We start from the raw sequence: 72089 nt of genomic DNA, 5'->3' as shown, positions 1-72089 counted from the left end.
GGCACAGTTCTGGTGAAAAGAGAAATAATTCAATCACACTTGGTTAAACAAATATTAACAGTGACAATACACACATTACAATACACACAACATAAACATAGAATGCACAAGTTCCCCTGTGTACAACAGAAATTTACAGACATGGTGTCCCAGAGGCCTAATGTCCTAACCACCCAGAAAAATCAGAGACTCTTACCAAATATTCATCTCTTAATGTCTACAAAGGGCAGAATAAGAAATAAGCTGCTTTCTAAAGTAAAAGGAATACAACCTACAGTTAAATCTCTCTCTCTCTGCAAATCTGGATGCTAGAAAAGAAATGAACCTACTGTATCTCCCTATTCCAAAAGGCACTCACTAAACAGAAGAAGCCATTTTTCAGATTCTTCACTCAAATCCACGTTGCCTAAAAGCTACAGAATAGCAAGCTCTCTTAGCAAGGTTCAAATTCTTAGCTCCAATTGTGTCCTTTTGGATGATCTTGAACAAAGACCTCTTGCCTACCACACACTTCATGTTCTGTCTCCTCTCTCTTTTGTGGCCTGTTCTTCCCCTTTTTCTCTGTTCTATCTTGTTCTGATCTTACAAGATGTCATCCTGGACTGTTGATTAACACTTAATCATTTGCCCAAAACTTAATTAACTAGGGTAAACCGAGATAAACGTTAGGATTTCTTTGATTATTGAATCTGGAACCGCAACATCTCAGCAAACATCCCCTTTGCTTTGAAGTTGAAATTGTTGACAACAGCTAGTCCTTACCCATTACCCATTGTTTCAATCTTTTTTTTTGTCACAGTCACAGTATAAATTGTAATTAATATTTACTCAATGTACTGTATATAAATGGTTCTTTAAGACAATGGTGAATTGCCACGCTTAAATTAAAATGATAACTCTCATTTGAGAAACTTGAATCTCATGCTCTGCCCTACTAATGCTCTTCTATTATACTATATGTACTAATGGCATCGTCCTTTTGTGTTCATGCACCAAGGTGACAGAAGTTACCTGGCACTGAACATCACAGTATGTTTTTTCAAACAAATATGTAGCACAGCTACAAGGTGAAATAAGAGGTGTAAGAACAGAAACAGCAATGCACTATAATAGCACATACTTCAGCAGAAAGCTAAGAGTAAAAGAAGAATCCTTCCGAAAGAAGATGGCACCTCAAAATAATACACTTCAATTAACATTTAACATGCATAGATCATATAGAAGTTTAAAAGCTTTTTATTTTGTTATATGTTCCCACGCACTACCGACATCAGCATTAGATTGTAACTAATCTTGAATCTTGAATCAGCTCTTGCCTTTGTGGAATGGATTGTGTGGCTCCTTATACCCTAAGGCTGTAACATAATTTATAGTTAAATCCCAGCTGAATTTGTTTGGAGAACATTTTGTGCACACTGAGCTGTGAAAGCTGCGTTTAACGACCCTTCACATGAAGAAAAGGAACATTTATTTGCAAAAACAAAAAGATTTGATCTCTCTCACGTTTAAAAGTGCATATCATTTGTTATACATTTTTCTCCAAATGTTTGGGCTCCTAGACTATAAAACTGCAGATTATTTTAAACCAAAAACAAAAAATAAGTCCTGTCTCTTTTCAGCCCCTCCTGCTGCTCCTATTGGATGCAACACATGGGAATTATTCCTTGTTAATAACAAAATGAATACTGTTTCCTGATAAGCTATTGATTATATAGAATAAGAAAACTTTGTAGTGCCAGATCCAGACTTTAAATATCACATTTAAAAACACCTTTTATCAGATTTCCTTGATCCAAGAAATGTCATAAACATGCAGCTGACTATAAATAATAATTATAGCAACCTATTAGCACTGATATGCACAAGAGATTTTAAAATGTACAGTACCCTGGGAAAAAAGGACTTTTTAAGCTTTTACAGTATGTAAGTCTGAAATCACTTCTTGTTTTACAATACAGCATTCTTTGCAAATCACCTTTTTAATATAATTGTTGAATGAACTACAATATTTAAAAGTATTTCTGCACTATTAAACAGTCACCATTTTAAGCAAACGTAATGGTGTAACATAAGTAATGTGTTATGGAGCAGTTGTGCTGATATGTAAGTAAAGATACTGTATCGCAATAACAGAAAACAACAGAAACAAAGTGGGTCATTTGTAATGATTGTGTTGCAGCTCTGCTTCTTTGTGTGCCCTTAGTTCTCTTCAGTGTGCTTGCCATTAGATAGTTTACAAAGTCCTGCCTGCTGAAGCAGATCAACTGCCGCGTCTGTAAGAAAAGGGCACACAATTATATTCTGTTCCTCAAAAGAAAGTGCCAGGAAGATCAGACTGAGCTCTTTGTCTGCTGCATCTCCAGCTTTACAAGTGCAATGCCAGAGGCTATTGCCTTTGCACATGTAGAAATACAAAGGGTCTTTGCTCTGTTAAATGAGCTGGTACTTCGTGAAACCAAGTGTGCATTCGGAAGTGTCTTTAGTGACTTTTTCCCCCATTCTAACAGTGAGAATTTGTCTTTGTCAATAAGAAAATAAATATCCTTATAAGCTATTGATAATTTAAAATATAGAAATCATTGTAGTGCCAGATTCAGACATCAAATATCACATCTAAAGACACATTTTATCGAATTTCTTTGATCCAAGAAATTACATAAACATGCAGCTGGCTAGTCACATATTATCTCTCCAAAACAGAGGTTCATTTGCAGTGGCCTTGATGGCAGTTTAATGATGTTCTTAAGAATGAGCATATTGATAGCGGTCTTTCAAGATCCTTGTGGACAAAACGTACATTCAGCTGTTTATCTTTTCAACAGACCATCATCATATACTCTGGCTTCTTAGTCCCAATGTTTTGGGCTAGATAAAAACAATGATTGTGTTTCTTGTAAAGCATAAAAGTGGTCCAACTCAAACCACATTATTCAAATACTAATCCTTTACCTGCCATTGCAAATGGACTGAGAAAATTATTTTAGCTGCAGATGTAGGTGAAGTGCATAATCTCGTAACAATATTTCTTCTAGATTGTTCAAAGTTAATAATCTCCTTTTCTGATGCAATTTCCAAGCAGGCACAAGGTGGTTTTGTTATATCAATTGCGTAATGTTTTGTTTACATATGATTTCAATTGGAAAGTCATATCCTGGCTATTCCAGGCAGTAGCAAGTATAATAAAAGAGAACAAGGATTTATGTTTGTAGTTTAGAATTAAAGGAATTTCGTACTGCATACAACTGTATACTATTGACCTTTATTACAGCAAAAGCCCTACTTATAAAACATTCCAGGTTGTTTGTCTACATTTTCACTGTAGGAGACCATATAACACAGCGTGTGATAGCAGACCTGACAGTATTAATATGCTAGTCACACAATATAAGTTTGTTAAGCTGTAACACTTCAGTGCCCCCTTTAGGGATTTGGACACAAAGAAATAAAAAGTGGTTTTATTTTATAAAACATGAGTAGATATCATGAGTCACTGGGGAGGGGAAATTCAGAGGGTTAGAAACACGTCAATACCTGCAGCTATATGTTAATGACATTGCTGTGTGGTAGAGTAACTCATCAACCCCTATCTTCTTGTTACATTTAACTCTCAGAAGATCTGCATGTACAGTACCTGACAGACTTTGAATGTGTCACTACAGCATCTCCTCAAGTATAAATACAGTATGAAACTAATATCTGAAGAACATAAGGTGGTTAATGAAGGTGAGGAAGTTATTTGGCCAATCCTGCTCCCTTAGCTGCTAGTATCTAATTAACCCATAACAAGAAGTTCTTTACTCTTCCTCTAAAAAGTGTTTCCCATTATTAGTTTATCATTCACCTGCTCTTATCTTCAACTTGTTGTGCTTTTTATGGCTAAGCTTGAAGTATAGTTCCTATGTCACAGAGTGTTTACAGGAAGTAGTGGGAAGGCTTATGGGTTGTGATTAGTTGAGTTTGCATGGAGTGGCCAGTGATTGATGTTGGTTCCTCCCCATAATTTACTTTTTATCAAAAGTTGCAGACAGTGGAGCAGAAAGTAATTAACAATGATTTAAGAACACAACGTCTGTTCAGTTTCTACAACTTAACATGGAAGTGTCTGGTGAATCTGATCTGGTTAAGTCAGATGTTGGGCTGAGGGGGGCAGTTAATTGCTATTTTTATGTTTTGGGGTTAGAAAGAAACAGCAGTGATGAGTGAGTTTCAAACCACAATAAAAGTAAAATGGACACAGTAACTCATAAAACTTTAATCACAAAATAGACTAAATTTCCAGTTATGCACAGTGCCATATTCTGCATTTCAGAACAAGGCAACATAATTTCCATTGACCTGATGCAGCCTTATTACATTGTAGAGAAGCAGGCTTGTGAATACATCTCTTTTAATCCAATAGAAATGTTGCCCTCGACATGGCTTTGAGATCTTTTTTCCGACAAATACTACTTACTTGTTAAATCTGCATGCAGATCATATTGGAAAATTTCTGCGATGAAATGTCCACTGCACATCCTGTACTTATTTATTGTACATCACATTACATTAGTTATTAAAATGACTACCAAGTAGGAAGGGCCACATCATGTTAAAATTTCTTTCTACCATGGCGAGACCAGGGGTTTACGATAACATGGCAACTTACAGTAATTTCACAAAGTTCTGTAGTTTCCCTTTAAGAAAGCAAATGTGTGGTAGGATGCCACAACACCTGGAATTCTGCATACAGTTATCAAACATCCAATTTTGCTGCCGAGCTTCCTCCTGCAATCATCTGGACAGACCTGCCCCTGACTGAGACAACGACAGACTCTCACTGTTTGAGACTGGCCAGCAGAAAAGGACATAAGAGAAACTGGTTAAAGGGGCTTCCACAAAAAGCCTTCAGTCAGAGAACACAGGACTGGGAAAAAATAAGGACTGCAAGAGATATTGCAGCAGTTGGACACAGGAGAGGAGTCAACTGAGAAACCAAAAGCTAAAGAAAGCAAAAGAGGAAAGCCCAACATCGTTTTACTCCGCATTAACCCAAAACACAAACAGGGTAGAAGGGGAACACCAGGGACACATTATCCAGGATGCTCAGGACAGAGGATACCTGTAACGAACAGTTCTTTCCGGACCCTATGCGGACGACACAGTCCGACGGAGTGCAGAAACACTGGGGAAACGTCATGCAGGAAAACGGGGCTGAAGACAAGGGGGGCGTGTCCAAGGTGCGCTGGTGCACGGGGGAGGTGTGGCCGAGGCGAACAATCCAAGAGAGTAGTCCTTTGGGAATATCCCAAAACACATGAGAAAGTCCAAAACCAGAAGATCCATCAGAACAAGAATTAAAAACCGCGAAGGCCGGGTTGGAACCGGCGGACGGGGAACAGGAACGGGAACAGAGGTTAAAACCTTAACGGGACCAGGCGCTTCCAGGTCCCGGACTCGCACGATATGGAAATCAGATGCAGAGCCCGGATGAGCGTCAGCGCCTGGTTTTTAAGGTGGGCTGGGAATGGGAAACAGGTGCACAGAATAGTCTTGAGTGAAAGGTCTGGAGCACCCTTAAGGAGGGGAAACTAATATCGTGACAGTACGCCCCTCCTTTTCAGGGCGGCTCCGAAGCCCTAAGAAAAAAAGGGGAGAAAAAAAAAACCCAATGGAATCCAGGCTGCCAGGGTGCCGTCCGCGGGGTCCAGGTGTTGGCTCTGCATTCTGTAACGAACAGTTCTTTCCGGACCCTATGCGGACGACACAGTCCGACGGAGTGCAGAAACACTGGGGAAACGTCATGCAGAAAAACTGGGCTGAAGACAAGGGGGGCGTGTCCAAGGTGCGCTGGTGCACCGGGGAGGTGTGGCCGAGGCGAACAATCCAAGAGAGTAGTCCTTTGGGAATGTCAAAAAACACACGAGAAAGTCCAAAACCAGAAGATCCATCAGACCAAGAATTAAAAACCACGAAGGCCGGGTCGGAACCGGCGGACGGGGAACAGGAACGGGAACAGAGGTTAAAACCTTAACGGGACCAGGCGCTTCCAGGTCCCGGACTCGCACGATATGGAAATCAGATGCAGAGCCCGGATGAGCGTCAGCACCTGGCTTTTAAGGTGGGCTGGGAATGGGAAACAGGTGCACAGAATAGTCTTGAGTGAAAGGGCTGGAGCACCCTTAAGGAGGGGAAACTAATATCGTGACAATACCTGGAACTTCATTGTTTCTTTTCTGTGGTGTAGGGAATCTTGCCAGGTTACCACAAGAGCTGGTTCTGGAGAACTGCAATGCTGAACTGTTGATATGGGACATTGGGTTTTGGTAACTGGGATTCTTGGAGTTGTGTCATGAATTCTGTCAATTAGGTGAGCAGTTTTAAGAATTGCTGTGCTATGGGGTTACATTTTAAACATTTGTGATTAAAACACAGAAGCATATATATAATAACAATCTTGTCTGGTCTGTAGATGCACTGGTGGTTCAGGGAGATAAATACTGTTGAACCTGTGGCAAGGGAAGAAGGGTCCTAGAACCTTTTATAATTGCTGGGTGGCACAGTCACACCCAGAGCAAAAGTGGTTCCTGAATTTACAGGTCACCCAAACCATGACATTTATCAAGTACATTTGAGATTACTGAAAACATGAATCAAACTTCCTCATAATCACCTTTGTTCAACACTAAAGAGATTTAGCTGCATTAACTTGTGTGTGCCATACCTTTGTTTGCATGTCCCATCACGTTCACTGTGATGTACAGAGAGAATACCACCATCCTGGTTCAAAACTCAGACCCATTGCAAAGGTCTTGAGCCAGAATGGATGCCCGTTAACTGAAAAAAAGGCAAAATGAGGCACAGCTGGTTGGAATGAATAAGAAGCATACAGATGGGATGAAATTTGATGTCAAAGAAAGGAGCTGCTAGGATAGGCTATTCATGGAATTGCCCACACCTGGAATTTGTGCTAATTAAGACCCTTGAAAGACCAGCTTGAAGAAAAAGGAGTTGAGGCTGAGTGTAGGCTGCTTATTCTAGTAATTGACTGGAATACGGTCCTGGGGATATTCAATGAGCCAGACGGCTTGAGAAAATACAGTTAGATTAGCATCAGCAGTGTGGGGTCATACAGTAGGCTCTGGATAGGTAGGCTGTATGGTAATTTATCTACCAGGCTTAACGGGATGCTCACTTCTCCCCTCTTTAAGAGTGAGATTTGAAAGATAAAACAGTGAACTGGCTCAGGATCAGCTGGGAAAGCTACTGATGAGAAACTTTAATGGTTGTTTAGGAACTGTCCGTTTTTTTGTGGAGAAAGAAAGCAAAGACTTTGAGTTGACTTTTGGTAATTGAATTGAATTCTCCAGTGCCAAGCGATAAATGAAGATGGAGAGTAAACAATTAATCAGACAATTTAGCAAGCTGTGTTAGTAAAATCAAGTGAAGAGCAATTACATAGACTAGGCCCATGCAGTCTTCCCTAAGAGGGGTAACAATGTGAAAGAGCTAGGAGGAGTCTGAAAGATCAAGTTAAACCACTTAATACACAACAAACTAAGGTGACAAGCTTATTTGTTGAATGATTTACAATTCTCCACATTACAAGATTTTAATGTAACGCATATTTAGGTTACTATGAGTTACTTCTGTCCTCTGTCTCTGGACATTGTGGTAACAGAAACACTCTGAGACAAATATTCACCAGAAGCTATTATGAGATTAACTTGTTAATCACATACGCAGCTATGTTCCCACGGGTTACAGGACTTTTGGAAAAAAGAAAGCTAACAAATGCATCTGCTGTGTCATTCAACTCCCCTGGCTATTCCCTGGAAGCAGAGGGAAAGTGTTAACTACGAAAAATTCATGGCTTTATCTGAATATCTTATCTGTGAAAGTGTCTCCTTCAATACATGTCCCAGAGTTACCTTCTGACTGAAATTAGACAGGAATCTGTATTCACCTTGTTTTACCTTGATGGAGAGCCAACTGTGTCTTATGGATATGTCAAACTCTCTGAAGCAGACAGGTGTTGCTTGAACAAAATGCCAAAGGATGGCATGCTTTAAATTTTTCTTATAATGAGTAATCCTTTTGCTCTGTTTAGACAGACAGATACAGGGATGCCAAGCTAGATGTGACAATGACATTTAATCCAGAAAATCAACTTCTATTTGTTGAATACTTTTAAAAAATAGTGGAAGAATAAGTCATAACATTTAATTGAATATGAAGATGTAGTTCTTTTGAAATATGGATTCAGATATGGTTCCATAATCCATGAGCTGTTATGAGCAAATCCAAATTTGCCTGAATACAATAAGTACAAGGTACTCAGCACCGCAGGGCAGAAATGCTAACCACTGTGCCACCTTGCCATTCCAAGAGCAGACAGTAAATCACATTGCACAGTGATCTATTATTTATTATTTGCAACTCCTTGTGCTGTGCTTTACCTTCTATATAAAATCATAGTAAATCACAATATATAACATGGAAAAAATGCAAAATGTATTGTGGTAAAATCCAGTCAAAGATTGCTTGGAATCTTACCACTTAGGCTCCACAGCATCAGCCTTTGGTGCTTTGGAGTGTGCTTCTGATCCCTGATTTCAGTTTTCATTTTTTTTCTTTCAGCGTCCTAAGTTGCTTGTTCCATCGGCCAGCTACTGCAATGAAAATATACCCCGCTGAGTTAAAAAAAAACACCCTTCAATAATCAAATACTTCTTTTAGGCATAAGAGGTCCCCATCTTCCACTGGGACAGTTTGGCTGTGTCATTGACGAGTGATTACTTTACTCTGCAAGTTAACTGAAGGCATTTGCTGCAGAGTGCTGTGGCTGGTTGAGAAGCCCTGGGTTTCAGCTGGGATTTAACTTCAAATTTAAGTGGTGTATAGAAAACCAGACTTAGTGGCCAGAAATGTCTGGAGGCACCAGTAATGGACAAGTGGCAGCACAGTGAAGGTTAATACATTATAGGTAAAGGAGGGCTATCATGATTTTCTTCTCCTCCTAAGAAAAGTTGTTAAAAGCAGTGGATGCCTGTAAGCCACATGTTATGCGTTTACTTTCACAATCTATTTGTATATTAAAAATGTCATTTCCCGACATCCATAATTAACATCCACGAAATATAATATAAATGTACTGTAATGTGATTCTATTGTGGCTATTGCTGTAGTTAATTAAGTATAAGAAAACAGAAACAAGATAAGAATTTTGCTCCTTCTGTGCATCAAACCTAAAACGCAGGAATAAAATGTAGGGATTGATATATGATTGATTAAGGATTTGACCACATAAAAAATTAAAAAGTAGCATAAGAAGACAAAAATTAATCAATTTGATACTTGCTTATTGAAGGGTTTGCTTCAGTGGATAGTTAGTTAAAACACTAAATTATTTTTTAACTATGAAACATTTTACTCAGCCAGTTAACATTACAATAAAATTAACATAAAAACAAATAGATTGCATTTACTGTGAATCCGGAATATTTTTCTATTTTTAATTAAAAAACACCCACTGTTTCAGAAATTGTGATTGTCTGAAAAAAAATTATGAAAAATAATTCATATTCAAATAAATAATAATCATATTATAAAAGTAAGCATATTATTAACAAAATAAGGATTTAATCAGATATTATTGTTTATAACAATAGACTTTATTTTATATAGCGCCTTTAAAGGTGGCTTTTCAAAACGCTTTACAGAACGACATCAACAATAAAAAGAAATACACAAGATATGTTGTATCATTTCATATGTTGTATCAAATGTATGTTTATGTGTTACAACATATGGTAATACATTTATATGCTGTATTTTATATGTTGTATTGTTTTAATAATAATAATAATAATAATTGCTTACACTTATATAGCGCTTTTCTGGACACTCCACTCAAAGCGCTTTACAGGTAATGGGGACTCCCCTCCACCACCACCAATGTGCAGCATCCACCTGGATGATGCGACGGCAGCCATAGTGCGCCAGAACGCTCACCACACATCAGCTATCAGTGGGGAGGAGAGCAGAGTAATGTAGCCAATTCATAGAGGGGGATTATTAGGAGGCCATGATTAGTAAGGGCCAATTGGAAATTTGGCCAGGACACCGGGGTACACCCCTACTCTTTTCGAGAAGCGCCCTGGGATTTTTAATGACCACAGAGAGTCAGGACCTCGGTTTTACGTCTCATCCGAAGGACGGCACCTGTTTACAGTATAGTGTCCCCATCACTATACTGGGGCATTAGGACCCACATGGACCACAGGGTGAGCGCCCCCTGCTGGCCCCACTAACACCTCTTCCAGCAGCAACCTTAGTCTTTCCCAGGAGGTCTCCCATCCAGGTACTGACCAGGCTCACACCTGCTTAGCTTCAGTGGGTTGCCAGTTGTGAGTTGCAGGGTGATATGGCTGCTGATTGTTTTATATGTTGTAATGTGTGTAAATGTTTTAAAAACTAAACAATAAAAAGACAAGTAATGTTAACACACAAGGCATGATTGCAGCCATTTTGCAGGGAATGCTAAAAATGAACAGAAATATTTTGGAATTGCTATAGTGATTTCGGTCATGTTTGGAACAATTATTCTACCCATTTAAAGCTTCTAGAAATGAAATCTGCTAGCCAATGAATAGAGCAGTGTTACAGCTTCCATGGATAGCCCCCTATTCCCCAGCAGTGTGGACACAGGTTGCTCTTTTGAGTATTTACATGCTCTAGTTATAATTTTGCTTAGGGTTGTAAAAAATTGCTTTTATAAGTAGAAATAATTTTTCATGCTATGTTTTTTGTGTGTGTGTGTGTTTGAACAACTTCAGGCAAATGATCATAAATGAGCTTTGATTAAATTAAATGGATGTGTGGAAAAAGTGTGCATATCACAGTAACAGAAAAAGGTTCAGGTATAACTATCCAAACGTATTTTTAGCAGAAATGATGAAGAAAAGTTGTTTTTCATGTGCTTTGAAAAGAACACATTGATTTGCGTGTGTCTAGAGCCTCCCATATAATATTTTCAATGTTAATATATATTATTAATTAATTTGGAGCTTATATACACGTATAAGCTTTTTTATCACAACCAGAGAAATAAAATGATTTGATCACGCATGCCAGATACAGCATGACCTTTATGGATAACATATAAAATGATTATGTACATTATACAAAGACAGGGGAGAGGAAGAGCATTTTGTTGAGGGAACTACATTCCATGACATACACAAAATGAAGCTGTTTTGAAAGAATTAAACAGGATTTAATTCATCCATGCCATTCAATTCTCCTGTTCAGAATAAATTACCATGCCCTTTAAAACTCATTCCCAAGATTTATTGTAATTCAAATGAAGGGTGATACCCCATTTACTTCTTTATTTCTGAACACATTCTATTATCAATTAAATATATAAATTTATCCATCCACGAAAAGGAAAAATACTACTGTACATGCATTTTGTATGACCATTTTAAAACACAATTTTGCCCAATTATTGATTGATTAATACTTTTCATGCATCCTTAGGGGCACTGCTGATGAGAAGTTTCAGATCAATACGTTTTGATAAACATAATCTGCTTCTGTGGTCTGCAATAATTACCTCCATCATAACCAAAGGAAAAAAGTGATAAATTAATGGAGCTGTTTTGGGAGAGATGATGATGTCTCAATAAGGTGATCTAAAAAAACGAAAGAACTTTGCAGGTCAAAAATAAAATAAATAGTGCAAGCTGCAGTCATCGCAGTTCAGCTGCTCTTCTTGTAAATCCATCTGTTACCAGCAATTAGTGATTCTGTTGTTTCCTCCTTATGTATTGCAATTAAAAAAGATGGGAGTTTTTTTGTTTTCTTTAGCATTTTCAAATTATTGTCTATTGGTTTACATCTAACTGCAATATATTAATCCACAAGGCTAATCTCTTCTCTCTCTCTCTTGTTATTTGACATCCTGGCATATTTAGATCATTTTACATTGTGTTCAGTTTTCAAAGATTATGTCCTCATTTCATTTAAGAGTTCTTAGACATGTTTTTTGTTTCAAGTGAAAACATAAACTAAAGGATCCTATATTGCTTTATTCCTTCCTTTCGTCCTAAGGACTAGAACTCCCTTATTTTGCTATATGCACTTATTAGGCATATGCTAATCTTGTATTTGTGATTCACTAGCATGCAACTAAGCATGATTTCTTACACACAAATATCAGTACTTGAAGCTTATAATCTGTTTCAGTTTTGGTTTAACACAGACACTGAATGGATAAGCAGCTGATAAAGCTTTATATACTTGACAAGCACAAATGCATACCTAATATGTTACACATAAAATACAAAACAATAAACTGCCTACTTCTTCTCATGAGATACTATCAATCAACTCTAGGAATAAGCTTTCAGATTCATTATTGTACACAAATTAGGTTGACAGAAAAAGGAAGAGTGTGGGATACAACTTGCTAAAATGTACAGGATCTGCACAGTAATAGTAATTCCTTACACTTACAGAATATAGCGCTTTTCTGGACTCAAAGAGCTTTACAGGTAATGGGCCTCCATTCCACCATCGCAAATTTCCTTTCCACCATTCCATTCATGTCCACCACCATCAGTGTGCAGCACCCACCTGGATAATGCGACGGCAGCCACGGTGCCCCAGAACACTCACCACATACCAGCTATCAGTGGGGAGGAGCACAGAGTGATGAAGCCAGTTCATAGATGGGGATTGTTAGGAGGCCATGATTGGCAAAGGCCAATGGGAAATTTAGCCAAATATTGTAGATCAGATGCCAAGGTATTTTTTCAAGAAATGCCCTGGGATTCTTAATAACCACAGAGAGTCTGGGGCATTAGGACCCACGCACACTGAAGGGTGAGCGTCCCCTACTGGCCCCTCTAACACCTCTTCCAGCCTTGGTTTTTCCCAGGAGGTCTCCTAGCCAGGTACAGACCAGGCTTACACCTGCTTAGCTTCAGTGGATTGCCAATTGTTACAGAGTGATATAGCTGCTGTTTTATATTTCAGCATGAGTTTCAGAACTAAGATGATGTTTTCAGTTACTGCACTATACTGGATAATGCCCAGACAGATCCTCTAAACACGGCAGCAACAGATGAAACAAGATAGCTTGACTAATTACTTTTCTGGTTTCACTAATCTGGACATTATAGTGCCGCGAATTGTATTTGCTAAACTTTCGTTGCTGATTTGACCATATTTCTCAGCAGTACGTACATTTGTTGTTACGTACTTGTGAAAAAGATCTTTGACAACATTTGGAGAGCATTTTTTTGCCATGTCCTTAGATTACGTTTGGCCCCCATACGACAACGTGCAACAAATTGCAACCCTGCAATCAATTGTGCTGGCTTTCAGCCAAAATGCTGGGAAAAACCAACAGCTTGGAGTCATTATTGGGCCAGCACAGATGAAGATACTCTACAATAATCAAAGAAGCAGAATGGTTATTTTTTTGCTCAAAGAAAACTGCTTGACTGTTGCCCAGCCCTGTAATAAATACAGTTTTATTGCCTCATCACACTGCCACTGGACAGATAAGCCTAGTTCAGAGTAGTTTATGAAAAGAGAAGGAAGCAATATATGAGAACCATATCAGCATAATCCAGGCTATAATTCCTTGTGCTTCAATATATCACAGTTACATTGAACAGCACCGACAAATTGATGCTCCCATGCTTTCTGATAGTTACAGGATCCATGAACTCACTTGACATGTGTTGATTCATGCATAATTCATCATTATTGGATATTAATTTGCATCATTAAAAATACATCAGCATAAACACAATTAGATCACCTTTAATGGGAAATCCAAAGTAAATGATACATATTTAATGCAAGTAATTTAGGTGAAAGTCAGCCAACTGATTAGATTTTCATCACTGACATCAAAAAGCACCAAAGACCTTGAAGAGAGAGAGAGAAAAAAAATCAATGCAAATATTTTCCTTTGCATTCCAAATCCCACATGAATGCACTTTTATGAAAATACTGTTCAGCTGAATTATACATGTGAAGTTTGGTTCAACTTTTTTTTTCCTTCCAATGCTGCTCTGGCACTGTGTGAGTAGAATTGCTAGATGAGAGGAGGAGAATATCAGTTGGGGTGTTTGAACAGCTGAGGTTTCTATCCAGATAAGCAGCCCCCATTTCAGGAATAGCAGACAAGATAGAGGCAGCTCTCAGCTCAGTGGAAGCACCAGATGTTTGAAAACTTACAGAGCAGCAATTTTCCGGATCTGACCAGCCAAGCTCATGTGACTAATGCTGTACTTAAAGGGTAGACTGAGAAACAGGGACAGCAGAGAAACAGAAGAGAAGCACGAAGACATGCCTGAAGATCCGCAGCGCTACTGAAATTCTTCTCCAGTTGTATCTCTTCTTGAGCTGTCCAATTGACCAATTGTTTGGAATGTTGTATTATTAATGTTTCAGTGTTTGCTTGTTGTTTGCAAGCTGATGTCAGGACATAGTGATTAATATGTAAACTCTACTTTTAACAACAGCCAACAACAAGAGTTGAACCTTGAGTATTGAAAAGGTGTGCTAGACAGCTGTGTGGTACTGTATACTTTCCATATGTCGTTAACCCAACAAAAGGCTCCTAAAGTGTGGAAAGAATCAGTTGTTTTCCCAGTAGCTAAACTCAAATCTCCCAGTTTACTCAATGATTACAGACCAGTAGCCCTCACCTCTCTGGTTATGAAAAGTTTTGAACACATTATGAAAAATGAGATTGTGGCCAAATTGTAAGCTAGATCCATTACAATTCGCCTACAGGTCAGGTAGGAGGATGGAAGATGAGACAGCATGCCTTCTCAGTCTTGTCCTCTGACACCTTGAGGGAAACAAGACACATGCTAGACTATAATAATAATAATAATCGCTTACACTTATATAGTGCTTTTCTGGACACTCCACTCAAAGCACTTTACAGGTAATGGGGACTCCCCTCCACCACCACCAATGTGCAGCCCCACCTGGATGATGCGTCGGCAGCCATAGTGCACCAGAACTATGGCTGTGGGAGGAGAGCAGAGTAATGTAGCCAATTCATAGAGGGGGATTATTAGGAGGCCATGATTGGTAAGGAAATTGGACACCCAGGACACCGGGGTTATACCCCTACTCTTTTCGAGAAGTGGCCTGGGATTTTTAATGACACAGAGAGTCAGGACCCCGGTTTTACGTCTCATCTGATGGACGGCGCCTGTTTACAGTATAGTGTCCCCATCACTGGGGCATTAGGACCCACATGGACCGCAGGGTGAGCGCCCCCTGCTGGCCCCACTAACACCTCTTCCAGCAGCAACCTTAGTTTTTCCCAGGAGGTCTCCCATCCAGGTACTGACCAGGCTCACACCTGCTTAGCTTCAGTGGGTTGCCAGTTGTGAGTTGCAGGGTGATATGGCTGCTGGCTGCCATGACTACTGTTTGTTGACTACTGTTTGTTGATTTCTCCTCTGCATTTAATTGTATCCAATCTCACCTACTGGCAACTAAGCCATTGTCAAACTTTAGTCTTGATCTTAATCTTGTCAACTGGGTTATGTTGGCGTCACACTACATGACTTTTCCTAGGATTTTCAGTCATACCCTTAATTTATATAATCATAAGAAAATCACAGCGAGTTGTAGAGAATCTCCCTTTTTCTTTGTTCTATACATAAACGATTACAAGCGCTATTGCCACTCAAGACACATAATCAAATTTGCAGACGACTCTGTCATTGTTAGCCTGCTGCAAGCAAACGAGTGGAGCCACAGCCACCTTGTGTGAAAAAAACTTCCTCAAGCTAAATGTGTCCAAAACCAAAGACATGATAATTGACTTCAGGAAAAACACTTACACTCCCACCCTAACCTACATCGGGGGAGATTCAGTGGAGCTGGTAGAACAATTCAAGTACTTGGGGACTGTTCTATACTCCAAGCTAAATTTTGAAGCCAATACTGACCTGATCCTCAGAAAAGGTCAACAGCATCTATTTTTCTTAAGGGAGCTTAAGTATTTTAATGTCGATTCATTATTGATTTTGTTCTATCAATCCTTCCTTGAATCTGTTCTACCTTTTACCTGACCTGCTGGTTTGGCAACCTCAATCTGAGAAGCAAGAACAAACTGGGCAGCCTTGTGAAAATATGTCAGAAGACCATTGGCACTGATCTTCCTGATCTCTATCTATCATTCACGTGTTTTGCGCAAAGAGAAATCCACCCATGATGCTCCTTCACACCCCTTTTTTTAATCATTTCCAGTTACTCCCATCAGAACACAGATACCGACTCCCCAACTCCAAAGCCAACAGATTTAAGTTTAATATCGTTATATTAATACTTGACCTTCTATGCAAATATATATGTATATTTTTGTTCCTTTGTTTTTTTTCTTCTGTCTGTCTGTATACCACCACTGCTGCTGTAAAGACACTCTCCCTCTCTTTAAACCCCTTAAAGCTCTGGAGTCCTGCTGTCTGTGAGAGAAGAGGCATTTATTTCGTATGCATACTGGAGAGCAGCCTGCACTGGCCAGTCTTCCCGAACGGTTATAAAGTTAGCCCTGTTATACAGTGTAACAAACAAAGTTTGGCATAGAAAACACATAACGCAACATCCTAAACAAATGTTAACACACAATGTTCTTGAGCTGGGCTAATGGACTTCAGCTTCAGAAAAGAGGATATGTCGCCAACGTTTCATAAGGCGTTGTGCTCATGTTGTCATGCTGAATCAGATATCCTGTGGCACATACTGTATCCTGTGGTTCTTGCAGACGCACCAAGAGTGAACAGTTTAATTATTTGCTGAGAAGCAAGAAAGATTAAAGAAGACTAGTTTAACATTTCTTAATTCCATTCCATTTTTATTGGTCTGGTGAATTACATTTCTGACATTCAAATAAATGGATATAACATCTTTGGTGAATCCTTTCACTTTACATTATTTTAATACATGCTAGTTGCTCTAAGAACCATATCTTTTGTGTGCTATTTGTCTCTCTTATCCCTCTCTTCATATGATTACATTTGGAGCTGCTGGAATTCCAAAGATACTGATATCAGCAATAAAATGAGTAATAAGATCTTAGTCTTGAATTAAACATGCCTCTGTCCATTTTCTAACCACCTTATCCAGTAAGGGGTTGAATAGTAAAGGCAGCTGGAGCCTGACCCAGCAAGGAATGGGAATATGGCAGGATACACCCTTGTCAAGATGCCATTCCATCGCGTGGCAGACACATACAAACTCAAACAAGGGCCTATTTTAACAGAAGCCAACTAACCTACCAGTATGTCTTTGGTTTGCAAGAGGAAACCAGGGCACCGGGAGGAAACATGCAAAAACAAGGAGAACATACAAACTCCACACAAATAGTACCACAGGAGTTGACCAGGGTCCCAGCACTGTGAGGCAAAAATGCTCGCTACTGCACCACCTTAAATTAAGCAAGATGTACTGAATGAAATATTACTTAACATTTGAAATGTCTCCAACATGGAAGTAATTACTTGTGTTATGAGTGGAAGTCCACTATGTGTTTTTACTCTGAATCAATGTAAATTTTAAATTCTGTTATTTGCTACTGCAATTATTAATTTCTCATCTTCTAATAAACTGTGGGGACAACACCCATGGTCACAAAGAAACTTCATTATGTTAAGCAACAGCATTCTTAATCAAGCAGCTATTGTGTTAACTAAAGTTAATAGAGTTCATTCAACATCTGAGTCCATTTCTAATGTCAAGGAAGCCTGGTTTATTTGTTCTTTACTCTAATGTAAACTGATAAATAGGAAGGATGCTATCGACAAAAAATCTATATTTGCCGGTTTATTCTGGTAACAGCCTCAGGTCCTATAGAAAGGCTGAGTGCCACATGACCACATATTCTGGGAAAAATAGCCCCTTTAAATGTGAACTTTATACAGTGAATGAGCACATTATGCCATGTCACTATTCCCAGTAATGTATGAGAAGTTGCATTTATTTAAATATTGTTTGTTTGATCGTAGCTCAGGTCTTAAACAAACCTCAGCAAACCTTCCATACTGTAGCAATGTTTTTGTTCAATCCTGACATTGTGTATTTTAAAATTAAAATTGTCTTAATGTGAAAGTGGCACAAGAGTTTCCCATTGATTGGGCAGGCACTAAAGGGGACTTGTGACTGTAATATTGTGTAATACTCACTTGGCTTCTTGATGAAAAAGATGAAGAAGCTTCAATTCTATTTGGACTCTGGTTCTACTATTTGTCCTCAGAGTTTATAGGCCTCTGCCATTTATCTCTGGGGTTGTAATATGAGAATCAATCACAGTGATTCCAGTAGTAGTTCAGAGGCTCCACAGCCAAAACATTGTTTCTTGTCTTCTCTTTTCAGCATGGAATAAACCTTTACTTTTTCCTTTGATCCCCGAAGGATTTTATTGGTATTCTCCAAAGGCTTTATAAGTAACAACATTGACCTCCTGTCGCGGAAAAAGTGTTCCATATACTGTAGCTCAAATGTATGCACATATCCATCTGCATCTGCATTTGCCCTTTGTCTTACCCTATACTACATGTTTCCCTCTCCAAATGTCACAGGAATCCTAAATGGTAGGCAGGAGGGTAGAACAGAATCAGCTGTCAAAACAGCAGGCCATACTGAAAATCAATACCTACTGTAACACTGTCTTTGGGTTCAATAGGAATTACTAAAAAGGATGTACTAAAAGATTACTGTGGATTACCACAGTCAAAATGGAGTAAATTAGTGAAAGCGTCTTAAAAGCAAGTCGATGCATGGCACAAAGATGGGAAATCTGCCAAAATACCACGTCAGTTTATCATGGCTAACAATCCTAACTGAAAACACAACTCTGTGTTCAGCCTGACAGTTGGTGTGCCCTGACAGTATGAAACTGGGAAAGAGGCAATGTCATTGTAAACAACTACAAAATGAGTTACTATGCAATACAAAAGGTTAAAGAGCAGATAAAAGGGATAGTTGTAATCTGTTTCATTTAAGACTATGACGTATCTGGGCCTGAGGTTCAATTCTTTTTTCCACTTGACTCCCACAGTCCAAAGGCATAGTGGTGTTTTAATCACCTTCTGAAAAATTGGCCCTGTTTGTGAATGTGTGTGTTTGTATCTGTGTGTGTCTTGCGATGGACTGGCATCCCATCCAGGGTGTATTCTGCATTGCTCCTGCTTGGATAAAGCAGTTAGAAAATTGATGGATGTGCATACTGGTCACAGGTATGGGTTGAATGAATGTTCGGTGGCACAAAATACCTGTAGCACCCCTGCCCGGTGGTGAGGAGGGAGTGCACCTAGGTGCTGAGGGTACCGCAAAGCAGGCTGGGAGCTGTAGCCCGGATGGGGAGTCTGAGGGTCCCTAAGATGACCAGCAGTTGACCCTGCTCATGTAAATAGAACCGTGTTAGTTTAAGTGTTCTCTGAAGCTTAGTGCCCCATAAGTAAGTGTGTAGACTCTGTTAAAGAGTTACCACCGTAAACCTGTGTATGTGTACAGTCAGTCCCCTAATGTGCGTGTAAATCCTGTGGGGGTGTTCTTGTAATGAAAAATAAAAGCTGGTGCTTGTGTGCCTACTTTATCTCCACTTCTCCTTTGTCCTGTACAAACCCATAAGCGTTACATACCGATTAAATCCCACAAGCTAAACACTGTGAAAAAAAAACAGACACAGTCAAGCTTCCTTGCTCTCACGCTAAACTGTGACAGCTTGCAGATGCCAGTCGTGTGCTGTTGACCTGAAAACAAAATATTAATGCAGACATTTGTAATGAAAATGATTGACAATCACAGCACTCGTCTTTTTTCATTAACCTGTCCACGTCCTAACAATCCCCAGCCTTTAACACTTCTGAAGAATGTGAGACTGTTTGCAGCAGACAGCTGCTGGGAAAGATAAGGTGGGTGTCTCAGGAGTGAGTGCCAGTGCTGCATAATTATCTCTCTGCAAACTTGGAGAGCTGGTGCTGGATTTTACAGCTGGTGTAAACTCCAATAAGGCTATCATTTCCCTTTTCCCTCTGTATTTATGTATTTCATTCAGAATCCTGAAGTAATTGTTGTGATTAACTTTAAAAAATAATGTGTAAACTGTATTTGCAACAGATGGTTAAAATATTCATCCCACAAGCTGATGAATGCAATTCATTTATATTTCCCCTGTCGGTAGAATGTATTAAATACAAATTAATTGATTTGCCAACGCAAAGCATAAGGTACTTTCATAAACAATGCTTTTCTCTGTCCTTCATTCTTCCTGTAATTAGCAAGTTGACACAGATTATTATTCTCAGCTGTTTATAATGATAGATGATTTGTAAATAGGAAGGTATCCAGGATTAGATCAAAAGTAATTGTGTATGTTAGCTGCCTACTCCGTTTATCACTTGTTTCTGGAAATATTAGATGCTGTCGACTGATACATATCACCTGCTCCACTCTTTCTGTAATAAATGCAGTAATATTTGTCAGTGGAAATTTTATGACACATGACACATGACGGTAGTCTTTAAAAACAGCATACGCTTAAACAGACAAGCAAGGCAGATACATGACTTTGGTATGTGATACATGAAATTAGATATTTTGGAATTAATATTTTTAAGTTCTATCAATTATTTAGCCTCTATATTATTCTTGTGCAATGGGAATTTACAGAAGTCATGGAAATGCCATGGAATTATCTGACATTCTTAACAAGGGAGAAGATGAACACGATAACTACACTACAGTATCTTCAGCTCTAGTTAAATAGCACCCAAAGTTGAAAGCCCCAGTCAGCACAGTGCCTTGGAGGAAAACCATAATTTTATGCAGTGCCAAAACAGAAATTTCATCTAAAACTAAAGGGAAGGAAACACAATCTGTAAAAAGTGTGAGATGCCATTTATTAAGCCATATTGTGCATATATGGTTGAAGCTGCTTCTAACTGTGGCATTGATAAGACTGGACACTTGCAAATATCCTTGCAGATACAGAAACATTCTGTGGTCTTCAATGAACAGAAGCTTATCAGATCTTTGGTTTTGTCTTAATTGAAGAGTCTAAATCCTGTAAATAACATTTACTTTGTAAATAATGTATAACACTTTATGTCAATTAGATGGTTCTTTCACAGTAGATTGTTATAGAAAAGGAGTACCTACTGTTTATCTGTTTTAAAGTGTGTTCTTGAATTCCAGCATAAATGTACTTACCTCTTCGTTCTGCAATGAACCCTGCAGGTGTTGTATGTCCCAGTTGTAAATTCCACTTCCATCAACATCCATTGCAGTCAAGCCCTGTTCTAAAAATAGTTTGCACATTGCATAATATTGACCTATTTTGGTCTTTTAACTGCCCTTCAGCTTTTTATGTTGATTGTTTTGATCAGGGGCTTTTTTTAAAAGAATTTGCATTTATACATATAAAAATGTGCATATAACATACAAGACAATCCGTTTCCCATGAGACAGTATATTAACTAAATAGTAAAAAGGAGCCATACTCTTCATGTAACAGAAATTTGCTTTATATTTAGAAGGTAGAGGTCCTAGTTATTTTTTCTGAGTTACTTTTTTATAGTCTACCAAGCATCCATCTTGCAGAGGAAGAACCTATTAAAGACTGAAAAAAAAACTAATTGGATTTGCTGTGCGGGAATAAATACAAACATCTGAAGGAAATGCATACAACTAGAAGTGGAATAAGAGGAAGAGAAACATGAATAAAACAGAAGAGGGAACGAGAAACAAATCTGTTCCATATTGTACTTTAGAATAACATTAAGTCAAACCCAAGAAGTAGTAGACTTTAGATCATATTAATAAAAAAACAAGACTAGCCTAGACCTATAGAGGACAGGAGAGGTAATATGGAGCCTCTCAATACCATAGTAATTCTCTCAATATAATCATGATGAGATCAAACTGTTTTTGCTGTTTCCAGTGGAGGCACTTAACAAGAGCTAAGTGAGAAAAATAAATATTCTTCTTTAGGTTATAGGATAAAGGGAAAATAGGTTTATAAAACTTTAGCACATCTAGACAGTCCTGAAACATGTAGAAAGGTACCAACCTTGTGTTCTCACTGTGTTCCAGGACCAAGTGTTCAAAAAAGACTTTTTACACACTTTTTGCACTTTTTATGCAATGTTTACACAATATTGTCTATGAGAAGTCACATACACTTTGTGAAGAAAATGTAAGTGAATCTTTCAATGATTATACATTTTGGAAACCAGATGTATATTACCCCATATTTTTCACCAGAAACACTCAAATTTCTATAGCAACAATTCCTAAAAGAAAAACATAATTAGAAGAAACTATTCCTTGTGTCTTCCCGGCAAAATCTAGGTCTATTCTCGGTCTTAAGGAATGGGCTCACATTGCAGAATGTAGATGTAAGTAGAGAAAGAAAGAAAAGCCAGGTGTCACGATTCTAATCCCTCCCCCTTAAGGGCGCTCTGGCTCTTTCACATTTCACACGATCTCCTGCACCTGCCTCCTGTTCCAGTCTCCTCTTTGAAAGCCAGACGCCCCCACTGTTCCGGGCTCAGTATCGGAAGATGGACGCCAAAAGGCTTGCCTGTTTTCCTGGTTGTCCGAAGGCAAGCCTTTTCCCCAGCATCCTGACCTTCTGGGTCCGGGGCTTGGAGCAACTGGCCCCATTACCCCTTTTTTATTCCCCCGACCCTTCGCCGGAAACCGCTCCGGCTTTTAACTTCTTTTATCTTTGTCTTGGATTGATCACTGGGCTTTGGACATTTGCCTCTCCATGGATTTCCCTACGAACACCCTTCGGACTTGTTTAGCTGGACCACGCCCCACGAGCACCTTCGTCACACCCCCCTACCAGTGTCTACAGTGTCTACCAGCCCAGTTCCTTGTCACCTCCACATGTCTGTTCACTCTCTTCCGGATTTTGCTGTCCGCATAGGGTCTTGAAAGACACTACCTGACACCAGGTGGCTTGTACTGTATTTCAAACCTTGGAATAAGCAAAGATAATCCTCATTAAAAGAAAATATTTGCTAGAATATAAATGCATGATTGTACATTTCGGAAACCAGATATATATCACCCCATATTTTACACCCAAAACACTCAAATTAATATAGTAACAACTCCTAAATATTTGGATGAAATCTATAAAAGAAAAACATAATTAGAAGAAACTATTCCTTGTGTCTTGCCTCCGAAATCTACTGTAGGTCTGTTCTCGGTCTTAAGGAATCCCATGGGCTCAAATTGCAGAATGTAGATGTAAGTATAGAAAGAAAGAAGAGCCAGGTGGCTTGTATTTCAAGGCTTGGAATAAGCAAAGATCATGCTCATTAAGAGAAAATATTTGATAGAATATAAATGCCTTTATTTCCCAGAAATGGAGAAGAGACAGCCGAATCACCTGTAAAAAAGTGTATGACATCTTCTGAGATTTGGTGAATATTTGTACTGTAAGACAAATTGTAATTAACTATGTACAGTAATTATAGAAGATAAATGCAATCTACGGTGACTAAAAGGAAGTATAAATTAAAACAATACACCAGTGTTTTGTTGATGCAGGATCTGCAGGCTATCATTATGTTTTCCAAAAAGCAGTTCAGTGGAAAGATTAAAATGATAAATCTATTAGGTGAAAATGTTAAATCTAGATATATACACTGGGAAATATTGTTCGTATGATGTATACTGAAAGGCAATCGGAACGCAGAGACAACATCACAACGGAAATCAGACAATAAATTTAAGCTACATTTGATGCCAATCTAAATAAAAACTAAATGCTCCATGTAGATATGGTGTATATGAAGTGTTATGCTACTATTTTTTCTGAATCAGTAATGAGTCAGCAACAAACACAACAGTGGATTAATTTAATTTAATGGATTATCATCAGGAGTGAGGATTTCATATTGCAAGTGGATTGTGCAGATCCCAGCACTGTGCAAACAGTTATTCTGTTCTCCTCCTTAACTACCAAAAATGGCCAGGAACTTGAGACATTGAATGCTGGAATATCACACAGTTGGTTGAATGTAGTTTTAACATCCATACGGCTACCAATCCCATCTGTTAGAATAGCTGGTAGTCATCCTCACATCAGCATCAACAGCATGTGTTTTTACTACAGCAAGGCAGGAACGGAACATTCATCTTTAACACCTTCACAACCAGTGTCAAACAGCATCGGCCAGAGTAAATGCTGTTAAAAGTGTAAACAAGTTTGTTCATAACAGAACAGTCCAAAGACATTTGTTAGATTATTGGTTTGTGGTGCACTAGAGCAAATCCTGAATAATAAACACTGACAATAATTGGTTACAAATTGTGGTAACCTTGGTCTCAGAAAATAGGAAGATGACATTTGCTCTGATGAAGTTTAATCCAAGTTTTATTTATGGTTGTCGTCATGTCTGTCGACACCAAGGAGAGCAATATTCACAGAGATATGATGCTGAGCAAAATCAAATGAAACACAACTTGCTGTGCAGGAAAATCTCAATGGCAAACGTGATGTGAATAAGATCTTGCGATTGTTTCTCCTGGCAGCCTGGCAGACACAATCAGCTCATTTCACTGCATGACAAGTTTAGTCCCCCACACAGCCAGGTCTGCAAAGTCATTCCTTTGTTAACAGCTCTTCAGCAAGCACTTGTGAGATGTAGGTGTCAGCTGATGCTTTGTGGACTTCAGGAATGTGTCAGGACACATGTAACCTCTGCAGATTTGCATAGCATCTGCTATATCACAGCCAATCCATACTGATGTGGACTATAGTTGTTTACTCTGCTTATTGAATTGAAAAACTGAACTCAACAACAAATTTGTCATTTGAACCTTTATGGGGACACAGAGCCATTTCACAGAAGAACAATAATAGGTTTATTCCATGCTGAAAAGAGAAGAGAGAAAACACAACATTTTGGCTGTAAAGCCTTCATCAGATGTGAGGAGAAGGCTCCTTCTCCTTCAGGTGAGAAGAAGGCTTCACGGCTGAAACGTTGTGTTTTCTCTATTCTCTTTTCAGCATGGAATATCCTATTACTTGTTCATTTGCAGACTATGCATGCTGACGCAGCTACACACCTGACCCATTTCACAGAAGTTTCTTTTAACTGTCTCTCAATGAATGCTCAGACTGTATAATTACAGGGGCTTAGTGTAATTGTAGAAGGAGTAAATCTACTGAAAGAAGTGCTCTGAAATGAATATGTATGTCTTTATATTTGATATCCATCCATTCATTTGCTAAATTAGCTTTATCCAATACAGGTTTGTAGGGAGAGTTGGTGCCTATCCTGGCAAGCAATGGGTGCAAGGCAGGGTACATCCTGAATGAGATGCCAGTCCATTGCAGGACAGACACAGAAATGCACACACTTATATCATGGCCAATTTTTCCAGAAGCCAATTAACCTAACACTATGTTTTTGGTCTGTGGGAGGAAACTACAACACCTTGAGGAAACACAGAGGAGAATATACAAACTCCATGCAGATAGCACCCAAAAAATTCAACCCAAGGCTTGGTGTTTCTTATTTATCGTTCTATTAATTTTGGCTGTAATGTTAACCTGTACTGTTTGTATTTTTGATTTTCTCAATGTGAAACACATAGCTGCTTTGATACAAGACAAATATGGCAGAAATAAGACAATAAAGTATTATTGTATCAAATAAAACATATATTTCCTAAAAGAACAGCGCAATCAATAAATGTCTCTGACTTTATAAGGTCTGTGTAACAGTTTTTAACGTTTAACTATGTGGCCCCATGAGTCTAAAGAAAGCAACAGATAAACTGCTTAAAAGATTAGATCCAACTACTGTACTTAGTGATTTTTTTATTAAGCTCTAACTGTGCCCATTCTAATCAGAATCTAATTAGCATTTTAAGCACTTTATGATAATAAAAAACACTTGTCTTGAAGAGAATATGGCTATAATTAATATCCTGGTACTCTGCTCCTCAATGATTTAATGACTCTCTACAGGAGCTTGTTTCAGGTATACTGTATTATTGTTCATCACTGTTCATCACAGCTCTCAGAAAGCATTTCAGATCATTTAAAGAATATAGCAGCTTGTGTAGCTCCTAAAATTTCAACTCTTGCACCTGTACCACAATAATTATGAATTCCTAAGATTAGAAATTACAGATGAATGGAAGAAGTGTAAAGTGGATTATCTTGCTTCAGTTTTGTTTTTCATTTAAGAGAGTGTGTGGCAATACGAGTAGGGAAGTTGTGTGAGTATGATAATCGGGATGATGGTTAAACTCATTGTCCAGTGAGAACCCATCCCTGGAGTGACCTAGTATTTTTAGTTTAAATAGGTATTCTAAATGCAATGTAATCAATACAAAACCACCAAAGCAAAATTACATGCAATATACAAAAGAATAATCAACCATAAAAATAACAGGAAAATTTAAATAATGGTGGATCCTGAATTTGTCACGATTAAAGTCCCCCCTCCTTAAGGGTGCTCCAGCCCTTTCACTTTAGACTTAATTCTGTGCACCTGATCCCTATTCCCAGCCCACCTTAAAAGCCAGGCGCTGACGCTCATCCTGGCTCTGCATCTGGTTTCCGCACCGTGCGAGTCCAGGACCTGGAAGCGCCTGGTCCCGTTAAGGTTTTAACCTCTGTTCCTGTTCCTGTTCCTGTTCCTGTTCCTGTTCCTGTTCCTGTTCCTGTTCCTGTTCCTGTTCTTAATTCCGTGTTTGGATGGATCACCTGGCTATGGACTTATTCTTGTATATTTGGACTCCCTTAATGGATTACTTTTGGATTGTTTGCCTCAGCCACACCTCCCCCGTGCACCAGCGCACTTTGGACACCCCCCCCCCCCTGTTTTCAGCCCCGTATTCCTGCATGACGTTTTCCTAGTGTTTCCCCACTTCTTCGGATTGTGTCGTCCGCATAGGGTCCGGGAAGAACTGTTCGTTACAGAATTCAGTTGACGATTAGAAGATCAGATCACATCAGCACCTATTAAGCTTCTAGTAAACCACATTAGCTGAATAAATATTTCACTACTTAATATTTTTTGGAAGCAGATTTTGATAGATTGTCTTTGCGACTGTGCACGGCTATAGTTTATCATGTTTTCCAACGTAGAAAATCTAGCAATAATCATTCTTACAAACTTTAAAAGTGTCTTTAAATTATTGTCTTATCTTATTGAGCTTTTGGCTAAGGGATCAGCTGTCTTTTATACAGTTGGGCAGGGAAAGAAATGAGATAAATCAGATTTTTAAAAGCGCCGACTTTCAAAACTCACTATCAAACGTCGGCAATGTACTGTATATGGTAATGTTCTTTAATGTAAGATCTTCCTGTCTTCCATTAGACTTACAGTATGTTCACAAAAAGGAGAGCAACGCCTGGGCTGTTAGGTGCTCTAAGAGAAATTAAGAATAAGGATGAGTTGGAAGACACAAGGGAGTACAGCTGCTCTAAAGAAAAAGATCAAATTGAGCCTTTCGGACAGAACTAATGGCTTTTTGCTCCTTTTCTACTCCAGTGCAAGTCTTTTAGGATCTTAGAAGGGAAGTGTGTTCCCACACTGAGGGCTTACTATTGCACGTCCTTCTTTAAACATGAATTTTTCACATGGAGTATTCAGCTGTTTATTTAATTTAATTTACCATATAGCCATATCACATTGCAGCTCACAACTGGCAACCTACTGAAGCTAAGCAGGTGTGAGCCTGGTCAGTACCTGGATGGGAGACCTCCTGGGAAAAACAAAGGTTGCTGCTGGAAGAGGTGTTAGTGGGGCCAGCAGGGGGTGCTCACCCTGCAGTCTGTGTGGGTCCTAATGCCCCAGTATAGTGACGGGGACACTATACTGTAATACAGGCGCCATCTTTTGGATGAGATGTAAAACCGAGGTCCTGACTCTCTGTGGTCATAAAAAATCCCAGGGTGTTTCTTGAAAAGAGTAGGGGTGTAACCCCGGCATCCTGGCCAAATTTCCCATTAGCCCTTACCAATCATGGCCTCCTAATAATCCCCATCTATGAATTGGCTTCATTACTCTGCTCTCCTCCCCACTGATAGCTGATGTGTGGTGAGCTTTTCTGGCGCACTATGGCTGCTGTTGCATCATCCAGGTGGATGCTGCACACTGGTGGTAGTGGAGGAGAGTCCCCATTACCTGTAAAGTGCTTTAAGTGGAGTGTCCAGAAAAGCGCTATATAAGTGTAAGAAATTATTATTAATTATTCAAATGGCTTATGGGTTGCTTGATATTCTTTGCCCATTTTGCCAGTCTGGGCAACGTACAGTAAGCTGTACAACTGGAGAAGAACAAGAAAGAAGTATCCAAGAATGCAAGCAAGAGGTTGATAAAAGGTCTCCTGACATCAATAAGAAACCTAACATATAAGCGCAAAAAATTAAGAATTCTGCATTGAAGCCTTTTATGAGTACACTTTATGTTTTCTGTGTCCTAGTGAATTTTAGGAATGTCTTCAAGTGCTCTGAATAAAGCTTAAAAAATCAGATCTGCTACTCAGTAGGCTACCTCTTTAATTCAAGTCAATGTGTGATCAGCATTAGTATCTTTTTTTTCTTCTCCTTAATTTATCATCTTATGCAAGGCAGCGATACATACTGTAATTATCAGGTATATCAACAGAAGCCTGCACTTATTTTTCAATGTTAACTTGATATTAGATATCATGTTTAATTAAGTAAAAAACAACATATCCTTCTGTTTTAATGTGTACTTTGTTGGAGTAAGAAGTGTCACACCCTAGCATATATCAGTTAGTCTCAAGGGATTGTTTTTTTCCCAGGCAAGGCCCTTGTAAAAATGGACATTAATGTTTGGGAAACTGCAATGGAAAAATAAAAAAATAAGTGGTGTTTGATGTTTATCATCTTAAGAAAACTGAAAATATAATGTTATTTGCAGGATTAGCAGTAATAAAGTACATTGGAAAATCAACAATTCTAATACATTTGAGAATAAATGTCTATTTATTTTATTACACAAAAAGAATAGTTCATAAGAGAGGACAAATGATTAGAGTAAAGCTAATAAATTACTTATTAGACAGTCCTTTCTTGTAGTTTGTAAGGAATTAATATCCTTCTAGAATCATTGGAAGCTTATTAAGATCTCTTCTCAGAGAGCTTAATACTGTATCATATGGGACATGCAGTGTTCTCCCACATTTCAGTGTTGCAAAAGACTGGATCATGTGAATTTGGCTTTGACAGATTGGAAAAATTAATTAGCAACACTCCTGTCAGCACACCACACTTTTTCTTTTCTCCTGATCTGATCGCTCTGGTTTGGATTGCTGGATCTAAAAGCCCTGTCAAAGATTATGCTCTTTCTTTTCCATATCTGCCCTCTGTTTGAGCAATATCTGCTCTACTATTCTGCTATTCCTATGCAATAACATCTTTTAGAAATGTAAACACCTGTCAAATCATGTTTAGCTGACATCTATCAAAGGTGGAATGTCCCACTTAAATTTTGAAACGTTCTGAATATTGCAGTGGATTTGTGTCCCCGGACGCAATGTGGTTAAATCTGAAGGTATTCTGTAAAATGTGGAGCACATGCCTTTGAGTGTAATATGTAAAGCAGTAAACATTTTCTAAATAGTATATAAAAGCCCTACAACCTTATCAAGATTAAGGGAGTTGATTATTCCTGGTGAGGGTAGCAGCAATCCAGAAGTACAGACTACCAGCGCTGTGGCTCCTCCTGTGGGGCACTGGTCTGCGGCCGGTGAGGGTCCAGGTTCGAAACTACAAGTCTCCACAGATCCCCAAGCAGTTGGGAGGAGCGGTGGCTCTGTGGCTAAGGATCTGTACCTGTGGCTGGAAGGTTGACCATTCGAGTCCAGCGGCCTGCAGAGGAATCCTACTCTGTTGGGCCCCTGAGCAAGGCCCTTAAACCACTGTATAAATGGCTGACCCAGTGCTCTGACCCCAAACTGCTCTCTCTCTGCCTGTGTGTCTCACGGAGAACAAGCTGGGGGTATGCAAAAAGACAAATTCCTAATGCAAGAAATTGTATATGGTTAATAAAGTGATTCTGAATTTGACATTCATCTATTGTATGGCACATACACAAATGCAGGGAAAATTTACAGACCTCAATTAAGGATATCAATACCAGATGGGAGAAAAGCAGAGCATCGGGTAAAAAGCTATACTGAAAAAAACATGCAAACTCCACACAGAAGTCACCCAGGTGTAAATTGAACCCTGTACCCAATAGTCTTGAGACAACATTTGTATGCTATATATGCAAATATTTGCAACCAATTTTAAAGCACTGACTAAAGCATGAGTTATTTGAAGAGAGAATTTCCTTTTAAATATACCCTGTGGTTAAGCAAACCCATACAAAACCTGTGCACAGACAATGATATTTTAAATCAAACAGTTTTCTGCTTTAAATTTTATAATTGGAAATATTAAAATGCAATGGTTCCTAAATTAGAGTTTAATGATTTGTTTAGTTTTCTTCTTATTGTGTTAATTTTTGCTGCTTGCATTTCAAAGCTTTGATATACACACTGCTGGCTGTGAATTTGCCATGGCAGCTACTGGAGATGAAAAGTGTTAGAACCACAGATAACAAAATAACTTCACCACCTGAGTTTCACCTCTCAAGATCAACCAGCCTGAAATCGGTGGTCTTCCACAATGTAATTGTTTGAGAGAAACATTATATAGTCTGGGTGAAACAATTTTCCTAAACATTTAGGAAAGAAAGAGACCTTTTCACTCAGCACCTTCCTTAACTGGTTTGTGAATAAATATGTTATATATTAGAAAATGACTCATTTGAATCTGTACAAACTGTCATTGCTTCTTACTGTTGGGAAAAACTCAAATAATAATAATTCCGTACACTTATATAGGACACTCCATTCAAAGCACTTGACAGTAATGGGGACTCCTAGAACCACCAATGTGCAGCATCCACCTAGATGAATGCTCACCACACACCTAAGTGGGGAGGAGAACAGAGTAATGAAGGCAGTTCACAGATGGGGATTATTAGAAGGGCATGATTGGTAAAGACCAAAGGGAAACGTTGCCAGGACGCCATGGTAACACCACTACTGTTTTTGAGAAAAGCCCTGGAATTTTTAATGACCATAAAAAGTCAGGACCTCAGTTTTACATCTTATCTGAAGGATGGTGCCTTTTTTTTACAGTATAGTGTCCCCATCACTATACTGGGGAATTAGGATCCACACAGACCACAGGGTGAGCACTCCCATCCAGGTACTGGCCAGGCTCACCCCTGCTGAGCTTCAATGGGCTGACAATTCTGAGTTGCAAGGTAATATAGCTGCTGGCTCCTACATCTTTGCACTGATAAAAACAAAATGAGATAATTCTCAATAAGTACTCTTGTTTTTACTCTTGTTGTTTGCATACTTCATTGTCATTATCAACTTTCAGAATTATTTATCTTGTTTCACTTCAGGCTTCCAAGTTTTTGTTATTTTTTGCCAAGGATTTTGCTTTAATAAAGAACAGTGTTATGGGGTATCCCAGATTGTGCACAGAGCTCATTCAGTTAAACCATTTTTCAAACTGATAGTAACTGGTTTAAGATTATATTGTTTACCATTGGATTTCAACTGTTACAAATTTAATTTAATTGAGGACATGATGCTCTTGCAAATCTTAACATAACCCTTAACGGCCCCCTAGTGCTCCAATAAGCACGCTGTCTTCCTGAAATTATATTTCCTATTCATCTCCCAGGCTTCCTGCTATACAAATACCAAATTAATTCATTTTATATTTTCTAGGCCATTTTGTACAGCAGAGAAAGTCATAATCAGTGACAGTGTTAACATTTATTACTTATTTCTTAAATATCTCATTGTTAAGATTGCAAAATTGGCAATAAAAAATCCTTTACCTTTTTCTGGCAATATGTTTTTTTCCCAGTATTGCCCAGGGTGTTAAAAAGCTATCAACAATTTATTAAGACAAAATCATATTTCTAAAATGTAAAAATGACACCTCCTTAACTCTCTGATATGGTGAGAAAAAGAATATCTTCACTTCCTCTTTGACAAATAAAGATCTCGTCTTGTGATCAAAACAAGGTGGACATCTGTAGTTGATCGAGCTCCACCTGGGATCATACAATAACCTTCATTTCTTTGCTGCAGAATAACTTTTGTTAATCTCCACTAGCTTTGCTGGTCCAGATTCTTCGTGTCAGGAATATTATTACTTGTCTGTGGAGCATCTTAGAATGTCTTCACATTGCAGCAAATCAAAGCTACTGTTCGTGATTTTCTTTGAGGGAAAGGCTAACACTTGTCCATTGACTTTCTCTTTAGCATGCAGTAGTAAACTGGCTTGATAAGAACGCTTTAAAGTATTGTAATCTGTTTTCACTCCCAAAGGGGCAGGTGGTAGAAAATAGTTCTCGGAGCTGCCTCTTTTCTCACTGTTATATCAATCAGAATTGTTTCTTTGTGCTTATGCAGTAATGACTGGGGTTAAGAAAAAATAAGCTACACAGTAGCACAGTACAGGGCAAATGATTAAAATGAGTCTATTAGGAGCTTGTAATAGAGTTGAACTAGGCTGCAGAGAGAGGATGGCTTCACATTTGAAGAGTTTAAGTGGATTTCTAAACAGGAGAGCTCTCCAAAGCACATAGCTACATAGGTTTATAGCCAGTGCAAAATTAGATCTAGTCAGGCTTATGTAAATTAAATGTACATATGACAACAGTACACATCTTGAAGTTCTCTCTCAGGTCCTTCCCCCAGCATATCAAGTTGATGTTCCTTCGAGTCATGAATATTGTTTAAAGTTTCTCAAGTCTTTTATAGAGACCAGTTTAAAATATATTGAAACTATTCTCCTTTGTGGATTTTAAGCATGTTTGGAAAAGCTTTAATCAACATCTGTTTTTCCTACCTAATTTAAATATTTTAAAATGTGTAAATAGTACTGCCACATTGTATGCCACTATTTTCACCTATTTTGCCTTCTGTTTAGATCCTAACTTTTGCACATCATATGAAACACACGGACAATAAACTCCATACATATAGTATCCCAGGAATTTAACCCAGAGCCCCAGCACTGCAAGGCAGTTATGTTAACCACTGTATCACCGTTATTCCATTCATTATAATGGAAAAATGTCTTCAGAGATTCACCTGAACAACTCTTCTGTTCAGCTCTTCCTGTGCACTCACATATTTCTGCTGGAAAATCCTATTCTTTACATTTTATAAAAATCAGATGAAAACCTGATCACAAACTATTTTTGTGTGTGTTTCTGTGATAACCCTTGATTGGTCATGTATTCAGCCTGGACAGGCAACATGAAAACAGATACTGTACTGTATGTCCTATGATCTTACAGGGTTTTTTTTAAAGGCTTTCTTTTTAAATGTATTCCCCTTATTATAAGGGCGAACAGCAATGTCTAATGCTGCCTGAGAATCCAGAAACAGATTTAGACTCAGAAAAGGAAAATTTAATAAAGATTAATTAATGATACATTGTTTTACAAAATTCAACAAAGTTTATATAGCCTTAGAAAATGTGAGACAGCTTTGCTCTGAAGCCAATAGACATTGAAGTATAAAGTACAGTAGCTTGATGAGACTTTTATCACATCGTACTGTACATCAATCCTTGCACTGGATGCCTGTGAGGTTTCATAAGTGATCTGAGGTTTCATCTAGTGATCTGAGTTATTCAACACAAGGTTATTCATTGTCTTGATAATTAAAAAATAACTTCGGTGATATTGAGAGTGTCTTTGTGAAGTTTGTATATAATTTTTCTGCTGACACTGCGGTATTTTATAAGGTACTGTAGACATACAGAACTGGTTTGAACCAGAATGGGAGAATGCTGGACACAAATGCTACTATATTATTCTATACTGGGTAATATAGGAATAAAGTAGCTAAGAAACGAAGTAACCAATTTTAGACATTATCTTTGGCAAACAGGGAAGAGGAAGAAGAGTGTGATCCTGCAATGTTACCAGTCTGATAACCACAGGGAAGCATGATAGATAACAGAAATATATAAAAGGGCTGTTCTAGTTTATCTCTTTGAGAAAAATACACGAAGCATCACTGTGTGTTGTGCTCCCATGCACATAAAATAAATACTTCTTTTAACTTCTGAGACAGACTCCTGATTGTGTGGGGAAGTGGAAACATTTCTCCAAAAATGACCAACTGTAGCTGCCATACTGATGGATATACAATTCACTGTATACTGTACATAAATAGGTTTATAGTATTAAATAAATACGTTTTGCTTAGCAAAGTGGATAATAACCTCACATTGTAAACTTCACTTACAATCTGGTTGTTCAAAAGCACTATGTTCATGGAAAAGGTGTAACTGTTATGGTATCAGGACACATTAAGAAATTACATAGGGTAAATAAGGCCCAGGGATTTTGAATAACCTTGTTGTCGAACTCAAATTGAAAACGCTTGAACTCACACACAAGGTCATCAAAGCCCGTTCACATGTTTGTGCCCTTAGTCTTGATTTGAATTTAGTAAATGTGAATGATGCACAACCTTAAGGCTGTGTGTTGCTGTGCCAACAGGTCCCTATATGGAAGTGGGATGTTGGAGATTTATGTCCATTAAGGAAGGTGTAGATTTATCAACAATTAATTTAGGCTTATTCTATGCCACAAAGTTTAAATTGTTTGGTAGAATTACAGCCTAATCAGGCTTTTGAAATTTAGGTAGTTAATGATAGCACACAGTCAGACAACTTATAGCTGTGAAGATGCACAAGAAAATATACTGTAGGATATCATTAAATTACTTTATTGAAGTAAATCTGTTCATGATAGGTAAACTTCATCATGGGCTGAGCTGAGCCTTACTGCAAGTGCCATATAAAATATCAAGGAAAACATTAAAATGATCTTGATTTCAATCATTTAGCCACAGTAATATCAAGTAAAATAATAAATTATTATCATCATTATCATTATTATTATTATTATCATCATCATTATTATTATTATTATTATTATTATTATTATTATTATTATTATTATTATTAAAGGGCAGTATGTATCATACCTTCAGAATAAAGTATGTTTCTGCAACATTCTTTGTCCTTCTATATGAAAAAAACAAACAAAATACCTTAGGCTAATATTCTATAAAAGTCTATCATATATATGCCATTCTATTGCAGAGCATTTTGTTCTATGCCATTTATGGTAGTGATATATTAAAAAAATGCTACTCAGAAATTTAGTTCCAGAAACTATGAGGCAATAATGCAATTAAATATGCAGCAGGCAGACTGTGAGAATCTCAATTTTCTCATTTCACTCTGAGGAATGTCATTTTTAATTTGTGTTTTGGGATGCTTTTGGCTCATTTTGCAATTACTACAACATCTGTGGGTGAAATGTATATACCACTAATACATTATCTAACTTGCTTTCCAATAAATGGATTTGTTGTTTAATCTGAAAATGGTAATCTGTAAAGTATTGCTGTAATATGACATATTGTATAATAGCATATAAAATGTTGTTGTACAATATAGAACATTTCCCCTTAAAATAAAATATTTTAACATTTAGAGCAGAGTAAATTATTAAAAACTTAGGATTTTTATAGCCAATTTTTTGTATTTAAACATCTCTCAAACATGTTGAGTTCCAGTCACTATGGAGTGAAAAACTTAGGAATTTTGTTTTTTAAAATAAAACTCTTTTGGTTCCTTGTTTTCATTGCATCACATATAAAAATCCTATAAACGTATAGGTACTAGAATGAAAGAAAGCATGGCAGGAGTATCAATTTTCCTCTCTTTAGTTCCTCTATTACTGTATACAAGACAGACTATTTAATAAAATGGTCCCGCTTGTCCTTTGATGAGTAATGGCCGTTCAATTCACTGGCAAACGAATGTTAAAAACTTGTCAACATCATAAACTCTTTGTTACAGCAATTAAGATGATAGCCATAATCAAAATAGAACACGGCATTCTAGTGAAGCAGTCAACAGTTGGAAAAGAGTCCAAATAGTAATTATGATGGAACATAAGCCACCCTTTCAAGAGTCCAGCTTTTTTTTCAGTGTGCTGCTCAATGTATTTTAATCCCCTTTCACACAGTAATTCTTACAGTCATACCTGGGAACAGCCAATACAGAGGAAATTATGTGAGCGGATTGAATGTGATCCCATTAAACATTGGAGGTAATGGTGCATTACATGAATACCTCTGCAGTGTATCGATTAAGATGATAAGCAGATTACTTGCTCCATTAAGGTTCAAATCACACTTTTTTGGTTTTCTTATTTCTATAAGGTCACTGCTCAGGCCTCTAAATCCTCAATATCATGAGGGCCCTGCTGTTACAAGCTCTAAAAAGCTGATCACATTTCATGCAAAGAAGCAGGAAGCATATCATTAAGGATAGCACGTTTGCTTCAGCTAAATATATCCTGGACATGATGCCGCTCCATCAGAGGATACATAATCACACATGGACAGCTAAACAGTGCAATTAACCTAGTGAGCATATCTTTGTACTGTAGGAGGAAAGAGAAGCACCAGAAGAAACCCAATATGAATGTGGGGGAACATGCAAACGCCCTACAGACAGTCTGAAGTCTCAGAAATCCATTCCTTGACCTAGAGCTGTGAGGCAGCAACACTGTCATCCAAGATTTATTTATGTGGACTAGAAATACAAAGTCACATACAAACAATTTGAAATTAATATAAAAGAGTGTGACTTTATGACATGTAACTTTAGTACACTTCCACAGATTTTCCCCTTGTTCCTTTATGTGAAAAAAGGAATTTAATTTACATTTTTTTCTGGATACTATTATTTTCCGTTTGAGAATATATGAAGTGGCAAATTGGACCTAGCAGCTCTCAATGGAGACATGACTTTCTGAAGAGAAAGTGAGAGGAAATGGCACAGGAACAGAAAGTTTTTTTTTTTAATTCCAGTTTAGCTTCCACATATCAGGAATTGTTCTGCAGCTAAAACCTGCTTTATCGCATGAATAAGTCAGTTACTAAAATTGATTAAACATTTATCTATGTCACAAGCAGGTGCACCAGTCTGGTGATGTCCTGGCCTAAAAAACTTACATATGCTAAGGATATACACGCATAAGATAATCCTTAAAGCAAACTCAAATGTGTAGTGCATTTTGTCAAAGGATAATGGAACTGGTAAATGAAATACTATAGCACATACTGTAAATATACAAAGGGTTTTTATCATCTTCAATTCATCTGACACAGAAAATCACTATTATGTTTAATCCCTCCTATTATGTTTAATCAATGTTTATGAATGATTATCAATAAGTAAATGTTTATCACAGATTTACATTAATTAGTTCAAAATTACACATAAAATAGCGTTCAAAATAAGATTGAAATAAAATTTTGAGATTTAATTTTCAGAATGCATCTGTTTGTTCATATGAACAAGTAATAGGTTTATTCCATGCTGAAAAAAAGAAGTAAGAGAACACAACGTTTTGGCCGTGGAGCCTTCTTCAGGTCACACCTGAAGAAGGCTCCATGGCCGAAACGTTGTGTTCTCTTTCTTCTTTTTTTCAGCATGGAATAAACCTATTACTTGTTCCTTTGCAGCCTACACATGCTGACGCAGCTACCCACCTGAACTGTTTGTTCATATTACAGTATTTCGTAATTCGCCTTAAAATGTTGTGATAGGAGACATCGATTCAATCTTATTATTCTGTGTCATGTATTATTTTGTGAAACAACACAAAAAGCCACATAAATACTGTACATAACTAAGTAAATATAGTCATCTTTCCTCCTGTAGTGTTGGTGTACCAGTAAATGACTTCCTACTGGACCAGAATTCCCGGACCAACACCCCAGTATAGGTACTGGGGACACTGCTAATGCAGAAAAGCCCTCTTTTGAGATGTTAAACCAATGTCTGTCTCCATGGTAATTTAAGATCCCATGATACTGTTGTATGATTAGGGATGTTAACTGCAGTGTTCTGAATAAATTCTATTCCAGCTTGGTACAATCTAGCAGACCTCATTTTACGAAGTAAAATCTGCTCTGATCTTCTCTGTAGCAAGGCTGTTGGAACTGACTGCTGCACATCACCCAGTGGTGGATAAAGTGATCTCCTCCCATCTGAAAAGTTCTTTGGTATCCTTTGGATGAGAATCATTATATGAATGAAAGGGATTATTAGTATTTCTAGTTATTCCGACACCAAAATTCTTGGATGGTTGACTTTGAAAGTGAGTGAAAAATGTAAATCTTTTATCACTGTGATTACCATTAAATGTCCTTTCCAACAGGCAGAAAGAGGCCTAACTAGATACTATCACAAATGATGCACCTCAGTCTTGTTGAGATGAGGCACACTGTGCAACGTTACTAACATCCAACATCTGATACTGCTAAGACTGGGGTTTTGTGAAGTTCCACAGATTGTATAGTTATATAATCCCATTTCGGTACTGTATAATGAAGCCCTTCTAACCAAGCAAAGCGCAGCCTAGAGGCAGATCATTAACTCGTTCTTTAGATTTTTACATTAAAATCCAATTTAGCTAGTGTCCTTGGGAGGACTGATTTTAACGAACCTCATATCACCAGGCTTTTAAGATCATAGTAGTTTCATTTTTTTCCCATGAGCACTTCAAGCTTTTGAATGGCACTACTGTACATTTTTCGTAAGGTCTTGCCAACACCTTGGTATGCTGCATCATGTGCTTGAGTGATGATGACTGTGTGAAGACGGTTTCTTTTTCTGAACCAGAATCCAAAAAAATCTATTAATTAAACATAAGCACAATTCTTTTATTTTTATGGCACTTCATTCCAGCCCGTAAGTATAATATCAAAACTACTAATGCCGTTATGTTTATGATTTTACTCATAGATCATTGTTTGTTTCCAAAATCCTAGAAATTCTGAAAATCCAGTCCCATATTTATATTGGTATATGGGACTACAAGAGCAACAGCTAAGATAGATACTGGACTGTTGCCATTGTTATAGTTGAAAATACACACTGATTCTGCTGAAACAGCTTGCTCTTGTTATTTGACAATCTTATGCTTCTCCTGTGTCCACCTGTTTTTGTATTGGCCAGTCATTCTCTGCATTGTTATTTTTCAAATTAAAGAGATGCCTTGAAATTACATGAAAGAAACAATGAAACATTTACATACTGTATACTGTATTAAGATGTATAATTCTCAGTCTTGCCTTCTGAATTCAACACATCAATCATAGAGATTCACAGTTGCTTTATTGAGAGGAATTACTGCCATGTTTCAGTTTACCTTATTAATTATTTTGCCATCTATAAAGAAACAAAACTGATTCAGTGTTAAACTGTAAAGACTAGGAGGAGACTTAATGGATCCAAAATCCTATAAGGCATTGACAAACTTAATCAACTTGATGACTTCAATTACAGCATTTAAACAAGGACCTGAGTGCACAAATGGAAATTAAAAGGAACCTTAAGTCTTGAGGTTGACTATAAGTGGCACTTGTTTACGAAGAGGGAGCTGGATGTCTGGAAATGTTTCTGGAAATGTGTCACTGAAGCTGATTCTCTGGATATTTATAGTAATGACTGCCTCAGAACCTTGGATCACCAAATTACCAACACCTAATAAAATTAAATGAGCTAAATGGCTTTCACATATCTGTACGCTCTCATGTACTGTATCTCTCGGTACAAACAGTACTCCTCTCAAAAGAAACCGTCCAAGATGAACGGACAGTTTTTGAAAAGAAATGCAAAAGCTACAGTAAACAGAAAACATACTGTTGTACTCTGACAACAGAGGTACTGGTGGACAACTTTCTAAGTAGTCACTAAAAGAAATGAAACATCACGTTAATTTCAATTCTGAATCACTTTTGAAGTAAGGTTTAATCTTATTTACATTTTCAAATATTATGATCAAGCATGTTCTTGGCATAAAGCTGTAGACAACATAAAACTCAAGTCTAAATAGAGATGCAGGGAAACAATCTCTAAGAATGTCAATGAGTTTATGTATGCACATCCTTTAAAAAAAATAAAGATCTTTCTCTTTCTACCTTGTAATATCCATACTTAAAAGTTTTATTATTTTTATAATTTGTTGTACCTCAAATATTTATTTCAATAAAATTAATATAACAGATTTGCTTGTTTTTGCTATAACAATACAATGTAATTAAAGTCAAACACTGTACAAAATCTGATTAGTGTAAAATGAAAGGCAATTAAGCATCTTGACCTTCCAAAAGAAGGAACCAACAGCACTTTAAAAAACATGGTAAAACTCTAATAAAGCAGGACAAAGACATCCCAACATATTTTATTCCAATTCTGTGGTCCATATTGTTGCTTTCTTTCTGCTTGAGTGTCAGTGGTTAGGAATCATTTGTCTTCATAAACTCCTAGCATTAAATATTCAAGCCATAATTATTCAAGCTGCAGTTGTCATTATGGGTTCCAATGAAATAGCCTTTTTTCAGCTGGTTCCAACTTTTTCCTGCACAGTTTTGAACAAAAAGCTCACATGTATAGAAGCCATGGTATTTATTTTTACAAATGAAGGCATATCATTCAAATCTGAAGTGCTAAAGCACTTTATTTTACTGATCCAATCCTAAAGACATGTTTTTTTTTAAATGCAGCAGTCATTCTAAGTTTACTTTACTATTCACACATTGTTTAGCAATTATTTTAAGACATTTTAGAACCATCAACTTTTACAATTTGGCTGTTATCTTAAAACCAGCCCTGTTTACTGACAGATTTACTAAATATTCTACATAATTCATGGGTGAAGCAGTATTTAAACTTGAATAATTGTAATTGCTCTGGATTTTTATCTGAAATCTGTTTTGTTTTTTTTCAGTGTTAAATGAACTAGCTAGACGGATGTAGGATGGCACTGTCCATCTGAAATCCATTGCCATTGATCCTCCTAAAACAAGTGGTATCCTGCAATGAGCAAAATACAACTGGGCATACACTGAAGAGCAAATTTAAGAACAATATTCAATGCATTGACCTGGAATAAACATATACTTTTATTCTGCAGACAGTAAGAGACTCCAAAACTCTGACACAAATTGTGAATTGGGAAAAAAAGTCGTAATATTTTGCTTTTGCCATTGGTTACAGCTTGCCAGATGTACTTCAGGCAATGAATACCCTGACTTATTAACAAACCAACACTTAAGACAGGACATATAATTTGCTACACAAATTTATGAATCTTCAGTTGCAAAGCACTTGCGTTCACTTCTACATTTCAACATTGTACAATACTTATTTTTCTGCAATAGCACAATTATGTTGTTGAAGGTTGAGGTAGGGATGTCATTGAGAATTAAGTCATCTAATACTTTGATGATGAAGCCTGAATGTCTATAATATCATCCTTGAAATAAAAGCCTTTATGAGATTTCTATATTTTAACTCGCATTATCCAAGACACCAGAAGTACAAACCTTGTGTGACAACAGAATATACAATTTCAAAAGGAGACACAAGATAGGTTACTTTTAAGCATTAACCTGTATATAGATATACAAATTTGAAAGGATTGGGATGGAAATGAGAAGAAAATGGTTTATATATATATGGATCATTTTTTTCTTATATGGTCTTTGGAATTTAATGAACTGTTACAGAATTACGTATTTTTATGAGAACTTCCTTTTAAACAATCTTTTCTGTTGCTAAGGGAAGTATACGCTTCACTTTTTTTTAACACTAAAAGAAACTTACCCTAAAATTTGATAGTACGTAATGGTGTTAATTTACAGTACATAAAATGTTATCATTTGTAAAGTATATAGTATAATTCAAATACATTATCAAACCATGCATATTGTAAAAAAAGTATTCACATTATATACTACAAATGTGTGGTTCACTTATATTGAAAATCTGTATTAATACATTTACTATATATTTTGAATGTACTTTTATACAAGCCGAAGTCCCCTTTTACCAGTCAAACAAAAAGGTAAGGATATCTGAATGTGCAAATTATTGAATTGTAGTTTCTCATCTGTGATACTATATTTCAAACATCACTTCTACAATACAAAATGTACCTATTTCTTTCTTAGGTCTCATAATTACAAGCTACGAAAGCACACATTCTCTTCATGAGTTTATTCTAAACAATAATCTGATTTTACAGAAAATCAATCTTTTCACTTAATTGCCTGCAGCACTGAAGTTAATTTCATCACAAACAATATTGTCCATAAAGGCTGTGGTAATAAAGTACTTTGTTTTAGGGGGTGCAAATCATTCTTTATATGTGTATGATGAACACAGTTGTAAACAATGAAAGGGTCCTAAATAAGGTTGTTGTAAATGATAAGTATTTGACTTCAGTTAATAACTATGCCATTTATCATTAGTAAGGGCCACTTACTACCAGGTTAGTGACACTTACAGTATTAGTATTCATGTTCTACATGTATTAGAGGTTATGAGGTGTTTATACAGTGCATGAATGTGTACCCAATATACTGAAGTATTACTGGATTTGCTCTATCTCGTAAAAACACAACGTAACAAATAGCAAATAGCTATTTCAGTAACAATGGAATGGGTCTGCTAGCAAAGAATCAAATTCATAACAAACCCAGAGCAAAATCATTGTAAGTTATGTTATTTGTTAACATTCAATTAATAAAGATAACAGTAGCAGTAGCTGATCATAATCTGAAAAAAACTGTCATATATTTTCAGTTGAAGTATGTTAGGTGATACATTATTTATGACTGAGTTAATAATTGTCATCTTGTTCACATATTCACACTGTAATGAAGTTACAAAATGTGAAGCTTGAAAAACAGTGAGTTATGCTGTGATAAACCAGAGAGCACAAGTGTTACTATTTTTCATCAAGAGATTTCTTTGTTTCTGTGACATCTTACTCTAGGAAAGTCACAGCTGGGGGGTTTTGTTTTGTTTTTGCTGTCTTTGATTGATTTAAAATGTAGGTGTCTTACTCTTCACTGAAACACATAAGATAAAGGGAGCTCTGTTCCATAGAAGACTGTAGTTATTTTCAGTGCTGTCTCCAAGATAGCACTTTACAGTATATCTGCTTGGATAATGTGAGTTACCTTAGTCTCTCAAAAGCCATTTAGAGCACAGGTTACATTACAAATTATTTGTTTTCAAGTACTGTGCTAAATAAACAGGCTTTCGCACACAGTTTGTTACAAGAATTTTGGGATCAGTTCACTATACAGTATACATAAATCGAAATAATAATAATGACAATAAATCTGAACGGCAATCACTTTCCGAGTATGATCTGGAAAATTCAGACAGAAAATAACGAAAATATTCAAATTTAAAATGTGCAAAAATGTGTAGACCTAAGTACTTAATCTCTTTTGTGGTGAATAAGGTCATAGGAGAGGTTATGGTTTAATTACGTACAGTATACCATAAGTCCATTCTAATACTAAGTACTGTAATGTTAGCAAACTAGCAATAACCTGGTGTGAAATCATTTTAATTGAAAATAAATACAAAAATAAATATTAAGTACATACTGCAATTCACATCATAATATTCCAAACCATTTAACCTAGAAGTAGGAAAAAAGTATTTAAAATATACTCTATATTTAAAGCACTGTTAAACTACCTACAGGACATGAATAGCTTGCTAATTTGCTATGTCCGGGTGACCCCTTGTTTCATGGTCAGCCAGTTTCACTTATTATTACTGTAACTCTACACATGCACATTGTTGAATGTTTGTATTAATTTTAAAAATTATGTTTTACTTTCTTTAATTAGTTGTCTTAACTTTCAATTTATTTTTAACAGACATATAAAGTGTTTTGCAGATAGTTTTTCAGAATAAAGTGCCTTCTTTTTGAACATTCTTTAAATTTCAGTTTGATTACTACACAGGGTTTTAAGGTCCTCAGTGTTAATTTTTTTTGTAAAATCTGCACTCATTCTAGTTAATGTTCAAGTCACTTAAGGGTTAGATTTTTGTTGTTCAGTTCAACAGGCTAAGGTATTTCTCAAGACGTTCTGCAGGTTTTGTGTTTTGCTCATGTTTTGTGCTGCCCATTCTGAGTTGTAGGGTTTATCTTTTCCAAACAAACATCTCCCTCACTGTCCAAGTTACCTGACACTGCAGGAGACAGTTTCTCCAGTGTCTTAATTCCAATAGCCTCTTCATCCTTTTTGGGGGATTCCTCCTCTTGGCAGAGTATGGAATGAGGAATCAGGTAGGTCACATTCCCCTCTTTGGGGATGTATCCCTTTGGCTGATACTGGAAAGAAGGAGGAGGCGCTCCATTGTTGTTGATGCTGACAGTCTCGATAGCATTGCTGGTGGGACAAAGTCTGTTGCATCCCAGGAGAATAGAGAAAGCTCTGCGAAAGTCTGCATTAAAGGCATAAATGATAGGGTTGAGTGAGGAATTGGCCCATCCAAACCAGACAAAGACATCAAAGGTGGTGGAACTTATGCAAGGAAAATCATTGCCGCTTGGCAAGGTTTGTTCACAGAAGGGCACCATGCAGTTCAGAATGAAGAATGGCAACCAACAGCACACAAAGACCCCCATTATCACTGACAGAGTTTTCAAAACTTTGGTTTCTCTTTTGAAGGACATCTTGAACGAGCTTTCGGTCTCCATGCTGGAGCTGTTTCCCATGCTGCTGTGACGGTTCTTGGCACTTTCTGCTGCTCTCTCCAAGGCGGAAATCCTCCTGATCTGCTTCTGGGCAATTCTATAAATCCGAGTGTAAGTGACTATCATGATGGCAACGGGAATGTAAAAGCTGATCAAGGAAGAAGAGATGGCATATGTTCTGTTCAGGCTAGAGTCACAGTTGTCCAGCGGCAGTCCCCTATAGCTGACATTTGGTTCAGAAAAGCTCGTTGTTTGAGCCTTGTGCCAATTGAGCTGTACAGGGATGAAAGAGATGAGCACCGACAGTGTCCATGCTACACTTATCATAATGAACGCCACTTTGGGGGTCATCTTTCTCTCGTACCTGAAGGGACTTGATATAGCCCAATACCTGTCCACACTGATGATACACAAGTTCAAAATGGAGGCTGTGGAGCACATAATATCAAAAGCCACCCAAATATTGCAAAATGAGCCAAAGGGCCAAAAACCAGCGATCTCTGTAATGGCTTTCCAAGGCATCACCAAAATTGCCACAAGCAGATCTGATACAGCCAGGGATATCACAAAAAAGTTTGTGACTTTGGACCTCAGATGACGAAACTTGGTAACAGCCGCACAGACCAGTGTGTTTCCCAACAGAGTTGACAGTATGAGCAGAGACAGGAAACAGCCTGTCAAGACTCGAGCAGACGAGTCTCTCTCTGAAATATCGCTGTCGATGACGGTGGTGATGTTAAAATCCATCCTTTCACCTCTGGAAGCAGAAATCACCTCATAACTCCAACTGGTGGAAAAAAGTTATTAATGTAAAACAGCGACCAAAAGGCATGAGGGTTCAACAATGACCCTAGAGGTTCTTTTGCCTTGTTGCCCTAGCAGCATTGCTTTCAGCTTCAGCAACTGCTTATTGTATTATTCTTTTTAAAATGCTTCCTTCCCTTCACCAGAAAACAATTTTCTGACAACAGTTTGCTTAAAAGAACCTTTAGAAACAAACCAACAGGAAAGCAACTGAATCCCACCATTCTATTTTTGAAGAAATCTCGTTTAGTTGGTGCTTATATTATTCTTTTTCCTGTCCATCAGTTTGAACTAGTTATCCAGCATTATAATCACTGCAAATTCCCTCTGATGTATTTAGCAGAGTGGCTTAGGCAGTTATTAGACTTTTATATAAGGTTATCGAAATAGTCTATTGATCATATTTGCGTTGCATTTATCTGATTTGCCCATGTTAATGACCGTCGAGGCGTGTCCGTTTGATCACTTTCCCAGCTTCTCTGGCCGCAGACAACCGACTGTTTTAAGCCAGAACGTGGTACTGTACATGTATTTTCTGGGTCATTGACGAGAACACGTTCAGAGCTGTTACTTTAGTTTGACTCTGTTTTATTATTGTATGTTATTTTGTTTTCAGTGGCATAGTAAGAATGCAGTATAACATCATAACATAAATTTTCTTTTTCAAGATGTACAGTAATTATGCTGTCTCCTTTCTTCTTGTGCTTTTCCTGTAATCCTTTGTGTTTACGAAGTTTAAGTGGTGCCTTGCGACATTTCTTGACGACATTATTGCAGTTTCACTCTCCATTTTAAGCCAGTAATTACTCGGGTAGCATAGAACAACTGTGGCGTTCAGTCCCGTAGCTGTTAAATTAATTTAGGTTTTTACTACTGCTGCGTCTCATGTAAATTCCATTTCTGATCGGTCAGTCGTGCGTTAAAAGTCTATCACCCTTTTTTTATTTGTTCGTTCCCAATTAGGTGTCTTTTGCTAAATTCAGATCTAGGCATTGTCAGATGCATAATATATTTAAAAACAAATCGTGATTAAATCCATCATATTGCATGCAAAATGAGAAAAAATAATTAATGATTATTAAACCTACCTGCACTTACTGCCCACTTATCATAATCGTCATTAATAGTAACAGTAAAATACATCTTACTTTTTATTTTTTATTCGGATTGGGTTATCACTCTGACCCTGCACTTTTCCATATAGAAGGGATAATGTTCTCTATCCCATGGTTTTGTAGCTGACTGAGCTCTTCTCCATGTTACCGTCGTCCGTGAAAGAAAAACTGTTTATGGAAACCTTAATTTGTCCACACACCGTAACACTTTTCCGTATTAAGCTTTTAAATCTTCTCCCCTCTAATAATTCCAACATCGGCGAGTAATTATCCGTGTCTCCTTCAACGCGTTGGGAAAGGTGCGAACGAATTCGAAATCAACGTTTTAGGAATAAGCTGTTTGACTTAACTTCCAGGTTGAATGTATCCACACAAAAGTTAGTCTCTGTGATTTAAAGGAAATGAAACTGGTCGAAAGGTGAAACAGCCAATGACCACAGTAAGGTAGGTCATCATCATCTCCAATGATGATGAAATGAAATGACTGGAGCGCTCTTTTAACAAAGTGAATCTGAGAACAGCACAAAATACTTTATCCCACGTAGCTGCGAAAATCAGATGATAACGAGAACAGCTATTATAACGAGGAGGAGAATGAACAAATCCAGTAATGTGCAACCTTCTTCCCAGTTCCAAAGAATCTGTGTGTGAGGTCACCGAGCTCTGTTCTCTTCCAAGTTACATTACGGAGACGTTGCTTTCAGAGCATCCAGCTGTACACACTTGAATTCTGACGTACTGTATACATTGTTTTAATTGAACAGAAAGAAATCTAATTTTTTTTTTACATATGAGGCTTATTCATATGCACTTGTTCCTCACACCTATTGCCAAATCGGAGACGGATTAATATTATTAATTTTGAGATAATATATTTTGACTATATAAATAAGGCAGGTGCCTTAAAGAAAGATAGCGGTGCGCTACTTTAACGATCTTGAGAACATCAGCCTTGCCTTTGCTTGGTGTTAATTTTTTTTCCGTCCTTTAAGATGCTGTTGTTGATGACTGTGGAAGCGTTCACCTTACAGAAAACGTTACAATAAATCTGTCACTTCGCTTTTAACGTTAATTTAGCATTTCTTTTTTGGCTTTTGATTTTGTTTCGCGTCTTTTCAGCCCACTCTTTGTTAGTTGTGTTGGCACAGTTGTATCTTTTTCTTGTGCGAGCCTGGATTTACTTGATGCGTATGAGATTGTGGTTGAATGGGGACCTCTAACGGTCGTAGAAGAAAGGAAAATAAAAGAAACTGCTGCGAAGTACAATTGACAGGTAACAGTAGACCTCAGAATGCAGGAATTCTCTGCAATTCAACGTTCGTTTTTAATTTAAATAACAATTCTGAAAGTTATGTAGCAATTCCATTTTAACGCTTGATATTATTAATACACTACACATGTTGTCTTTGTTCTAAATTACTGTTTATTTGCATTAGTCTCGGCCAATCGTAAGCGAACTGGATGTTTTTAGCTAAAATATCGTTACTTGTTCCCTAACAACCGGTGTTGATCTGCATTATAGACAAAGGCTAGCTTATAAAGTGCAGCCTACGCATGCTGACGCAGCTACCCACCTGAACTATTATATAGAAAATACAATCGTGAGACATAAAAAAATTACAAGTAGCCGACTGATGTTAGAATCTGCACAATACTACAGCAGAGCAAAACTACACGTTAAAATTACATTACATACGACTACCTACAAAATACAGTATATGCACTACCACAATATGTTTTTAATTAAACAAATTCCACTATTAATACAATTTGGACTCATTTAACAATTATCTTTTACGAATTACTTGTATATTGATTTCTTGTTAACTGATAATAGCATCAAGATCAATTCAAGGCGCAAGCCTCTACAGATAAGATTGAATGTACTGTACTGAAATCTAACCTGACAGTTTGGAAACCTCAGTCAAAGCTCTGCCAGTTGTTTTCCATCAGTTGCCTTTTTATTTATCTTCTGGTCCTGGAGAACTCAAACGTTGAGCCACCTGCATTGTGTTTACCATCCTTCCTTGTATTAAAGAATTGGTGATGTAATGATGACTTTTAACACCTGTTGGACTGCGGCTGTCCAGGACCAAGGTTTGAAACCACCCTCGTAGTCTAGTTAATCGTGAATTAATTCACCAATGTAACTTACAGGAGTTCCCAATGTCCAGAAAGAGCTGACCTGACCCATAAAACAAGCAGGTTTAGGGCTCTCAGGGGCGATGTTTGGAGATCCTAACTTTATCTTAAATAATCTAAGAAAGTACAGTTTCTGTGCAGTGGTAACATAACTCAGTACAGTTAAATTATAGAGGTTGACATCACCATTAAAGTCAGTGAAATCTGGTGAACTATATTAGTTGGATGAAACTCAAATGGGGAAGCCTATATTGTGTAAATATATAGTAGGCTATTAACCCCCCACAGGGACTTTGGCAGCTCTTCTTCTCTGACAGCACCTCCCAGCACCTCTCTACTCCCACTCCTCTCTATTTTTTGGCACACTGTAAACTCCTGCTGTGCCCCAGCAGCAGTACAAGCTCACTGATCTCTTGTCAGGATTTTTTCTTCCTCTTATCTGACAGAATCAGTTGCTTATCTACACTTACATGTTTAAGCTTCTTACTGCATTTGTGTCCTCTGATACTTTGTCACTTAAAATGGTGGGATTATTATTATTGGCGGCTTGCCATCTCCAGGCAAAGCTGGCATAATATTATATATTATATATTATATTATATATGATATATGATATATTATATATTATGTAGTAAGTGACTAATTTGTGTAACAAAAAATTATCATTAACAATTCATTTTTTTATATTTAGAGCTTATTAAATAGGATCTCTGTCTGAAAACCTTTTTTTAAATCTGGACTAATAAAAGTTATCTATATGCATAATAAGCAAAGTCATTTACCACTTGGACCTTCAACACATTCCTAAAGTTATTATTAGGAAAATGTTAAAATATTTTTTAGCAGGCGTACAGCATTTTATTAAACAGACATGACATGGGTAGAGTCATCATGCTAATTAACAGTTCATCAGCAGAATAGTGTTCATTTGCAGAAGGCATACTGTAAAAGTAACAGTAACTGTAACAGTTAAAGTAAGCATGTCTGCCCACCATTAGAAGAAAAGCATGCTGCATGTCTGTGGTGCATGGTTTCACTGCCGATGCTATTGTATCGTAGATTTCCACTGGTCTCTGAACCCTAGATGACACATGTCATTGCAGATCATCCTATGAGGAAGGTTGGCTGGAAGGTTGCCGGTTCGTATCCCGTGGCCGGCAGAGGAATCCTGCTCCATTGGGCCCCTGAGCAAGGCCCTTAACCCCAACTGCTCCAGGGGCACCATATAAATGGCTGACCCTGCGCTCTGACCCCAAGTTTCTCTCCCTGTCTGTGTGTCTCATTGAGAGCAAGTTCGGGTATGCGAAAAGACAAATTCCTAATACAAGAAATTGTATATGGCCAATTAAGTGATGTTATCTCATCTTATCACAGCCTGTCTGTTACATTCACCATGATGACACCAGCATGAGCACATCCTCATGTTGCTGGTGTAACCTTGGAGGATGTAACAGTGTTACAGTGTGAGGATGAACCCAGGGGAAGGGTAGCAGGTGAAGTTCCAGGACTAGATAAATCTAGAGCCACGCAGTCAGGTTTCCATCAATCACAAGAAGTACAGTTCTGTACTGACTAGGCACTACTCCTGCCAAGATCATCAAAAGTGGACCTCCCCATTGGTCTTTGTTGTAACCGAGAGTCTCCCAGATCACAGCCTATCATTGACATTCTCTACTGGCTGAGAACACCCCAGACACCAAGTTACAGTGTGCTGACATACAGTATTCCAGGCTCCAGCATTCAGATGAGAAAAAGCTTCATTCTTTGAGTAAGTGTAGTGTATTGTTTCCCTTTTTTGTTTTTCTTTCTTGAATTTCACAAGGCTGTACATTCAAAACATTAGGTCATTACCCATGCCCAATCCTCTTACTCATTAATGAGGTGATTTACTGTAGTGTGTATGCAATAATCAAAGTCACCCAGGTGTATCACAGTCAATCATATTTCATGACTGATCAATTAATCAGAAGGATGCTAAAAACATTTAATCAATATCAAAAACCCATGCATTTAAATTTTTCTGAAACTATGTATAGAGTGATTAGTTTCTATTGAAATTCAGTATGACAATTGTATGAATGTGTACATTTTTATTCACCTTGATCCTACATTTACTAATTACTTATTACCTCCTTTTAATGTGTCCATGTTCAGAAAGGTTTTCAAAGAATTAGTAAGTAATTACTAATTACTAACTTTACTAACCTCAAGAAAAAAAAGACCTTCAACATTCCATATATTTTTAACCAAATCCATCAGCATACAGAAATCCATTGAGTTTTGCAGTCTTAACTTTGGGAGTCTTCAAATATGTCAAGTAAGGTAAAATCTAGCAAAAAAGAGTTGTTGCTCCAGAGATTTATGTTTCTGTAAGTGAAATAAAAATCATAATGTGATTAAATTCAAGCAATTAAATTTCTGAGATTAAATCCTTTCCAAAAATATCAAGAAATGTATGCTTATTTACATATCAGGATAGCATTTACTCACCCACGCAGTGTATTCTTAAAGATGTCAATATGGCATCTTTAATGTGTTAACAGCATTAACACATTGCTGTCTTTCAAAGCTAAAGTGTGTGTGCATGTGTGTGAGGAGGGTTGACCTGGATAACATCAAACTTTGAACCAGCTTATAGGCTCTCCAAATCCAACACTTACAAATAACTTTCACCTGAAGCAAACAACAGTCCTCCATCTAGAGAATAATTCCATTAGTCTGTGAGCCAGCATTCTAATATTTGATCCATTCCAGGCCCTGGGAAGGTTAAGGGCTGTTCAGTTGCTGGGAGGAACTTTTTTGCTGCCAGCCTCTGGTCCTGTTTCTGGAATCCCACAGGAGTTTCCAATGCTCCTTACATTAGCCTGCTTCTCTGACTCAAACCTTACAAGACCAGCTTGAAAATTAAAGAAAACATGCATCTGTCCAGACAGTTTCTGCACTATCATGATGATGGCTAGCTGTGCCTTTCTATAAGCACCATCTTTTAAAAATGAATCCGACAACTTATGATAATTCTCAGCGGCAAACCAGCCCTGCAGATTGGATTTTTTGGGGGGCTGCAGTTAAATTCACTTGTAAAAGGTGACTGAGAGACAGTAATCTGAGAATTGTCGATGACCATCCTGGGGCTCATCAGAACAGTGCTGCCACTTACATCTGAAAACACATCAGTCACATACTGTACATACTAAAAAGCACTCTATCACAGCAGAACCTTCTGAAAGAAAGGTTTAAGACCAGGTACCAGTCATTTCCTGATTGCTATCTTCACTGGTTTTTTATTAGGAAATGGTAGGAACTACTAGGGACTAAGAACTGACTCTTTTGAGAAGGCATCTTGGTAACCAAATGGCGGTGCACACGGATGCAGTGGCTGATCCTGGTCTGGAAAAAATGGTTGTTCCAGTACGCAGTATACAGGCTACCTCCACCAGACTCTGTAACAGCTTTTTCCTGCAGGCTGTATGGCTCTTCAACACCCTGGAATCTACTTGCACCCACTCCAATTCCAGAAACAGGGTTCCCCCAGTGTTTTTGTATATATTGTATTATGTATTTGCCTTAGTAATTTGCACTATTTGCACTTTGCTCTATGTGTATCCTGTCTACAATGTTTATGTATTTGCACCATGGACTAGGAGGAACTATATTTTATCCACTGTATACTTGTATTTGGCTGGAATTAAAAAAAATAAAACTGAACTTAAACTTGAACTTGATCTTTCCCTTTGTCATTTGAGTGTCGCCACATTCATTGTCCATGTGTGAAGAGAAAGTGGATTAGAGTCTCTGCTTGTTTTCCTTTCCCTTACCGACCTCCTTTTAACAGCCCTGTCTGGTTCCCTGCAACAGAAAGCAGAGAAGAATGTAGGATAGGAATATAAAACATAGCCTTCTGTAAATTTGTTTACAAAAATTTTTAAAAGGTGTCATTTGGTTGAGCTGTTGGTTCTGTGCGATAATTACCCACTTATATTATGAATTATAAAGATACAAGATACAAAGTTTGAAAATACATCAGTCATTGTTAGCATTGATGCTGTTTAATTACAGAATACAACAGCTTTTAGATTAAAAAAGTGAAAAAACATTTAATTAATGTTTCCATAAACATTATTAATAATTTCTCTATTTATTGGGCTCTTTAGTGCTGAAAAATGTCTACGTATTAATCAAAAGTAGTTCATGGCAGGAATCTACCTTTTAATACAGATTGTACTACAAACTATTTGTTAGTACAATAAACTAAAAGCTCTGATTTATTGCTTAAGATAACAGCTAAGGGGCAAAATGTTTTCTTGGATTGTTGAGGTCTTTTCACTTTACACAGCTAAATCTCCCTGACTTAACTTTTTTATCACCTTTATTTTTTTTCTTTATTTAAAAATAAGGTTCTTGTGGTTCAACGGACAGCGCATAGTTTTATTAATACAAATGATTTTAATAGGAAACCCATTTTGGTATTTACAGCAAGGTACAGTATTTTATTTGTTGTTGTTTTCTTTGCTTATAGGATCCAGCTAATTCTGCACTGTTTACACTGGAATAAACCTTAGCAGCTCATACACATACAGTATTAAATGAAAAGTTAATTTCTTACATGGATTTTTTATTATTCCCCTAAACATCATTGACTGGTTTTACTGTAGGTTGCTTGTGCTAGATGCACTCACTTCCAAAAAAAAAACATTAAATCTCTTTTGTCTAAAAATACAGATTTCCCTTGTGTGCCTTTCAGATAGCTTTATACACAATGCATTGGAGCAAAGCCTGCAGATCTGTGCTCCTGAAAAAGATGCTAATGGAGGGATTATTGACCTCTAAAACTCAAATGCTTGCATTCTCAGGTCAGAATCGCTGCATGCTTTTCAATTTGAAAAGTGTATGTGGAATACAAAATATGATTAGGAAATGTACAAATACTAATAGTTCTTACATTAATAATTTAAAAGCTGGGAGCCTCTTTGGACCTTATGTACTGTACAGTATGTACATGGAATGTCTCTCAAAGCTTTTTACTCTCTTGCTATATTTGTAACATTCAGCATTTACTGTTACATTCAGAAACCTTGAGAGGAAATTGAGTTCTGGAGCAGAACTCCACTGAACCTTGTGCTTATTGTGCTTAATCAGATTAGATGGGTGTATAATTCAGATATCTTTTTCAGATTTGATTTCGAAATGCTAGACTTTTTTGTTCATACAAATAATTCAAAATATGTATAGGTATATACAATTTATATTGGATCTTGAACTACATATTATCACAAGTACTGTATAAAGAGACTCCATTATATTTATGTAATTAAGACAATATGTATTGGCTTAATCAAAGGATTCTTTTTAATGTTTCCCTCTTTATATAATTTCAGACAGTGTGTACATAATGTCATACATAACTTATACCACTGCATATCTTGCATGATTTGCTACCTAATGTTTGTGAGGTTTATTGTTAAAATATAATAGCTTTATATGAGATTTGATTTAGAAATAGATATGGTGCAAAGGCTATTTGACTTGTACTTTTTTAAACAGACTTGATAGTTGCTGTTCAAACTGCTTCAGTTATTTGAAAAGCTATTTGATTCATGTAAATCCTGTTGTTCGACTAGTGTTCGCTATACATGGAAAGTGGAAAAGCTGTTGTCAAGCTGATGGAGAAAGATGTTGTTAGGGACATAATTCAATCCTGTTATACAAATCCTGTATATCAAATATCAATATGCATGTAAAAGCCAATGCAGCATCCTGTACTATAGCTGCTGCACAGAATTCTGAAATGCTTCTGTTATACTGTATGGTGGTAAAGTGTTGAAATATCCCTTGGTTCATTTCAATACCATTTAAGAAATGCTATTAGACTACTAGAAAAAAAGATGCTTCAGCATTCTTCACAACAGCTATTGCATTAAACGGCATATGCCTTATTTTAGTTTTGTACTTATTTTTTGGAAAGGGTTGTATTGTGTCACGGAAGTCAAGCTATTGTACATTTACATGCATACAAATTCCTATTCGCACAGAATCTGTATTTCAAATCAAATAAACTGAGTGATATGAAGGTAAACCACAGTTACGCAATATTACACAATATTAACCTAATGCATCCTGAAGAGATCATTGAAGGATCAAAATGAGGATAATGTGCTTGCTTTCTGCAGTAGAAAAGGTTCTGATGAAGATATAATAAACAGAATTTTGCAGAAGCTCTGATTTGTACGAATACTTCCGCAGAGAAATCTAATTAATCAAATTTGATTATTTTTTTGTCTTGGTCTGAGTGCGGTAAAGTAAGAACTGGAATAGGAGACACTTCATCTGATCTGCAATTGCTGGCTAAGTGGAATGATCTATCATGCGTATCTGATTTTGTCTTCTATTCAATTTATTCTGAATGTATTCTGTATGAGGGTCTGAAGTTCAAGTGTCTTAGTCCAAACATTAAGAAAGCATTGTTATGCATCAAATATCATACTCAATATCTGCCTAAGACACAAAATAGGCTTGCAAAAGCATGCTTTTTAATGCTTGTTTTTCATTAGGTTTGTTTTTGTAAAATAATAAAATAATAAAAGCATTATTGAGGGAAACTGTGTCGTATCCTAGTTCACACATTGCCACTAATTTGTTAACTTATTAACTTAAATAACTTTTAATTTATTTACTTATTTTTGAAGGTTTTAATGTATCTGAATTTTTTTAAATCTTGTTGCTATTTTGGCACACAAGGCAACCAAATCATCTTGCAACTCACAACTGGTAACCCATTGAAGCTCAGCAGGTGTGAGCCTGGTCAGTACCTGGATGGTAGACCTCTTGGGAAAAACTAAGGCTGCTGCTGGAAGAGGTGTTAGTGGGGCCAGCAGGGGGCGCTCACCCTGCGGTCTATGAGGGTCCTAATGCCCCAATATAGTGACATGGACACTATATTGTAAAAAGACGCCATCCTTCGGATGAGACATAAAACCGAGGTCCCGACTTTCTGTCATCTTTAATAATCCCTCAAAAAGAGCTGGGGTGTAACCCCAGCATCCTGGTCAAATTTCCCATTGGTCCTTACCAATCATGGCCTCCTAATAATCCCCATGTATGAATTGGCTTCATTAATCTTATAATAGTCTTATAATAATAGCTTACACTTATATAACAGTTTTCTGGACACTCCACTCATAGCACTTTACAGGTAATGGGGACTCCCCTCCACCACCACCAATGTGCAGCATCCACCTAGATTAAAAATGTCATAATAGTTTCAGCATGTTTCATACCAAGAGGAGTTGTTAAACCAGGACTGAAGGTTTAAGACATGGATTCCAGGTGGTTCAAAATGTGCTCTCCAGAGTGCCCACTCTGTCCTATTCTTCTTTGAAAAGAAGACAGTTTAATTTTAGAGTCATGGTTGTAAAGATATGGCAAAGGAGGTTCACTGCTGAGCACTGTGGTAGCTACAGTATTTGCTACCTGAAAGAAGAAACATCCCAATGCATGTAATTGCCTAGAGTAAGACCTAATCATAAATTGCAGATATCAAGCCTTTTGAGAAAGTATTATCAGAGAGACAATTTTTCATCTGAAGTTTAAATGGAAATGTTCAAAAACAGGATCAAATGGACACACACACACTTTATACTTCAAAATATGTTTATTATTTAAAAATCAATGGTCAATGTTTTGCCATAAAAATTGTATGTTATTATTTGTTTTTAATTAATAAACATATTTTAGAGTATATAGTGTGTGTCTAATTGGTCCTGGTTTCAATATTGTGTTTTCTCTGAATAGCACCTTCTTGTACTGTCTCCTTTGGCAGTCCTTACATGTGTAAAACAGATCACAATATAAGACGGAAGAAGAAAGGGAAGCCTGGTAAATTGATAACAGACCCGAACAAACTCGTTCAAGTGGAGGAAGTCATTCACACTGACCGAGCCTCCAAATTAATAGCTGCTTTTTTTATCACGGCAGGAACATTAAATGGTTAGTTCTCATAGAGAAGGAAGCATTATGATATGAATGATTAGGCTATTTTTGCTTGATACCTACGTGGTTTTCTGCAGTCAATCACGTCACAATTGAATTGGCTATAATAGGACTAAGCCTAAGTAAACTATAATGATCCTGGAGAGACACAATCCAGCAGTTTTTATGGGTTACCCTTAAATTATCAGTTTCTACAGACTTGAAACTATCTTTCTATCTCAAGCTATCTCAAGCAGGTGATTTGATAAATACATAGTTTAGAGGTCATTTTAAATTAAGAAACCAACACTTTGAAGTTTTCAAAGATGCCTTAACTGAACTCATTAACTTGCTAAAATTGATTAAAAATAAAGGTGCTCCACATGTCTACACATCAATTATTTAGGGGTGACCTACAAGACCTGCTGAATTGTAGCTTTTTGGGATGAGGGATGGCAGCACCTGATCTAATCGATCAGACTGTACTTGCATCTTCTCAATCACTCTCCATGGAACAGGCAAGGAAGCCTAAAGCCATGTTTTTAGTGAGTGTATCTGAAAAGCCCAGATACAGTTTAAAACTAGATATAGCCAGCCAACGTAGCACGCTGTAAAAGTAAAAACTGACACCACTATCAGTGTTTTTAAGTGAGTTAATTTTTTCTTTCCGTCCTTCTAGAAATGTAATGCATGAAAGAATAATATCATATCATCTTTTCCAAAGCCAATTTTGGTCTTCTTTAAAACAATTACTTTTCTTATATAAAGATGTTTGTAGTTGTATTGAACTTACTAAAGATTTATATGAAGCTGCAATAATTTTTTGTTACATATTTCAAGGGCATCATGTAAATGAGAATAATAACAAAACACACTTCATATACTTAATTCAATAAATGCAGTTTCATTTGACAAACGAATGAACTGTGAATCAGTGATTCAGAAAGTGAAAGTATTCGATCCAGCTAAAAGAATGTGATATGTGACTCTTACTATTCTCTGTTTAAAATGAAAATCTATGAAGATAAAAACAACGATTAGTGTGCCCTGTGTGCATCATGACTAAGAATAACAATCACACCAGCAATTAAGATTGAGCAATGGCTTACGTGCCAGTAACATGAAAAAGTGTTATCACAATCTTTAGCTGTTTATTTTTGGTTAATTACTATTTATTTTTTTCTGATAAATATAAACCAAGTGGAACCCACTTTCCCCCCCAAAAAAACAGAAACCCACAATGCACTTTTGAAATATTATATATGTGACTCACACAAGTCTAATGAAGTCAAACTACCCAGATGCTTACACTTGAAGGCTTTTCCTTTTATACCCTTCCTTATATTCTTATAATAATGTTTGTGCTAATTTGGTGAGTAAAATTACAGTTGAAAGCCATATGCATATAAAAAGAGCAATATCTCTAGAAAAATATGTCCAGCTTTTTCAACTTGGCAGATGACTGTAAGCTAGGAGATAATGAGGAACACCCAAAACCACAAACAAAGGATCACGTGTTGGAGTCCAAGGTAGTTGTGTCCATGTAGAGATTTAACATAAAATGGTTGTTGTGTGATTACTGTCAAAAACACATTCCATTTTCTCAGCTATCTTTGAATTTAGGAACCCTTAAGAACCCTGTACGCAAATGGTTGTTGGAGTACAGAACAAACTACCCCGCCATGTTGTTGAACAAGAGCCATGTTGTTGAACTTGGAGTCTTTCAAGTTACGATCTATTGATTAATTAGAAACTAAGTACTAAACAGGCTAGGTTAGGCAAAGTCTCTTGACGTTTGTAATCTGTCTCGTGTTCTTACGTGATTTAAATTCCAAGTGATAATAAACTTTGTGATCTGATACCTTAAAGCCTAACCACCCCTACTGCAACAGAAGAGGGTGATCCCCAGTGATTCCACAATTTTCAATGAGTGCTTTTGTCAATTATTTCTTTTTTACTAAAGCACACATACACTAATTTCCACTTCAGTTCTGTCACCTTTTACACTGGATTCATGAGCATCATGTTATGTTTTAGCTTCCGAATCTGCTTTATTAACCAGACACACTGTAAAAAAGGTCCCAGGAAAAAACAGTGCCTATGGACATGGGAATCTTTGCTCTAGCAAAACAATCATCATTCAGGAGCAGTTTCTTAATGACAGACATTGGGATCCTGCCCAATAAACCACTGAGGGCACATTACCATTTTCTGTCCAAAATGATTAATAGTTGTACTTTATAAGAGCTTCAAAGACATGGGCCTCTATTAGAGAATGGAATAATCTAATGTGTAGATAAGGCCGAATGAGTAGTCACACTTTATAAATAGGCTCACTAGAAGGATGTAAAAATACTGCGGTTTTTATGATTTTTAAAGCAAGCAACGTTTAGGTCAACATTCTCCTTCACTTAAGAGATGAACATTAAAGATTTCTTTGTAGTTTAATCAGGTTTTTGATTCCAGTAGGAAATTCTAAAACCATTGAAAGAAAAACATAAGAAATAATATACTGTATGTGTTATAAAGTAGTTCAGGTGGGTAGCTGCTTCAGCATGCGTAGGCTGCAAAGGAACAAGTTGTCACTTCATCTGGCTGCAGAGGGCGCTCCTTCTCTGTCCTGTCCCTAGTTTCCGGTTTGCTGTCCTTCCTGTCCGTCTCTTTCCCTTGGGCTATATATTTCCGTGTCTTGCACTCTGTCCTCGCTCAGCATTGACGTTCGGATGTCCTGAGACCCGCCTAGCACCAGGGTGCCCCACGTCCGCTCCCTGAGGGCATAGGTTTCTATACGGCATTCCTGAACTCTTTGCACTGATGAGCCCGGGCCTTTTTCCCGCCTCGCCGCTACGCATATGGGTCTTTTCCCGCTCTCCTGCTCCCCACGGTTAGTCCCTTTGGACGTCCGTGACACAAGTAATAGGTTTATTCCATGCTGAAAATAAACAACACAACGTTTCAGCCGTGGAGCCTTCTTCAGGTGTGAAGGTGTGAAACACCTGAAGAAGGCTCCACAGACAAAATGTTGTGTTTTCTTTCTTCTCTTTTTAGCACGTTATAAACCTATTACTTGTTCCTTATGTGTTATGAAGTGTTATGTGTTACGAAGACAAGTCCAGTGCAGACAAATGAGTGCAATTCAAGTTGTGCCCTTTTTTCATACAGTGAAAAATATATAAATCTAGTCAAGCATACATTACATCTCACGTGAAACATAGCATGATACACAAAATATTGTATAATGTACAGTATACCTAGAGAGACCACTGGCCTTTTTCAAATGACAGACACAACTAATTTATACTGGCACTGTACATCTACAAAGGTCAGAGTAAACTGTATAGCTATAGGACAAACACTTGAAGTACAGCAGTGATAGATCAGTGACAGCATAAGATGAGAGGAAAGATTTACAGTACACAATGTACAGTTTTCACTGTAACTCTGACCATGAAGTCCATTAAAGTTTAATTGTGTTTTATAATACAGTAATGTATTCGGGAATTATATTTAAGACTATGAGATATCTTAATCCAATTATGAAAGATAACCCAAAATATTATTTCACACTCTGTAGCTGTTGTTTCTAACATAAGCACTTGATTATGGTTTTCTGTTGGATGCAATAAAACTCTGGATAGCAGGATGGGCACCAGAGCCACTCCCATCAGAGCAGAGCATGGAGGTAGGGGAACTGCATTCCTTATCAGTGGAATCAAACCCTAGACCCTGGTAATACAAGCAGTACACTTAAACAATCTGAGCCACCTAGTACCCTGAATGCACTCATTTCTAATTAAACAGAATATCTTATCTATAAGGTTCATAGCAGAATACAAATTTTACAGATGGGTTCAAAACGTCTGGTTCAGCATCATCATAAATTCATGAATCAAATATATTGTAAGTCATGTTCACATTGCAATCAGGAAAACACTCCACTCTTGTCTGCCAGGTATTTTTATAAAAGAATATGAAGTACAGGACAGATGTGTCTGAAATTGTATATTTTGTGTTCTGGAGGAAATGAGAAAACTGACATGACACTGCAGAGAAAAATGAATTTCTGTCAAAGTGTTGAAAACTGGCAAAAATTGGGGAGCATGTTTGGTTATTAGGGTCAACAGAGCTTGACAACTTAATTCTACGCAAATTCATGAAGCGTTCCATATTTTTTCATCACCACCCTGGGCATGAGCTCTTCATCCCACTGCCCTCAGGCAAGAGATACTGTACAAAAGCATACGGACACTTACCACCAGATTCCTCAATAGCTTCTATGCACAACCAGTGCGACTGGCGAACACATTTAGCCATGCCCCTCGGACCGCACCTACACCATCTACCTCATTATGATTTCTTATTTATTGCACATCCAGTCATTGTTTACATGTCTGCATTGTTTACATTGAAACTGTTTACTTGTTTACTTGTAGATTGCCTACTGTTTGTTTGTATATTGCCTTGATGCACTGTCTGCACTTTGTATTTTTACAATTGTTTTAACAAGTAAGTAAGAATTCCATTGTACCAGTACATGTACTGGTTACATATGGCAATAAAGTTCAAGTTCAAGTTAATCTATGAGCAATGAACAACATATCACACTTCTGTTATGTTCAACTGGCACATTCTGTAATGACATATCATTGTCATCTGAAATTAAAGCTAAACAGTGGACAAAAGTTTCTCCGATCTCTTTCTTTTATCCCCTCAAGTGACCCTTGCCTGTACTAATTGTTCTTCTTGAGTAACAAAAGTAATGCTTTAAAGTCCAGCATGAGCACAAGCCCTTCTGTGGTTAAAAGGAGAATATTTCCTTTATACAATTTCAAAAGTGTTCTTCTCAAAATGTACAGAACATTAAGACTCATATACAATACTTTAATTACTTATTGTGAAATTGTGTCAAATCAGAAATGTATTGCTGTTAGTTGTATTAAGCTAAGACACAGTGCGGATAGCTATACTATGATCCAAAGTCTTTCATTACCAAATCCCAAAATACAAAATGAGAACAACATTCCCATCTTTCCAATATTTTTTAATTAATGCATTGAGGTTAAGGCCACTACACTAACAATATGGGTTAAGAAAATGAAAAAGAAAAGGGAACAGCACATCTATAGCTTGGTTGACAGCGTGGGAATCACTGTATTTCATGCTGAAGACAAAAAATAAACAATGATTGCAGACAAAGTCTGAAAGAGAATTCCATAGCTTGAATATAATACTTCTACTTTTTCATCTTGTTTTCATTTCCCAGAAATGTATAAGGACTCTCTCAGTCTCAGGGTTTTTGGCATTAAAACACATTTTAAAATATTTTCAATAAAAATGTAATTAACCTTATATCCTGAATAAAATATCTTTTGCATTTTTCTTTTGACACACAAAGCAAAGCTATGGTACAAGTTCACTACTACTACTACATGAGATCTGTAAAAGTAGAAAAACTGAAATCCACAACTCAAAAGAATAATAACATAATAAGAGTGTTTAAGAAGGAAAGATCCTATTACTTTTGTCTGTTAAGTGACCTTGAGAATCTGTAAGCACTTTAGTTCACAAATTGATTTAATTTTACTAATCTGTTTCATAATTAGGTGGAAAGAAAATGTCACAAACAATTTGAGAAAACAGAAAAACGTAGATGTACTCAATAATGGAATAATTAAAGGTCTTCTTTCTAATGCTATGTCTCTCTTTTGTGTGTATATAATTTGCATAAATGAATTTAATTAAATTTGCAAGTGCCAGGATGCAGTTGATAAGGGCATGATTAATAATGAATGTAAGGTGATTGGTTGTGAATGATTTGCAGCTTGAGTTGAAATGGGTGTTATTTACACCTCATCTTCTCCATCTTGTTAAATAGTATGAGCCATTAGACCCCACAGGCCATGTGGATAAATGTGATTTAGTCAGGCTGAAAAAAGTTTGTAATACAAATGGCAATCATTCCCCACTCAATGAGGGTTTGGGAAATGAAATGCTTCTTTGGGAATGAGTGTGCATTGCCAGATTTTAGGCTGGGTGCTCTGAAAAGTCTTCATTATACTGTATAAGGCTAATTACAATTAGCATAAATTAGAGGTAAAAAAAGATATACAAAGCAAAGGATCTAAGCAACACTATTTGATATTTTTTGAACTCTTGTAATGCCCTTTGATCCACCATTTAAAATTTCTTCTGTGCTTGAAATTAAAATGCCAGATGCAAAGGTATCACTTTTCAACAGTACCTATTAACTGGACTTTCACACAATTTCTCCTTTAAAAGGATCCCACAGAGCCCACTTGTAATTATCACTAAGGTGACCAAATCTCTTCCTTGTAGTCACAGAATAAGCACAGAATGCATTTGACCTAATTTAATCAGACAGATGGAGATTGTAAACGAATAAACTGTAAAAGAATTCTGGAACGCGTTCCGAGGAACTATGCATGTCTCCGGAAGAAGGCAAAGGATTTGTTTTCCTTTCCTGGGAAATGTGAACCCTGCAAAGGAAGTCCATGTATAACACACTTACAACTACAAGCCTCAATATACTGAGGATTTAAAGAAAAAATATTACTTACAACAACAACTTCACAGAAGCCTTATCAGGAAAATTAGAAAATACTTTTTTTATTGAACTTACATGACATAGGTAAATTTATTATGCTCATTACCATTTGTCAGTAACAGGGCTGATGCATTCAGAAGGGCTGTGAAAGTCATAGGTAAATGATGTGTGTGGCCAACCACTGCGAGCAATACAATACAAGCTATACATCTGCAATCCTTTGCACTAAGCAGACGTGGCCCTGCGGGATTCTCTTCCTATTCTCACAGGTATAAATCTTACGTTTTTTATGACATAATTGTTGTACAAATATAGAAATAAAACTCAAAGCATTATCTACACAAGTGCAGCTACAGAAGATGTGTGAGATCAGATAGGAAAATGTGTGACAAGGACAAGTCCACAGCATAATAAAATTCCCATCTTGCAAGATTGCATTGCTAAATAAGCAACAAATCCTTTCTTTCCAGATCTAATAAATTCTAATAATTCCTGGCGTCATTTCTCAAAGCTAAATACATCATACACCAATCCTCTTCCTCTTCACATTTCACCTCATGCATCCCTCCTCCAATCCTTGTTCACCTGTGCACTTGCCCCTTGGTCACTGCTCGCTGCAGGTTAGGCCAAATCTCAATATAACTACAACTGGTTATACCTCATGAACAACAGATTAAATTACCACCTGTGCCCAGTCACCGCTCACATTGATGATGTGATTGAGTCTTTATGCCACTAAGTCAATCAAGCATATCCTAGTCATGAATGCTCAATTAGTTTAAATGAAACCACAAACATTCAACTTTCAAAATAATCAAAATCTAAAATCCATACACTTCTTTTTCTTAAATTATACTTGCATAGAGTGAAAGGGCCACTATTTTGCATTGTAAACTTCTCTCTAAAAATTATAATCATAGACGATCCAAGTAAAAATAACTTTTTGGTAAATTAAATCATTTTTGGTCAATATTTTAAAACTGGACTAAATATCCATAATCCCCTTGCCACCTTACTACAATTACTGTATTTAATGCGTGATGTTTTGCAATTTGATTTTATAACAAATTTCACCAAACTTTCGTTTTCAGAACAATTGATTACAATTAAGTTCCTTTTTTAAGTTCGCAACTGTTTACTAAACTTAATGAAATTGAAGCAAGTTTAAAGTAAAAGATTCTAAGTGGAAAGATTATTTCTATCAGTGCTAAGTGATATCAGTTTAATGTCATGATAGATACATCACAACATTAACCGGGTACTGTAAATTAAATGATGTACCGCATTCCTAAAAATTACAACAGAATTGCCAAATTTTGCCCAAAAGCTTTTGCAAGACTGATTTAACAAATACCATTCATTTCAGTCACAAAATAGTGCCTGTATTGTGCCACTTATACTGCCTCGTTCTAGGAACTGCTGCTTATTTGCTATAAGACCTGAGAGCTGATTGCTATTTGATGATGACACTGGAGCCAGAAAATGGACTTGTCTTTTCTTCTGTTTTCCAGTTCATAAGACATTTATCCAGTGTATCAGGTCTTGAGTCTCAGGCATACAATTTCAGATATTTGCCTTGGATCTTGATTGGATAAAGCAGTTACAAAATCGATGGATGGATATGAGCCCAACACCTTGTTGACCTCCAGATGCTGAACTGACGGCATATTGTAGTCCCAAATTTGCATATCATAAATGTTTTTCCTGTATTTTCCCAGCCCAAAGATATTCCCATTCTCCTTCAATGATATGCTGCAAGCTATACTGTTGTCACAATATGGATCTGTTGTCAGACTTTGAGGTTTCAAATGACATGTTTTATTTTAAGATTATTTTTGCTTTTTTTGGAAAGAAGCTTGTTTCAGTTCAAGGCCCTCCACCATATGGGTTTAGAGGTCTTGAAAGTACTAAACTCACCAGTTCATCCTCCTTGGGATAACCCTTGGAAATATTTACATCAGAAGAAGAAAGAAAACACCCCCCCATCTCCTTTTTTATTGTTGTCTTATTGTGTGCTGGCTTTAAAGTGTCCAACGATTTCCCATCAGCCCTGAAAATAAAAGCATTGTCATCACCTGAAAGATAAAGACATTCAACATGAGCTGAGCTGCATTTAAGTTCTTAAAAAGTCACTTCACTAGAACTCGTCAAAATACCGCAGAATCAAATACACAGTCCTGTTTCATGCCACAATGAGTTGGCTTTATATTTAACCTCAGGTCCACTAAGAAGCCTTCGTTTAATTTGCATGAACTGTTTGTAAAAGAAAATCTAATACATTATTTTTCACATTTCACATTCCCCCAGCAAGATGCAATTTTACAACAGTGTTTTGGAAGGTACCTCTGTTTCATCTGGGTGATTTTTTTCATAGTACAAATTGCAGTAGCTATACAGTACATCTATCCATTTTCTCAAATTCAGGGTTGCGGGGGAGCTGGAGCCTATCATGACAAGCAATAAGCTCAAGGCCAGTCCATCTCAGGGCAGACACAGACACAGACCAACACACCTACTGTAGGACAAATGTTCTCATAAGTCAATTAACCTACTGTACCAGTATTTTTTTGGACTTTGGGAGGAAACTAAAGCATCCAGAAGAAACTCAGGGAGAGCATCAAAACACCATGCAGGTACAAACATACAAACACCACACAGGTAGCACCCCAGTGCTGGATTGGAAGCCATAGTCTCAGCACCGTGAGGCAACAATGCTAACCACTGTGCCACCCACTGTACCTATTACAAATGAAAGTGCTTACTGATAATATAAAATGACAACACCAAAGCATCGAGTGGCTGACTAAAGTCATTTCATTCTAAAATGAAATTATTATTTTTCGTGTTCATTTTAATAGCTTTCATGCTGTGATGATACCTGCTCACTCATATATTCCACTTGAGATATTAGAACCTTTGTAATGAACATATTCCAAAAAACAATGAAGAGTGCTTTTCACACTAGGGCATGGGGCTGCATAATATCTTATTTCTTCTAAGACACTCTTTTTAAGTCTCCATTGACTCTTGACATTAAAACAATAAAACAAAATTGAAAGAAAATAAAGAATGCCAATTTTTACACCATTACCTACATTCTACATAAGGGTATTTTTAAGCATGGAAAAAAAAATTAAGCATGGAAAAAGGCCAGAAGTTGTCAGACATAGATGGAAAAACATAGGAAAACCATGCAGGGCTGAAACAATAAAGTCCGCAGTTTAGAAATGTCTATTTGTTGTTTTAATTAAAACAAAATCTCAGGTTGTTTGAGGGTACTTCCACATCCAATTGGATAAAGACAGTATCAGAATTAATGACCTATGACAGGGTTGTTCAACAGCAGAGGGTTTAAATCCCCATCGCATGCTGTGAGCAGTGTTTCATCCTTCACATGTTTATCTTCAACTACAGTACATGTTCTCTGTGTGCACATACCCAGCTGGCAGCATTTTATCTTCCTCTCTAAGAACAAGAAATTAGATGATTTGTTCCTTTTACTGCACCATCGCCCAGAAAGAAGACTCTCCTTTATTTGGTTCATCAGGATGCTGTAAATTCCCCTAAGCTTTGCATTTAGCTCCACTGCCCCTCTAACCCATCCTCAGAATAGTTTCAGCATTTACTTCTTCATACAGGCGGTTCTTTCATTATTATTTAAAATACACTTGTTTTCTATCTCCAGTCTCCTATTTTGGACCTTCTTTATATACTCACTTGGCAACAAGTCAGCAGATAAGAAAAATAAAAAACAGAGTAATATTAAGTGGCAAGTGAATCATGCATTGGACTTTTATTTATATTGTGTCTTTTGAACTTTGAAGGCAGCTTTGTTCTTTATTTTCACCATTTTTTCTCCTTCTACGTTCCTACGTTCTAGTGTGTATCATAACTCATATTGATATCTTCCACTTTCTCTAAGTTTACCACCAAAAATAAATATAAATATGAACAGATGTTTCATGTTAAGAGTAGTGTGCACGTTAAAATCTGTACAGACAGACTATACCCCTAATAAAAATAATAGTTTCTGTAGAAGAGTCCCAATTCATACATTTCTGTTGAAACATCCAGGTCATTTATATTTTTTCTAAAAAGAGGCAATTGAAAAATGTTTTACTTTCCTTTATACTAGCATATTTTGTCCAATACTCACTTTTTTCACTTTAGTGAAGACAAATTATCAATTTAATTCATTGATCTTGTATGAAATTCTCCATCTGCAGTTTCATCCTTACCTGACAGAACAGGATGTGGATTGAAGTGTGTGACTGTTGACATAAATTACAGAGGCACTTAATGTAAGATAGCATTGCACTTCTTCGGATATTAAGGAAGGTGTACCAGGTGAGGGACACTCCTTTGGAAAAGCCCAGCTCATAGGAACCTACACAGTTTTCCATAGCAAATGTGTTAAATTTCTGAAAAATTATGCATTGAATGCATTGACACAAAAGACAAATAAACAGTCACTCACTGGAATAATGGATCAGCATTTACATCATGTACATTATCACCAAACACAGGCTGCTCTATAAGAAATATTTCTGGTGATTAAAATAATGAATGTTCTATTAATGTAGTCATTAAGGTCTGTCATTGCTGCTTTGTCAACAGTGTTGCATTTTTTCTTAAAGAAAAAAGCCTGGTGAGTACAAAAAAAGTAAATCTAGGTTGTTTTTTATGCACAAAAGAAGTAATATTATATTACCAAATATCCAAACATAATAATACTTGCAAACAGGCTGTAAAGGAAACCTCATTTGTCATTGGTTTCTTGTAATATGCAGGCCTTATTATCATCCTAATTTTCTGTTTAATATTCTAGTAAATTCTAATATACAGTATCAAACAACACATCTGAACATCCCAAACTAATGAACTCCCACCCCAAAGTGAGAGGAGACTCATCTTTAGAGCCACTACTTGAGAAGCAACTCAACATTTTGACAGAATATTACACAAAAATGTCCTTTTGTATTATTCTAGCTGGTTTTTTTTTCATAAATTAGGAAAATCCACAAATCAGCAGGCAACAAATTAAAAATAAGCCATTAAAACAGTTCAAAGCACACTTGTCATGTCTTAATTTCTCTGGGGGCAGACAAAATAATACCTTTGTGTAATGTTTTTTCCCATTACCTCGTGTTACTGACTTTGGAATAAAATAGTGACAGCCGATTCTGTGCTACTTGTTTTCCTTGGCACTTTGTCTTTCGAACACTTTGAGAATAAACACATCCCATATTAGAATAATGCCCTTAAAAGAATAATGGCAAAAAATTCTGATCATCAAGACATGACCCACCACACCTACCCCACAGTTTGCTCCAGTATCTTATATATAACACTTAGCAATTAGTGCATTAATTCTTATTTTCTTTGGTAATACTATCACATTGTGTTAAACATACATTGTCATTTATGCAGTAATTCTCCTCTGTTGCACACAGCTTAACCTGGCCACAAATCCCCAGTAGACTTCATCTGTTAATGCTGAATATACTGTACATATGTGTCACTCTGTCACTCAATAGTAGCAAAGCTGTTGATCATGTTTTGACAGCTGTATTGCATTCCCACTCAGTATTTCCACAGTTCAATAACTTACTGTGTAGCTTCTCTATAAAATATTTACCTTGTCCTCAGACATATGGCACTCTGCTGTTCTGTCACCTGCCAAACACTTAATATCTTTCCAAGTCATTAATCATGTTTGACAGTTTTGTTTTACATAATCGGTTCTGGCTTCAGGGAAATAATGGAAAACCAATGTGCCTTTCATATGCTTAACTAAAATAATACACTAATTTTGATCATGTTTATTTTTTACAATATTCACCCCTTATTGTTTCTGAACTTTTAATATCATGGGTTTACGTATTTTTTGCAGTTAATGACATTGACAGCATCCTTTATAAAATGCTGTTTTTAAAATGTAAAAGGGTTAAATATGTGTTTTTTAGGACTAAATTCACATGTAATGAACAGTTAGTTAATGAACTGGGACTGCAGTAAATTAGAATTATGATTCTGCCTAGCTATATAGCAATAGCTACAGCTATCCTACAGCTATTGTTTCTTTACAATAATCAGTTGGATATTCTGCCACTTGCTACAGGTTCGGAGTGGTTATGGTGCACAAAATTGCAAATGAAAGATCCTGACATTGTATAACTGACTTGCAAACCACTGTTGTTCATGACAAACCCAAGTAGTGGTGGCTCTGTGGCTAAGGATCAGCGCCTGTGGCTATAATGTTGCCGGTTTGTATCCCGCGGCAGGCAGATGAATCCTACTCCATTGGGCCCAGAGCAAGACCCTTAACCCCCACTGCTCTGGGGCTGCCATATAAATGGCTGACCCTGCGCTCTGACCCCAGGCTTCTCTCCTTGTGTGTGTGTGTGTCTCATGGAGAGCACGTTGAAGTATGTGAAAAAGAGAAATTCCTAATACAAGAAATTGCATATGGCCAATAAAGTGATAACATTATCTAACTTGGTGAATCAAAACATAAAAAACTGGAACCCGTATGAAGGGACTAAGTAATCAAACCTGTGCCACCAAGGAATAATTGTAAGAACAAACTGAGCAAACTAAGAGAAAACTGATTGCACAAGTAATTTGAATTGTTTGAGGTAATGAGTAAAGATAACAGGTCTGAGATAACCTGTACAACTGTTCTTCAGGTCCACCTGTAACACTTTTCTATGACCGCACCCAGACACTGGGAACAATATTTCAATTAATCTTCCAATGGTGGTGCAATCACAGGCTCTGACTGCAAAAACCAAGGAAACGTCAGAAGAAAAAAAACATTTTGCACCCGATAGTTTATGTAAATAACCTCTTTCACTGTTGTGATTATATTTCAGAAGCTACTTGAAAAACACTGCACTGTAACAGTATGATATAATGAACATTTATTACACATCTATGCAAGGCAAAAGAATTACCAGTAACCCAGGTTTATGTGTGTTTAACTTAAATAAAACTGAAGAATTCAGCCATTTCCATTTCTCTTTCTGTCAGTTTATATTAGTATGGTTTTGTTGCACGTTGACTCAGTGCAACAGAAATGGATTGAAAATGCATTCTTCCTCTGTTTTAACGTAACACCAAGCAACTACACACCTAATAAAAATGTGCTTTGTTATGGAAACAACTGCAGCTTTAGGCTAACCCTGAGATTTTATGTTCTTATATTTTAGATTAACCTCTTTGGCATTTTGTGATATGATTTTACTTTGCAGCACCATAACCTGCTTTTATTTTGTTCAAGCGTGACTTTGTATATAAATTGAGAGTGAAGTACAAAATCCACACAGAATGAATCATAATGTTGGGAATCAGCCAGACCTTCGGAATTATAAGACCATGTTTTTGTAGACCATAATCAACAGTACAGTTTACAGCATGGAACATTTTTAAATTAATACAAATTAATAAACTTAATTCTTTGTATTAAAATGTAACAGGGGTTAAATGCTTTTTATAATTTTATGACATTTTGTTCCATTTATTTCCCACAACTTGTGAATACATTTATTTTCTTATCAATAAGCAATCAATAGTACACTTTGTCTTACTATTCAATTATACCGAAAAAAAGCACCTTCATCAGGCATATCACAAAAGCTGCCCACATCCTAACCAGGCCTACAGTACATACTGTTCTCTTAAGGGTCTGCCCACAATATGCTTTTAATTGTTTTAAAAGCTCTGAGAATTTTTAATTTGGATATGCAAAAAGAAGATTTAATTTTTTAAAAAAAAATATTAAGACATTTACACATTTTACTTAATTATAGCTACATTTGTTCCTGTTGTACTAATATCGACCAAAAATTACATGGAACATTTTACATCTTTATTTTAAATGTATTCATTCTGTCTAAAGCAGGTCTGTCATGCTATAATGCAGATTGATTTTGTTCTTTAAAAACAGACTATTAACTTCATTAAGAGGTTCTGTGACGTAAAGTTGAAACGATGCACATGAAGTGCCCTGCTGTGGTCTGAAAACAGCTATAGAGCGCCATCTAGAGGATAATATATGTAGGACGAGCAAACTAAAAAACTCCGCGCAAGTCCGGGATTGCCATTGAGTTGCTAACTTTAAACAAAATGCCAATAACAGCATTTTAACAATGCGAATAATGCCAATTGAAAATACATTTATTTGCTCATTTCTGTTTTAAAATAGATTTTTGGAGTTGCTTCTTGTGTAATAATCTCTTGCCATTTTGTTATCGTCAGTGTGCTCTTTTTAAAATATCACTTTATTAACCCTTTACAATTTATTGCATTAGGAATTGTCTTTTCACATACCCCAGCTTGCTCTCCATGAGACACACAGACAGGGAGAGAGGCTGGGGTCAGAGCGCAGGGTCTGCCATTGTACGGCACCCCTGGAGCAGTTGGGGTTAAGGGCCTTGCTCAGGGGCCCAACGGAGTAGGATTCCTTTGCCAGCTGCAGGATTTGAACCGGCAACCTTCCAGCCACAGGTGCAGATCCTTAGCCACCGTTCCGATCTTCCATGAAGATATTAATGGATTAGTAAAAAAGATTAATGGATCTGTTTTTAGGAACCGCATAATCAGAGTGTTTAGAAAAATGCATGGTTTGGTCTTTTTTGTCTTATTTATAGCAGCGGCCAAACAAAACCCTTTCCTCATTTGTAAATCTAAGGACATATTTCATTACTTTATGCATATTATTTTCGCAGATACTCGTATCAATGAATGTCATCTCCTTGACGCAAAATG

The 72089-nt window shown here is 37.0% G+C and overlaps 1 protein-coding gene across 1 annotated transcript; it reads right to left on the bottom strand.

The window, feature by feature from the left end:
- Positions 1–39315: 39315 nt before the first annotated feature.
- Positions 39316–47796, bottom strand: LOC102684795 (D(1) dopamine receptor). The gene is made up of 2 exons (XM_015349412.2): positions 46622–47796; positions 39316–45516 (listed from the first exon to the last, which is right to left on the bottom strand). The coding sequence occupies exon 2, from the start codon at positions 45474–45476 to the stop codon at positions 44139–44141; it is 1338 nt and encodes a 445-aa protein (XP_015204898.2). The 5' UTR covers positions 45477–45516; positions 46622–47796; the 3' UTR covers positions 39316–44138.
- Between the last annotated feature and the right edge of the window lie 24293 nt (positions 47797–72089).

Source organism: Lepisosteus oculatus, chromosome 11 (assembly GCF_040954835.1).
Source record: "Lepisosteus oculatus isolate fLepOcu1 chromosome 11, fLepOcu1.hap2, whole genome shotgun sequence".
Lineage (NCBI taxonomy): Eukaryota > Metazoa > Chordata > Actinopteri > Semionotiformes > Lepisosteidae > Lepisosteus > Lepisosteus oculatus.
This window is presented reverse-complemented; position numbering and strand designations above follow the sequence as displayed.

Bases quoted from the DNA above. Each gene is read 5' to 3' on its own strand.
- LOC102684795 (XM_015349412.2), bottom strand. From the start codon at position 45,476: ATGGATTTTAACATCACCACCGTCATCGACAGCGATATTTCAGAGAGA.